Source organism: Lactuca sativa, chromosome 6 (genome assembly GCF_002870075.4).
Source record: "Lactuca sativa cultivar Salinas chromosome 6, Lsat_Salinas_v11, whole genome shotgun sequence".
NCBI classification, from domain to species: Eukaryota; Viridiplantae; Streptophyta; class Magnoliopsida; order Asterales; family Asteraceae; genus Lactuca; species Lactuca sativa.
In genome coordinates this window covers 196,537,971-196,610,059 of record NC_056628.2, presented here as the reverse complement: position 1 = coordinate 196,610,059, position 72,089 = coordinate 196,537,971, and the positions used below count along the sequence as shown (strand labels likewise).

The 72,089-nt window shown below is 38.8% G+C and overlaps 4 protein-coding genes across 5 annotated transcripts; 2 read left to right on the top strand and 2 right to left on the bottom strand.

Moving 5' to 3' along the window:
• Nucleotides 1-16,946: 16,946 nt before the first annotated feature.
• LOC111908840 (sterol carrier protein 2) lies at nucleotides 16,947-17,933 on the top strand. The gene is made up of 4 exons (XM_023904640.3): nucleotides 16,947-17,258; nucleotides 17,359-17,419; nucleotides 17,552-17,654; nucleotides 17,741-17,933. The coding sequence occupies exons 1-4, from the start codon at nucleotides 17,133-17,135 to the stop codon at nucleotides 17,820-17,822; spliced, it is 372 nt and encodes a 123-aa protein (XP_023760408.1). The 5' UTR covers nucleotides 16,947-17,132; the 3' UTR covers nucleotides 17,823-17,933.
• Nucleotides 17,934-24,373: 6,440 nt separating this feature from the next.
• Nucleotides 24,374-31,943, top strand: LOC111908838 (alpha-amylase). The gene is given in 4 exon segments (XM_023904638.3): nucleotides 24,374-24,574; nucleotides 24,649-24,781; nucleotides 24,875-25,677; nucleotides 25,773-31,943. Coding segments are annotated over 4 exon segments (1,302 nt in total). The 5' UTR covers nucleotides 24,374-24,475; the 3' UTR covers nucleotides 26,040-31,943.
• Nucleotides 26,134-29,243, bottom strand: LOC111908837 (protein WEAK CHLOROPLAST MOVEMENT UNDER BLUE LIGHT 1). Its single transcript, XM_023904637.3, has 3 exons — nucleotides 29,030-29,243; nucleotides 28,085-28,952; nucleotides 26,134-28,007 (listed from the first exon to the last, which is right to left on the bottom strand). The coding sequence occupies exons 2-3, from the start codon at nucleotides 28,721-28,723 to the stop codon at nucleotides 26,214-26,216; spliced, it is 2,433 nt and encodes an 810-aa protein (XP_023760405.1). The 5' UTR covers nucleotides 28,724-28,952; nucleotides 29,030-29,243; the 3' UTR covers nucleotides 26,134-26,213.
• Nucleotides 31,944-51,082: 19,139 nt separating the features above from the next.
• Nucleotides 51,083-53,450, bottom strand: LOC111908836 (UDP-glucuronate:xylan alpha-glucuronosyltransferase 2). 2 transcript variants are annotated; one of them, XM_023904635.3, is made up of 3 exons: nucleotides 53,013-53,450; nucleotides 52,254-52,908; nucleotides 51,083-52,175 (listed from the first exon to the last, which is right to left on the bottom strand). In XM_023904635.3, exons 1-3 carry the CDS (start codon nucleotides 53,181-53,183, stop codon nucleotides 51,232-51,234), a joined length of 1,770 nt encoding a protein of 589 aa, XP_023760403.1. In that variant the 5' UTR covers nucleotides 53,184-53,450; the 3' UTR covers nucleotides 51,083-51,231. The 2 variants fall into 2 exon arrangements, with proteins under 2 accessions (XP_023760403.1, XP_023760404.1); XM_023904636.3 differs by having other exon boundaries at nucleotides 53,008-53,144.
• Between the last annotated feature and the right edge of the window lie 18,639 nt (nucleotides 53,451-72,089).

Sequence of the window (72,089 nt, the reverse complement as noted above, 5' to 3'; positions counted from 1 at the left end):
AAACACTTTTCTTGACACTATTGTATGATTTATTTGACGAAAACACGATTTTACCCCAAAGTTTATTTAGTTGACAGTTTCAACCCCTCTAGAATAGTGGTTCTCGGTTAAGGACCCATTTTTCACAACTTTTACAATTTTGGCACAAAATCTAAAAAGTTTGCATTTTTAGTCCTTTTTGATAATGAAAAGCATTTTTGAACCTTATAAACATTTTATTATGCTAATTACTCCCAGTTTTACAGAAAATTTCATTTCCAGCCCCTTAACTTGTAAAATTTCGCATTTTGGTGCTTATTGGGCCGAAAAGCCCAAAATTAGCCCATTAGGTTAAAAATTTACATTTTAAGTCCTTAGAAATTTCTAAAAATCAGGAAAATATTTATGGAAACTATTTTGGACCCTCTTACCCTTCAAGAACCATGACTTGTTGATTTTTACCCCAAGTTTGTATTTTTGACAATTTAAGCCTAAAAATGGGTTTTATGTTCAAGTATGTTTATCCTAACCTTATAAACTATTTTTCTTGACTTGATTAGTGTATAATAGCTTAAGTTGTGTTTATTTCCTTTCTCATGTCTTAGATCTCGGTTTTTACACACTTTTTGATAACATAATCATCACAAAACACATGATATCACACACATACATGCATCAAATCACACATAACATACATTTACACATAGATCTACACATTTTCTTGTATTCTCCCCCATAAAACTCATAAATATCAAAAAGAAGGGGGTATGAAACTCACCTTGAGATGTGGATCGGTGTTGAAGAAGATTTGGAGAAGTTTGGTGCTATTTTCGGCCCTATCAAGTTCCTTGGATGGATCTCGAACTTAGATGCTTCTAAGGTGCAAAATCATGAGTTTGAATGAAGTAAGAGATGATTCTTGAATGAAAGGAAATAGCTAGATTATGGATCTAACATCAACTTACCTTAGATGATGTGTTTGCGGGTTGAATCTCCTTGAAAGCTTCCTTAATCTCGAAAATATGGAGAGGAATGGAGAGAGTTTTCTTGAGAGAATTATGAGTGAAATGTGTGTGTGTGTGTGCTTGGATTCGGCCGAGAGCAAGAGAGAAAGGAGAGAAGAGAGGTTTTTGAGTTGATTTGCATGAAAACATGAGATGGTGCATGGGAAACCTATGGATAAATGTGAGGTGGCATAGGAAAAGTCAACTCTCATTCTTTGGTTGGGCTTGGGACGAGAATGGAGAGGGGAAAAGAAAAGGATTGGTCCTTGTATGCTTAAGCCCATTTCATGGTTATGTTGAGTGATGTTTGGTCCAAATAAATATAAATATGATTTTTTTTATGACCTATTAGAGCTAAATTAGGTTAATTATGGCCCAATACGGTCCATTTAAATATTTTGTTTCATTCTAGGCCCAATATGGCCCAAAATATTAAAATAAATGAAAGTGGGTCTAATTAGAGCTCATTCAAGAGTTCTAAGCCCAAGATTGTCCAATTGGAAGCTTATTGGCCCATTGGGCCCAATAAGGAAATCCTACTCCAAAATGGACTTAAACAAGGATTTCTAGGGTTCCCAATTATTTGTTGACTATTTGCAGTGCATGTATGATGTGTTTGATTGAGATTTGGTTGTTAATGAATAAGCATCTTACATGCTTCCCCATTGTTGGTTTACATTTGTTATCATTGTTCAATGTTTACAAGGCTTCAAATTCCTAGTTGTGACAAAATGGCCCAACAAGTACCCAAACCTAATTAGGGTTTTTCACATAAAATGACGATTAGGGTTGAGCATTCTTACTTAACCCATGAAGGACTTAATCCATTAAGTCCATTACTCCACTAGACCAAACATACAAAGTAATCAGGCATCAGTCAAAATTCCAAATCCAACGGTCCAATGCGGGTCCCGAAAAATCCAAAACTCTCACTTCCAAAATTAGGGTTTCCAACCCAATAACGTGCCAATTAGTCCATTTGTTAAGTTTTTAGGTCAATTTGTGTTAAACAAGTCAGGCACCACCCACTACCACCTCGGGTAGTGGTGGTCAACAACAGCTCACGGCAACAACCACCACCTCGTGGTGGTGGTGGTTATGATTCTATGTAAAAAAAACACCAAAATCACTCCAAACATCAATCCAAGCGCACCCAAAAGCCCACAGCCACTGGAGATGGTGGCTAGCAGTGGCGGAACGACAACAGAAGGTGGCATACCACCTCACTGTGGTGGTGATGAGTTTTTTTTGGTTTCCTGGCCAAGAAATCCGTACAACATTAAACTCAAGAAATATGTTCATACACACACCAAATCACGCACACAGCCACCTCCTCACGGTGGCTAGTGGCGGCAGAAGAAGACGATATGGCGGCAGCCACCATGGCTGGCGGCCATGGTGGTTTCTCACGAATTACGGCCAACAGAAAACATACACCCACATCCCGACTAACAGCAACATCACACAACCTTCGCGAATCCACTGAAACACACACGGAACACAGCCGCCTCGAGGCAGCAGGCGGCGGTCGGAGAACCTTGACAAAACAAACCAACCATAAGGCGGCAACGGCGACAACAAGCCACGACAACAACAACGGCGGACATCGTGATATCGGCAACGTGAATGATGGCAAATAGAAGAAGAAGGGTAAGGCACGTCCGAGCATGGCGACACATAGCCACGATGTCAGTCTTCGGCGTTCTCGGATTCATCGGCGGCAACCGCGGTGGCATAGTGGCGGCACCGGCCAGAGGGAAAAATGTGGTTGGCGGCTGGAGAATCACCATCTCAAAAGGAGTTTGATGGCATGATAACTGTTGTTATACGAAAATTCCACCAATGGAAGATACGTATCCCAACTCCCACCGAAATCCAATACATACACTCGAAGCATATCATCCAAGGTCTAAATAGTCCGCTCGCTTTGTCCATCATTCTGCGGGTGGAAGGTCAAGCTGAAATGCAGGTGAGTACCCAACTCGTCGTGGAACCTCTTCCAAAAATGGAAGTAAAACCCAACGTCCTTGTCAGAAACCACAGAAAACGACACCATATGACGTGTCACGACCTCCCTGATGTATATCTTGGCCATCTTCTCCGTAGAGATACTCTCCTGAATAGGAATAAAATATGCGATCATGGTCAGTCTATCCATAATGACCCAAATTAAATCCACTCTGTGTGTAGTCCGAGGCACCTTCATAATGAAATCCATGGTAATCTCCTCCCATTTCCAAACGGGGATGTCTAACAACTGCATCTTGCCATGAGGCCGCTGATGTTTGGCCTTGACTTTCCTGCAAGTCATGCACCTCTCCACATACCAAGCTGCATCGTGCTTCATACAGGGCCACCATTAATCAAGAAGAAGATCTCTATACATCTTTGTCGCCCTGGGATCAACGGAGAATCTTGATTTGTGTGCCTCCTCCATCAGAACCTGACACACACCACCCCAATATGGAACCCACACTCTCTGATGGAGAGTCAATAACCCTCAACTATCATAATCTAAAGAAGCCACCTGACCCACTATGTACTCACTCTTCCAGTGCTCTTCCTTCACATCCTCGACCTAAGCCTCTTTCATCCCCTCCAAAAGTGGACTAATCACGGTCATCCTCAAACAAATATCATTTATCGGAGCCGCGACCGCCTTGTGGATAAGAGCATCAGCGACCACATTGGTCTTCCTCGAATGATAGAGGATCTCACAATCATAATCATTCACCACATCCAACCACCAGCGCTGCCTCATATTCAGATTCGACTGATCCATCAAATATCTCATGCTCTTGTGATCTATATAAATAGTACAGCGGACACCATAGAGGTAATGTCGCCAGATCTTGAGGGCAAAAACCATAGCCCCCAGCTCTAAATCATGTGTCGGATAATTCACCTCATGAGGCTTGAGTTGCCTCGAAGCGTAAGCGATCACGCAAACCCTTTGCATCAGAACTGCACCCAAACCTGTGATCGACGCATCACAATAAACCACGAAATCCACGACACCCTCGGGCAGGGTCAAAATTGGCACCTCACATAATCTCTGTCTCAGGGTCTCAAAAGTATCCTGCTGCTCAGGCCCCCAACGAAAAGTGATTGTCTTCTTCTTCAACCAAGTCAGAGGAACCGTTATGTTGGAGAAATCTTGAATGATCCTCCGATAGTAGCCTGCCAACCCAAGGAAACTCCGAATCTTAGATGGAGACCTCTGAATCTCCCACCTCATCACAACCTCGACCTTAGTTGGATATACCATTCTAGTTTACATGGTGCCCCAGAAATCGCACCTCGTGCAACCAAAAATCACACTTGGAGAGCTTCGCAAGAAGTCTCTCCCTCCTCAAAGTCTCCAACACCTCCCTCAAATGCTACTCATGCAATTCATGGGTCTTAGAATATACCAGGATATCATCAATAAACACAATTACAGACCGATCCAACATTGACATGAATACGCGGTTCATAAGGTCCATGAATGCGGCTAGAGCATTGGTGAGCCCTAAGGGCATCACCACAAACTCATAATGACCATAACGAGTCTGAAAGTTCGACTTCTGCACATCCTCCTCTCTGACCCTCATCTGATGATAACCCGAATGCAGATCAATCTTTAAAAATCAAGATGCACCTTGAAGTTGGTCAAACAAATCATCAATCCTCAGGAGTGGATAACGGTTCTTCATCGTTAGCTTATTCAAATCCCGGTATCCAATACACATCCAATGAGACCCATCCTTATTCTTCACAAATAGGATCGGTGCTCCCCATGGGGAACTATTCATTCAAAGGAACCCCTTGTCTAACAGCTCATGTAGCTGGGTAGACAACTCCTGCATCTCTAGAGGAGCTAACCAATACGGTGCCTTGGTAATCGGAGCCACACCTAGAACCAAGTCAATCATAAACTCCACCTGCCTCTCCGGAGGCACACTAGGTAAATCCTCCTGGAACACATCCGGGTAGTTAGGTACAACCGACACATCCTCCACAGTCGCCTTACCCTTGCCTTGCTGGTGATCAGTAATATGTGGAGTTGTTGGCGCTGGTGCTAACACTAGTCCTGCTGCGGCGAAAATCGGACAATGGGCCTTCTTGTGGCCCCTCTAATTGCAATGGAAGCAAATCAGATCAAGTATTGGGGTGGTGGTGGTGGTAGTAGTAGTGTAATCCCTGCTAATATGACTCATCCGGCCGCACTTGAAGCAGCCAGAACCACCCACCATGCATGCCCCATCGTGCGTCTTGCCGCACTTGCTACAGTTGTGCCGAACCTTTTGGCCTCTCGATATCGAATCAAATACCTTGGGCCTCTTGACTGAACCCCCTAAAACCTGAGCCTGATCCAGCTTCCTCTTCCTCTCCATCTCAAGATCAATCTACCTCTCTCTGGCTCTTACAATCATATCCTCCAGTATCTTGCAACTGGATCAGCTCACGAACTACCTAATATCACTACTCAACATCTCATGGTATATTGCATTCTTCATCTCCTCATCCGCCACATACTGTGGAACCAACAGCGCCCTCTTACGTAACATAGCAGTGATCTCAACTACCGTCTCAGTAGTCTGGCGAAGGTCCTGGAACTCCCTCGCCAACTGTTGCACTTCAATCATCGGTGCAAAATCAGCTTAAAACCTAGTCACAAAGTCATCCCATGTCATCAAATCAACCGCCTCATCACCCACGAAGCGCCCAACCTCCTCCCACCAATCTCGAGCTATGTCTTTCAGAACACAGGAAGAAAGTCTGACCTTTGTCCCATTGGGACAACTACTAATGCAGAAGGCATTAGCGACATCCACTAACCATCGTATGCTCGCGATCAGGTCCTTCTCCCCAAAGTACTCTAGAGCTACACATGCTCGGAACTCTCGGAAGGTCAACATGCGAGCTCCCACCAATGCCACCATCTCAAAACGAAAAGTGCTCAAACGCTCATCCAAAATCTCAAAAATTTCCTCCTTGATCGTACCAAAGATCACAGGAATCTGCTCAAGTGTGTTGCAGGTAATCTCAAATGAAATGAGCTCCCGTTTCTGATCATCCAACTGCCCGACTCCAGAACCTAAGCCTGACAGCACCAGAACCACTAATCGGTCTGCCTCAAAGAGTAACCATACTGAAATTACACCATATAAACCATTAGAACACACATAAATATATATCGAGGAGTCTCATACTCTACAAGCTTCTTGGTTTCATCGCAGATCTCCCTGAATTGAGTACAGATCTTCTGCTTCCAGTAGTACGGGCCCATACTACCTTCCACATCTATCCGTACTTTCCTCAAATATCGCTTTAAATCCTCCAAGTCACTCCTTATCCACACATACAATCCCCAATAGGACAAGCCTCCTAACACTAAATCTCTTCCTAGGTTTTCCTAGGGCAACCACCACACTACTCCCCGCCGTCAGTTGCAGAATGAACTCCCTTTAACATCCTCTAACTAGCTCACGAATACAATTACATATCGTCTACATCATATTATTCTTCGAATGAAAGGTCTCAAACTACAACGGTTGGACTCAAACAACAGCTATGCAATAGAGTTAAAACCTAACTTTCAAAAATTTTATTTAGTCTCAACAATATGTATGTAACGACCCAAATTTTAGGTCCAAAAATTTCTTTTTAAATTAACTGATTCATAAAAACGTTCATGAGGAAATACTATGAAATTACATCGCCTCATAAAACAATGTATCATGTCTGAAAACCCAAGTCACAAAATAATAACATGTCAGAGTACAATCCCAGAATATCCATAGTGCGGAAAACAAAGAGTATGCGTATGATGTGCCGCTACCGCGCCAGCTCCTTCCCCTTCGCTAAAGAGGTATCTGAAACCAAAACTGTAAACTGTAAGCACGAAGCTTAGTGAGTTCCCCCATCGTACCACATACCATACAATCACATAGCATACATACTGCCAGGAAATTCTGGGGTGCCTGACCTACCCAGTACAACCATTCTGGGTGCCGACCTACCCGTACGACCATTCTGGGGTGCCGACCTACCCATGCAGTCATTCTAGGTTGCCGTCCTACCCAAGGTTGTAGAACTCGTTACGCGGTACCTGCTCGGCCGATTGGGGAGTAGCGAGTACTCGGGAGTACTCGGGGAGTACTCGGATTCAGTAATTCATGTAGAAATATTTTTTGGAAAATTATATATGTCAAAATCATAAGTTAAAATCATAATTTGATTGAAATATATAACCAAAATTAGATACATGTGAATACATAAAAACTGAAATACACATAATTGTCTCACTACGTGGATAATTACTGAATATTTAAGATATATATGTAGTAATAATCACATGTTTGTGTTAAATAATAAATCATTAAGTGCATTATACATACTAATCTTGAAATTCTTGATTTTTTTCTCTTATATGACAATTTTGACCCTTTGACCGAGTTTGACCGATTTTGACCGAGTTGGCCGAGTTTGACCGAGTAGGCCCGAGTAAGACCGAGTAGGCCCGAGTTTGACCGATTTTTGGCCGATTTTGACTAAATCCGAGTTTTTTGGCTGAGTTGACATTACTCGCATCGGTGGAGGGCCGATTCCGAGTAATCGGCCGAGTCAAGCGATTCTGGGGTGCTGACCTACTCGTCGGTCCTAACAACCGACCCTCAGGGACTATTCCACCCCTTACTGCTACTATCACATATATCATAACACAAACATACTATCAGACAGATCTGGGGTGCCCGAACTACCCTTCGGTCCTAACAACCGAACTTGGGGACTATTCCCCTCCTACTACCACTATCACATATAACATATCATGCCAGCATATAAACATATCATCACGTACTGTCAGACATATCTGGGGTGTCTGACCTACCCTTCGGTCCTAACAACCGAACTCTATTACTATCACATATAACATATCATGCCAGCATATAACATATTAGGTAGTAGCAAACCTAGATGAATATCACAAAGACAATCATCTAACATACGACTCCTACTGGTGGGCTGGCATTGTGGCTGTAGACCCACCGCTACTGGAAGGTAACTCACCTCGTAGTAGCTGCTGATCTATGCGGGAATCCTCTGACTGTTGCCGCTGCTGCTCCGAAAATCCTCCGGCTATAATTCCCACAAAACACATAGTCATACACTACTAACTGTTCTTAGGGTAAAATGACCATTTTACCCCTGAGCAAGTCAAAGTCAAAGTCAAAGTCAACTTCCAGTTGACCTGACTCACCGAGTTGGTTCGCCAACTCACCAAGTCCCTATCCTTCCATTTGTCCTTTTACCCGTCTCTACTCGTCGAGTTAGGCGATGACTCGACGAGTTTTCCTTCTAATTGAACATCGACTGAATCTTCATCTGACTCGCCGAGTTGTATGAACAACTCGTCGAGTTCATCTTCAACTGATACACAGGTCCTGTCCTTGACTCGCCGAGTTGTATGAACAACTCGTCGAGTTCATCTTCATCCTTAAGAAGATTGCCTTGGACTCGCCGAGTCCCATGAATTTCCAGAATAATGGCTTGGTCCAGAACGTTGGGGTCACTCCCCGGGACTCCCTAAAACTTTTCCACACTCAACTGGGTCCTTTTGACCCTCAACTGATATGTGACAGAATCTTGGACTCACCAAGTCCAAGGATGGGCTCCTCGAGTCGGCCACATCTTCTCACTAAATCTTTGATTTTTGATGTACAACCCTTGATCAAAAGATAGATCTATGCTTCTACAATCGATCTAGCACGTAAAGTTACAACCTTTACGTGCTTGCATGGGACTTTGAGCTCAAAAGGTCCTAAAACAAGCTCCTACAATGCATGGGGCCTTCTTTGAGTGCAAAAGCCACTCCTTTCTGTCTTGTAACCCCTCTAAGGACCTAGATCTGAAACATCAACCCCTAACCATGCTTGCAATCATGGTTGCTGACCAAAATGGCTTAGAAAATCCCTAAAACTCCACAAAATGGGATCTATCAAAAGAACAAACAAGGTATAGACTTTATACCTTCTGTAGACTGCAAATGATGCTCAAAATCGGATCCCTCTAGCCTCCTCTTGATCCTTCAAGCTTTTCCTTCTTTCCTTGGATCACAAAATCACCAAAATCACTCCAAATGCCTTAGATTGCTTCAATAACAGATAGGGTTTGCTATGGGGGTCTTATGGGAGTAAATGGGACGAATGAGGCCGAGTTAAGGTGTTTAAATAGGGTGAAAACCCTCGGATTAGGGTTTTTGTCCAGACAGGGCCTACTCGCCGAGTCCGGGACCCAACTCGTCGAGTCCACTGCTTAAACCCCACGTCTCACCCCGCTTCTACTCGGCGAGTTGGTCCTTCAACTCGCCGAGTCCAAGGCCAAAATGCAAAATATCTTAAAGAATTAATAAAAGAATATGTACCAAGAACCAGGTGCTACAATGTAACTTAGTATAGTCGCTTACTAGTTAGTTGAAGTTAATGGGAACTCCTAAAAGCACAAATCAAACAGCATTCAAGCATTGACTAACCGAAAGAAGAACAACCTAAACATGCCATCCTATCACTGACTGATCAGTACTAGCATGCAAGTCTACAAGATCATACAGTAGGCATATAAAGGCATCTCTCCTAGCATTCTATCATGCAAATCCTAAGCATATCCTTAGCCCTAACTAGCATGCGATTCACAAATTAAAGCATATCATAAAACGTGTATATGTATTTTGGGAAAACTTACTTGAGCTCGGTCGATCGCATGCACCACATCCTTTTTCTTTTATTAGAAAACCATTTTTATAAAAAATTTCTTTTTGAAAAAATCTACCAAACCCTCAGTTTGACTTCAAACACACCCGAGAGTATGTCCGAAGACCGAATCCATCAAACTAAGGCTCTGATACCAACTTGTAACATCCCAAAAATTAAGACTAAAAAATTTCGATTTTTAAATTAATAAAACTAGTATCCAAAACAACATCATAGAAACATTGATGAATCAAAGTGTATCAATAACATCCAAATACATCAGAGTAATATGAAAGGCGGAACGATGTGGGGTGTGCACTGCAATCATCCCAGGCTCTTCCCCTTCGAACCAGAAGTACCTAATATACAAACTAAAAACCGTAACCACAAAGCTTAGTTAGTTACCTAAAATACCACATAACATACATATAAAAATAATGGGCCCCGCCCGGCATCGAGCCCCCCTCGGTAAATAGATATGTCATTCATCAGACCCCGCTTGGCATCGGGCCACGCCCGATATACAAATAACATATAAACACATGCATAAAAATCACAAACATAAATAACATACAATACAATCATCAACCCTCGCCTGAAAATCATATAAACACATAACACATGCAAGAGTCACACAGACAACTAGCATCCTAAACATAATAAACCATGGGCTAACTTTGGTGCCTTTAACCCGCTAAAAATAGTGAGGAAACTCACCTCAAGTTGCAGTATCTCTCGGATAAATCTTAGTCTGCTGGTACGGAAATTCCCCGCGCTAACATCATCAAATAATATCCAATTAATAATTGGACCTCGACCTATAACCAAGAATCTAAGCTACTTGACCAATATCCAGGGTAAAAGACCATTTTACCCCTTTTTCTTACTTGACCCAAAACCAATTCCCAACCCATTTGCTCAAAAGGAGAAATTTCCTAAATGGCATTACAAGGCCTAATAAGGCCCAACTTCCAAATTAGGCCCATAAGTCATCATGGACCTAATCCCAAGAAAGTCAATAGTCTATCTATGGCCCAAAGTCAGAAATCTAATGGCCCAACAAGGCACAAATCCTAAAAGCCCAAAATATGGCCTAAATCGATAAAGTCAAACCAAAGGTCACTCTGCTGAGTACACGGGGCGTACTCAGCTCGTACGCCTAGCGTACTCCTTCCGGGGCCAGAACGTGTAGCGTATTAGTTGGGTACGCCCAACGCACTCCCCACATTACCAACCCAACCCATTAAGCACTTAAGTGGTTATGGTAACATGAGAAATCTCAGATCTAATTCTAAATGGCGATTTAATACGTAAAGTTTACAACTTTACACCTATGCATGACTTAATGGGGCCCAACACCCAAAAAGGAGCTTAATAAGACTCTGAACACTTGCATGGACCAATATCTTACATAAAGTTTGCATTTTTATGGACAAGGTTCCTTAATGGAGCTAAGAGCTAACATCCATGTCTTGTGGAGTAGACCATAAACTCATCTTTAGCTCAAAAGACTCAAAATTTCATAAATAACACCCTAAGTTGGATCTAGCACATAGAATCATCAAGATGAGAGTTTTTTTTTACCTCAAATGGCTTGCTAAGGTGAAGATAACTCTGAATCTACAAGCACAAGATACTCCCAAGCAACCTCTAAGTGTTCATCTTCTTCTTCTTCACCACAAAACACCAAGAAACACACTTTTAAGCTCAAACTCACCAAAAGCACTTAGGGTTTTGTTTTAGGATAAATAATGATGGAGGCTGATTAATAGAATGTAAAAATGTTGTATAAGTTGCTTAAATAGGGTGAAAACCCTATAAATTAGGGTTTGTCCTTGCATCACGTACGCCATGTGTACTCCAAGTATATGGGGCGTATGTAGGTGAATCTCGCATACAGAAAAGAGCTAGTACGCTAAGCGTACTCATAGAGTACACCCACATACTAGCTAGGGAGCAAAAAGATATAGATTTGCATTAAGGGGCTAAAAGGAAACATAACAAATTATGAATGTCACATAAGTAGCATGGTTATGTATGCATTGCATAAAACAAATAAAAGAGTAGTAAACACTACTCAAATACACCTTATTTTTAGACCTCAAACATGCTTACCTTTTACAAATAATTACAAAACTCTCCTTACTCATATTATGAATTGATTCAAGCTTATAAAATTTCTCACAACTGATTCAAGTTTCCTCTGATGGTCTCCTTACTCATATATAGAATTGAATTCTAAACTCATAAGTGTTAGGATTTAATCATTTCAACAAGCGATAAGTGATTTCACATATAGAGTAGTAATGCATACGAAAAAAAGAGCATGGTATTGTACTGTTTTACATGATTCACATGATCAAAGTGATCAGCTACATCCATTGGAGAACACAAGAGAGAAATTTCATTGATTACTACCAAATTACAATTTTATTATCTGCCACACTTATGTCACACAAACTTAAGGAATATATTTAGGAGAATAATTACCTAAAATCTACCATAAGGCCAATCACATAAACTTTGACGAATTTTGGTCCACGACATATGTTTGTTCAACCTACCGTCTATAAGGTCAACTGGTGAATCAAGCTCCACAGCTTAACAATCTCCTACTTGGAGACTGATCAAACAAAACTACTACCATCAAATCTAGAACTCTGTATCCCGATATCTCTATCTAGTCCATGTATTCTCCTTAAGTGTTTGGAAGGCTAGTTGAAGCCATATACAACTTTACATTCTTTATTGTCACAACCTTAGTAACATATATGTTGGATTCTTTATGTCGAATATTTTCTTCAGGTTTAGGGTACCATCACTTATCAATTACCTGATAAAAGTGGTACCTCATCTAGATGTGTTACGTCTTATTGTGAAACACTAGATTCTTTGCCAAATGTATTTCACTATGATTCCCAACTTCTAATAAAAAGTTCTCCAACCATATAAGCTCTTTGTTTTCTTCTACAAAATCCATGTACTATGATTCTAAGGTTGAAAGATAAACACTTTTTAGTAACCTGGACATCCAATTTATTGGTTTACCTCCAATTGTGGACATATAACCTTTTATGATCTTGCCTAAATCCATGCAGCCCCCCCCCCACACCCAATCAGCATTTACAAAACTTTCCAAGACTATTTCTTTTCTTCTAAAACATTAGGAAACCTTGGTAGTACCTTTCAAGTAGCATAAGAGCTACTTGGTTGCTGGTTGAGGCTCTTTTCTTGAATTTGACATAAAATGGCTCATAACTTCCACTACATACACAATATTTGGTTTGGTGCACACCATATCATACACCAGACTACTAAATGTAAAGGCATAAGGAACTTTATCTATCTATTCATTGTCTTCTTCCTTCTTTAGGGACTATTTATTTGAAATTCTAAGGTGACTATACGAAGATGTACTTCCAGCATCAGCATCTACCCTACTGGATTTCTCTAGAACATCATTTCTGTACTTTTCGTGAAAAGGCTTCCGAGTACAAGCAATTATGTCTCTAGCTATGATCATGCCTAAAATCTATTTAGCGGCCTCTAGGTCCTTGATCTCAAACTCTTTGAACAACCACTTCTTCAACATATTGATCTCCCTCATAGTATTAATTGCCCAAATAAGTGGCCCTAATCTTCTCTTTCATCGCTCGTAGCACTTTCGGATCTCAGGACGCCAAGCCCTCCTCATTAGCCCGAAGAATTGACAACTGATTTGTCATTTGTTCTCGCTTGCGTTGCTCCTTCTCCTCTCACACTTGCCTTTCTAGGAACTTTAAGTGCCAACATTTCAACTCATTTTTTCTTTTTGTATTAAATTGTGCTCATCGAACTTCACTTTCATTTTCATCATTTCTCTTGCTTTCATCTCAATGTCCTCCGCATGTGTTTGCAGTGTGCGTTGCTTTGTCACGTCCTTCCGGACGCCGTGGCGAGGTGATATCATTGATATCATTTAGAATCTCATCAGTGTCGAAGTTGAGTTCAATGTGAGTTTGTGCGTCTGAAACATCGACCGAACTGGAATTTGAAGACCTCTTCGATTGAACCTCCGATGATGTAGGAGTTTTAATCCATTTTGGATCTACTCGCACCAACTCCCATGCTTTATTGAACTTGAACACATGTCCCGTCTCGACCCGAATTTTTTTTTTTTTTTTTTTTTGCGGATTTGAACAAATCAAAGTTGTTGGTTTCGCTCTGCTCTTGCGACTGGATCATGTTGTAAATACCATTGAATTTTGTGCACTACTTACTTATTGTGATACGGTTTTTTATTCAAGATATTGTGGAATTTGACGAGGACCACTTCCCAATAAGCACATTTCTTCATAAAATTTCCGCAGCTTTCTTTTTTGAAGTCTCACACCACACTACTGCTAAAGCATATTCCTCATTCCACGTCCACCATTGTAGAATTTCCTCACTTTCCGCTTCAATAGATATAGTTTTCCCTTTCCCTTTATGTTTTCCTCTCCCTCTCCTACTACCTCCCGCTCTCTTTTCGACCAATGGTTGTGTTCGTGGTGATTTTTGGGTGGTTGTTTATGGGATCGAATAGAAAGTTAGGAAAAAGTTTTGTTGTACATTTGGGTTTTGCCCAAAAAGATTTTGTTGAATGTAAGATGAGGTAGGATTGGTGGCGAAGAGAAATTGAAAGAAGCTCATTGGTATGCAATTTATGGTGAACTCTGAGAGGATAAAATGTTCAAATAATTTTCGTAACCGGAAAATCCGAGAGGAAAAGTTGTGTTTGGTTGTGTGTTTGGGTTTAGTGAGGAATGTTTGGGCTTTGTAACATTTTTTTGTTTAATAAGTAGTGAATTTATTAAAATATAGAGAGAAAGAAAAGAATAGTGTAAAATTTGGGTTAAATGTATTGTATTTTTTTAAACGGCAAACTAACATATTCCTAAAACACCATATATGTATCCTAGTGAGACTTGAATCTATGACCTCTCATTTAACATGACCATTTCTTACCGTTAGAATGTGACATCCCCAAAATCACGGCCAGAAAAGACCGATTTCATTTATGCTTTTTAAAATAATTTCAGAGTAAATCCTTTCGATTTAAAAGTGTTGCGGTTTAAAATCTGTTTATTATACACCAACTATCTACCCATGTTCTACAACATATTAGTAGATAAGAATATATATTTTCATACATAGTTTGAAACCTGTATAGCATTTTCATTCAATATATATTCCACATAACAGATGAGGCATACCCACATAACACGTATTGCATAGAAACAAATCAGATCTATGAGATAGAATAAAGTGAATATACATTCACTCATATAACAACAAAATATACACATAACAAGTATATCGTATAAAATACTTCATAGTTATGCATTAGAAGAAAGTAACTACACACTCACACATATAAACCACAATTTACTTAATACACTCAAACCATACTTGTATTATTATCGTGTTTATGAAAGGTAGTATACACTCACTTGATCAGAAGATGATCGGACAGCACTACGACTTGCAGAAGTAGTAATCCTCAGCAGATCTGGAAGATCTCTACAAAAATCAAACTTCTCGCGGGCAAAGCTTCGGCTCGGGATCCGCACTTCTCGGGATCTTCGGGATCTCGGGACTTGCTTCGGGGATCGAGAATAATACCGGGGCTTCGGGGTATTTCTGGCACGCAAAACGATGCAAAACGGGAGAGAGAAGAGAGAAAAGAGCAAAAGAACTCGGCTGCCCTCGCATCCTATTTATAGGAGGCTGGAGCCTCGGAGTACGCGGGACGTACTGCGTTATGCGGGGCGTACTGCCTCAAAATCGTCATTGCTTACGTATCCGAAGTCCTCGAGTGCGAGTGTCAACATCTTCGGTGTACGCGGGGCGTACTTCGGATCGGATCGCTGACTCCCCTTCGGATAATGCCGGATTTTCCAATTAAATTTAAATACAAATTATTTAATAAACTTCGGAAATTCATATCTTCTTCATACGAACTCCGTTTTCAACGTTCTTTATATCCACGCGAAGGTGAGACTACGCTCTACAACTTTCGTTTAGACTCCGTCGGCTAGTTTTAACTTTATTTTTATTATTTATTATTAATAGGCCGGGACAGAAACTTTCGTTATAAATTCATAACTTCTTTGTTTGACGTCCGTTCTCGCCTAACTTTTTATCGCTTCGATACCAACAACGAGACCTTCGATCCTCGTTTAGATTGTTTCGGCTAAAAATCGCTCGATCTCAAATGGAGTATTTCAGGCTACATACCGCTAAGTCGAAACTTCGATAAATCATAACTTCCTCATACGAAGTCAGATTTGGGCGTTCTATATATATTCGGAAACCTCGTTTCAACTACTACAACATTATTCAAAGATATCAAGTTTATCTTACACTTGAATTTTGACGCTTATTTTTATTCTGAATTAATCAAACCACATAATTAAGCAATTAAGCACAAAACACATAATACTCAAATAATATACTCTTATTATTTCAAAACGGGTTACAAAGGTTAACCTAGACTATTACATTGCTAAAAATGGCAAGCCCGGAAACACAGGCGTTACATTTCTCATGATCCGTGTTCAATGGTCAAAACTCCAACGTCTCTCATCCCAACAGTCACATTTCTCCTGATCCGTGGTATTGTCGACGAGATGGCCCATAACAAGCATCAGGGACGACGTTCTTTGCCTTATAACACAGTTATGAGCCCACTACGTAGGCAATTACGATGTTGTGGAGGGTACCCATACCTTATGTTTAAGGTTGTAAAAATCATTCGATGGTAGCTCGACGATCGACTAGTGTTAAGGGATTAATCGGTCTTAGCGGGGATTAATTAGAGACCATAGATTATTAATAAAATATTAAAATTAATCAAATATTAATATATCTTAAAAAAACAAGTACTTCAAAATTAGAAATTAAAAAAAATATGGAATTTGAAAATACAAAAATAAATATTTGAAAATTTTGGAGTAAAAAAAGTTGATTTTTTTTAATTTCTAAAACTTTTTTTGACAGTTTGTTGACTTTTGTTGACCGATTAATCATAAATTTCTGATTAATATCCTAATTCTTGGTGGTTAAAACGAGTAATTCACGATTAATAGCCAATTAATCTTTGATTTTCAGAGTTATTCTTAAGTTCTAATAAAAAAAAGGACCAATAAGCTTCAATAGAGTTCTCGGTCAAATCAGCTTGTATGGGCTTTTGTTGTGAAGCCTACATGTCACAATATTGGATAGAAAGAACACTTCCCGATGCCAAGATCAGAAACACCTAGAATATCGTCATGGGTATTCTGAAATTGATGCCCCAAACTGTTGGCTTGTGAGTATCTTCAGTGAATTATATAAACCAGAATCCCTTCATGTTTTCTTTTCATTCCAATTTTTCTCGATCTCACTATCACTGCCAATGGCATCATCTGATCTCAAATCAGCCGCGTTACTGGACCAGATGAAGACCCACTTCTCTACCGACGCCGGCAAAGCCCTCACCAAAAAAATCGGACTTGTATATCAAATTCACATCGCTCCCAAGGTTGAAATTTGTTATTATTATATACTGTACTTTCTCAAAATCCCTAATCACTTGCAATCAAGTCAAGTAATTATCATCTGTTATTTTGTCGATTCGACAGAAAATGGGATTCAACGAGGAGATTTACGTCGTCGATCTGAAGAAAGGAGAGGTTACTAAAGGTATAAAGTTCTTGACATCTTTCTGCTGTTTCCTCATTTCTTTATTCTTTATTCTGTGATATTGGATTAAACGAAGGATTGATGCCATTAGAGGGAGTTTCTTTAGCTGATTAATTTGGAATTCTGATTTAGGCCCATATGAAGGAGGAAAACCAGATGCCACCTTTTCTTTCACAGATCCGGATTTCTTCAAGATTGCTACTGGAAAAATGAATCCTCAAATTGCTTTCATGAGGTAAAAAAAAAATCCATGGTGACACCTTAGTGATTACTATATGAAAGAATAAATCTTTCTTTAAAAATCTTGGTTCATATGTGCAGAGGTAAAATGAAGGTGAAGGGGAGTTTGAGTGCAGCCCAAAAGTTCACTCCCGACATATTTCCTAAACCCTCAAAGATGTAAGCAGGGTGTTTTATAAAGTTAGAAACCAATTTAATCGAATATGAGCACCATATTGTGTCTAATAAATTCAGGACAATGTTGTTAATGTGTAATGATGTTGATTTTGTTTCATGTGATTCATTTATAGCAATGCCAATTGATCCACAATAGCTAAATAATTTGGACATGGTTTTTGAGCCTTGAAACAACAGCATCAGAACATGTAAATTGCCAATTGCAACCTGCTTTTGGAGATGAGAACACTAACCCGCGAATTGCTCTATGATAACAATGAACTTTTATCTAATTTTGAATCATGAAAACAGCAACACCAAAGCAACAAATTGTCATGGACTCTTCGGTATCAAACATCTGCCATGTCAGCACCGTATCCCTCGTGTTCTCTATCTTTCAAATAGTGTCATGTTCATCTTTTATCCTTCACCAATTTTCTATTTATTTTTAATATAAATAATAGTTATTAATTTTAGAATATTTAACTTACTACATATAAACAAAAGTAGATATAAGATTAATGATAATTAAAACAAGTTCATTAATTTAACCTAAAAAAATTAAAATTTCACAATATAGACTTTTTTAAATAGATCACTCTCCTTAAAAAAAAACATAAAACCTTAAATAATCAAAAAGAAAAATACAAATATCTAGTTTTTGTAGTGGTCGATACTTGAGTTGTATAAATATGTTGCATTAAATCTGAGCGAAGATTGTTATGTCTTTCTTAATTACATATTTCCCAAACATAATTTTGGTATTGTTGGACATCAATTTCTTTTTGTTCATAAAATGAGTGTTTTCATAAGATATTCATCTTCTGTGAAGATTGTTAGGGTCACTACAAGCTCAACCATGTTCAATATAAAAGAATAATGAGGTTTCATTTTCTAAAACCAATTGGTGATAGAAGGGATTACTCATTGCCATATATGCTAGCATATAGTTTCTCTTTTTATTGATGTGGGATTGGGTTTGCATCCCAATAATCCTCCCCTCAAACGCAAGTTCCGTCCTTTGCCTCACCTTCGGTGATTGTTCATTAGATCCAATCTTTATCATTGGACTATGAATTACTACAGATTGTGCTACCTGTGCCAACCACATCATTTGGGCTATGACTATAGATCTGATACCATTTGTTAGGATCGCTACAAATCCGACCATTCTCAATATAGAAGAGCAATAAGGTTCCGTTTTCTAAAACCAATTGGTGATAGAATGGATTACCCATTGTCGTATATGCTAGCATATAGTTTTTCTTTTTATCAATGTGGGGATTGGGTGTGCATCCCAACAATAATATTATGTAATATGATGCATATATAAATTATGTTTCTTAATTGGTTGGGAAGCAATGTTCGTGGCGGGTTTTTCGCTATATGTAAATGTTGCTTACGGACATCAAATGCTCGTTTCACATCCTTGTTGATTATTGTGTTGCCTTCAACTTTCTTCATTTTTCATCTTGTGGACATGTGATGATTTGAAAAATGTAGAATATCAAGGATGTATCTTATCAATAAGAGAAAACTTGTGCTTATATTATACTACAATAACTTTAAACGGACACTCTAGTCTTATCCATTTAAGATGTCTTTAAATATTGACGACTAATAAAGAACATTGATGTTATTGTTGGAATCGGAAATGTCAAAGAATACATGTCAAATCCATAGATCATTTGACACCACTCCTTCTAGAATTATTGTCGGGTGTGAATGATCACCTCGTATGATTAATTTTGTCGTGAATTAGAAAATTTTATCAACAACCATCGCTTCTAAGAATTTCAAGAAAGTCATGTTTGGATTCATACACCTTATATAATCATGGAATGTCATTCCACATAGTTTGTGCAAATATTTTTTTTTGTAATGGTTAATGACACCTTCATAAAACACACACAGACACACACACACACACACACACACACATATATATATATATATATATATATATATATATATATACTTTTCCACGAAGTTTTCTCATATATCTAAAACATTAATCTTATGAGTCGGTGACAATGTGGTATGTTATTTGATGTGTGAGGATATGCACTTTTGTAATTGAGTAAAATCCTTCTACATCTTTGTAACGTCCCAAAAATCATGGCTAAAAATTTCTTTTAAAACATTACTTAAACCATATTTATAAAAATTGTATCATAAGTCATAACATAGTTTCCGAGTATCAATTAAAAACATGATCTTATTATCAGAGTAAAACATTCCCAAGCTAACTGACTATGGTGTGTGCACTGCAATCTTCCCGAGCTCCTCCTTTGAAAACTGAATACCTGAAACCAAAACTGAAAACCGTAAGCACGAAGCTTAGTGAGCTCCCCCAATCTACCACATACCATACAATAACATATAAAGCACATATTGGGTCTTACCCACTACATCGGACCGAAGTCCGGACTAACTGGCTGGGACCTTGTCCCCCGCATCGGACTGAAGTCCGGAACTAACTGCATCAGACCGAAGTCCGGAACTAACCAGGGCCTTGCCCTTTACATCGGACCGAAGTCCGGAACTAACTGCATCGGACCGAAGTCCGGAACTGATTGGGACCTTGTCCCCTGCATCGGACCGAAGTCCGGAACTGACTAAACAAAACATAGCATAAACATATCAACTAACATGAATACATATACTGCATACCGCATCGGAACAAAGTCCGGAACATATAACACAAAACATGCTTGAATCACAAAGACATCAAGCACTCTAACTACTGCATCGGACCGAGGTCCAGAACTAACTAAACATAGCATAACATAATCATAGCATATAATATAAACACATATACTGTATACTGCATCGGACCATAGTCCGGAACACATAACTCATACCATGTATGTATCACAAAGACACCAATCATACTGAACTACTGCATGGGACTAAAGTCCGAACTACTGCTAACTAAACGGGCCGGCATTGTGGCCGTAGACCCGTTCCTACTGGAAGCAAACTTACCTGAACTGCTGAGCTCTGCCGATAATCCTCTGGCTGCTAACCGACAATCCTCTGAGCCTCTGCTCCTCTAGCTCTCCGAGCTACCAATATCAATATGACACTTAGTCTGACAGTCCTCTAAAAGTCAACTAAGTCAACTTTGGTCAAGGTCAAAGTCCTGGTCAACCCTACTTGTCGAGTCTGCCTACTGACTCGCTGAGTTCATACGCTCAGAATCCATTCATTCGCGACTCGACTCGCCGAGCCAGCCCCTGACTCGCCGAGTCTACCGATTTCCGAGTCCTGACCTGGCCAACTCACTGAGTCCCCACTCAACTCACTGATCCGAGTCTTAACTCGAAGGGTTTGGGGCTTAACGACTTGACTCGCCGAGTCCAAGAACAAACTCGCCGAGTCCGAGGCAATCTTCAACAGACTCGCCGAGTTGTTCATCCAACTCGTCGAGTTCATCTCCATCTTCATACTACTCGCCGAGTCCACTCGAAGGACTCGCCGAGTCTATTCAGTCCTTCATATATTCAGAGGCTTTTGAGTCATGCATGGACTCCAAACTGTAGATCCACTCTTCTAAAGCCTATTCCTTACGTAAAGTGGCAAACTTTACGTGTAGCTAAGGAGATCTAGGCTAAACACACCGTGAACTAGGGTTTAAGACAAAAGGGCTTAACAATCAACCCATAAATTGAAGCTTTATGATTCTCTAGGCCAAGATACACTTAGATCTAAAGTAGCAACTTCAGATCTAGGCTTCTAACTCGAAATGGTTCATAAACTTGCCCAAAAAGCCCCAAATCTCACAACTAGAATAGATCTAAATGAAGGAAACGACTTAGTACCTTCAATAACTCAGAAAGATTCCACAAACTCCAGATCTAAGACCAATCCTTGAAGCTTCCTTTATTTCCCTTTTTCTTCTTCCTTTAAATCACCCAAAAATGGCTTGGAAGCTTGAATGAGCAACAATTGAGGCTTAGGGTTTCGGGTTCTGGACTATAGGGGCCGCAAATGAGCCTTAGAGAAGAGAATAAGATGCTTAAATAGGGTACCAAGTGCCGAAATTAGGGTTTCCCAACCCAGACCAGACTCGCCGAGTCCACTTGCCGACTCGCCAAGTCGGTCACTTACTTTACACCCGGATCCCGCTCCGACTCGCCGAGTTCCTCCCTAGACTCGCCGAGTCAACCCTCTTTAACTTAGGGTTTTTCCTTTCCTTTCTTGACCTTTCTGATTTCGGATGTTACAATCTTGTATCCCATGCTAATCTAAAAATTGGTAACATGCTCTCAAATTCATGAACTATTTTTAGGAATAGTTGTTCGTTGATCACTAGCATTGTCATCTTAACATGTTAGCATCATATATGACATTCTAGGAAAAGTAGCCTTGTATGATATGATCATGTACAACTTCATGATCTCTATTTAAAGCAACTATCCTCCTTAGACACAGACTTTCAACATCATCAGAAAAAAAAAATGATGGTTGATGCTTTTGCGATTGTTGTGAGAAAAATGTGTTGTGACCAATGGTCCCATGAAGATGATGATGGAGATGATGACAAAGTGCTTCCATATTTCAATTCTCAAACTTATATAAACAAAGAATTTAGAAATATAGAGTAACATGAGTGTGTAAAACTATTGAGGATTAAATGGGTATTTGTAGGTTAAAACCTTAAATTTCAATTATTTTAATTGCCAATGGTAAAAAATAATAGATAAAGAATAAATGGAAAGTGAGACCGCTCTTACCGTGAGGTCTTCAAACTATGAGGCCGCTAGGGCAGTATGGTGTTCCCAACGGGACCATTATGCCACATCACCTTCTCGTATGTTGCAGGGTGGCCTATGGTCTAACATTATAAGAACAAACTTTGGAGATGAAAAAATTGACACACTAAAGGTAATCTCATATTTAACACTGGTCTCATCTCAAACCTGGCTTGGTTTCGTCTCCTTCTGTGAGTGAATCTGAAGCAAGATTCTAAATGGCCTGAAGCATGGCTTGGCGGAAAGGTCAAGTCTCAATCTTTTATGAGTCATGGTGTTTTTAAGGTGTGATTTGTAACGACAATTTTGTATACATACAAAACAAATAAAAATCATATAATTAGAGATTTATATAAAATATATCATTTTTAAGAGTTATATCAGGTTTTAATAACAAAAAGTTAACAAAGACTCAATGGTTTCATTCCCAATCTGAAAAGGTCAAAAAGAAAAAGAAAAAAAAATGTGTCTTGAAAAACACTCGCACGATAACACGCCTTGACCCGCATTGCCTAACATCACCGTCATGAAGGTTTTCGAGACGACGTAGTCATGCCTTGCACCTTCGCACGCCACATGAAACTCATTTTAGAACCATGATTTGAAGTGGATATTAGAGGTATCTTGAAATCAAAGGGTGAGATTATGATGATTTAATCCAGTTACCTCGTTGAAGATGATTGAAATGAAGATATGAAAATGGTGGGATTTTTATCTTGATGGAAATAGAGATCTCAAAATTAGTAGACAAGATTGAGATGGTTCTTTTTCTCGATTTGTATGTATGGTATGCAAAAGAAAATATGATGAAGAATGGCCTTTCTTCTTTGTGTATTTGTCTCTGAATTGCAAGTGGGTAGAAAAAATGAAGAGTATGTGTGGAGATGATGATGGTGATGTTTTTGGCTCTCAAGAAGGAGGTGTAGAGATGATGAACATGAGCTAAGAGCTCTTAATGTGCATGTGATGATGATAAGGGTATCCACAATACATTGAATTTCATAGAATTTAATGGATTGCTACATCATCTTTCTACAATCCATACAAATCTATAAATTTTTTTTCCTATAATGCATTGAACTTTACAAAGTTCAATAGAATGTTACAAATATAATTTATAGTAAATATTTAAGAATTAAAAACTTTTTTTTTCTTATTGAAGAGTTCAATGGTCATTGAACTCCAAATCTATCGAATGTTAAGGTAGGACAAGGAGGTCAATTTGTTAACCGGGTCCATGTGGTAGTACAACAAAAATCAAACATTTTGTTGACCATGTCCAAATGTCCATTATGTATTTGCAGGCCCAGTATCAACATGGACCAAAATTTATATTGTATTTAAGTATTTAACTGCCTTTGATATTGTTTATATTCCTAAAAAAATTCAGACTTACTATGGATTGGTAACTTTAACGACACAAATACATTACTATGAAAAACAAGGGATTAAAACTCGTTATTGTATGTTATAATTTATAATATAATTTCAATCTCATAATTAAAATAAAAATTAAGCCTCACATTAATGTTGGGTCTATTAACAGTGAGGTTTACATGTTTGTATTCAAGGAGAGAAGCTGAAGTTGATGGTTGTCAGGATCTGTAGGTTGGAATAATGGAATTGCTCTTAACCTCTTGTTCTTTTTTTTTTATAAGATTTTTATAATGAAAAATTTATTACAATAATAACATATATTTAAATAAGTTACGTTATTATGTGTATATATTTAAATAAACAGTTTTATATATTCCCTTTCAGGAGTCATCTTTGCAATCTAAACTCATGGCGTGAAGTTCTCTACAATTCCATCATTCCAAACGTTTAATCCACGACAGAAAGTCTTTTTATAATCCCTTTCCTTTCGGATTAATCATGAAATCCAATCATTACACATTCAAACATGAGTCTCGTTAAAGTCGCCACTTTCACTCAACGTTTGTTCTTAGTCACATGCTTTCTGGCACCCTCGCTTGCAGCAGCTCCTACTTTGCTGTTTCAGGTTCAAAATCAACTCCTCATAACACCAAAAATCTCACTTCTCGTAAGTTTTAATCCTCTTAAATAACTTTACAGGGGTTCAATTGGGATTCATGCAACAAAGATGGTGGATTATACAATTCCCTCCTTGGCTCCATTGATGACCTCGCCGCTGCTGGAATTACCCATGTTTGGCTCCCACCTCCCTCCCAATCCGCTGCACCACAAGGTCTTTCTATCTTCCTTCTATGTACTTCTGAGTTTTGTCTGATCGTTTAAGTATAGAGTAATCATGGTTTTGAATAATTTATTACTGTTGCAGGATATTTGCCAGGACGTTTATACGATCTGAATGCATCAAAATACGGGAATGAAGAACAACTGAAATCTTTGATCAAAGCTTTAAACAACAAGGGAATCAAATCCGTTGCAGACATAGTTATAAATCACAGAACAGGGGAGAAGCAAGATGGAAGCGGGAAATACTGTATCTTCGAGGGTGGAACTCCAGATGAACGACTTGATTGGGGATCTTCCATGATTTGCAAAGACGACGACTATTGCATTGGCAATGGAAATCTCGACACCGGAGGCCCCTTTACAGGTGCCCCAGACATCGATCACGTAAACCCTACAGTCCAAAAGGAGTTATCTGATTGGATGAACTGGCTCAACACTGAAATAGGGTTTGATGGGTGGCGATTTGATTACGTAAAAGGGTATTCCTCGAGTTTCACCAAGATCTACATGACCAACACCTCTCCAGATTTTGCAGTTGGAGAGCTATGGAGCTCGTTAGCTTATGGGGAAGATGGAAAACCAGATTACAATCATGATAACCATAGAAATGAACTTATGAAGTAGGTGGAAGAAGGTGGAGGTGGCGCGTTAACAGCTTTTGATTTTACTACAAAGGGTATACTTCAAGCAGCTGTGCAAGGTGAGTTATGGAGATTGATCGATCCAAATGGTAAACCTCCTGGGTTCATCGGAATTATGCCTGCGAATGCTGTGACATTCATCGATAACCATGATACATACTCCCAAAATGTTTGGCCATTTCCTTCTGATAAAGTTATGTTAGGATACACCTACATTCTCACTCATCCAGGAATCCCATCGATTGTAAGTTTGCATTTTTTTTCTTTTTGTGCCATTAATTAGTAGTAGTACCAATGGTTTAACAAATTATTGACTTTTGTTTTGCGTTTGATTTGTAGTTCTACGACCATTTTTTCAGTTGGGGGTTGAAGGAAGCGATCATAAATGTATCAGCGATTAGGGAAAGGAACGGGATAGGAGCAACGAGCCAAGTGAAGATATTGAAATACGAAGCTGATTTGTATGTTGCTGAGATTGATGAAAAAATCATGGTGAAAATCGGATCAAAAGATGATCTTGGAAATCTCATTCCAGAGAACTTTGAGGTTGCTACTTCTGGGTTGAACTACGCAGTATGGGAGAAAAACACCATAAAGTTTGAATGAAGCAATTGTTGTATGTTGTAATAATACAAAATACTTAATAAATTGTTGTAATAATATAAAATATTTAATCAAATTGATAACTAAAACGCAGCAATGAGCAAACCCATATAAAATATTTAAATCATATTGTTACAAATACAGAAGTGAAGAGTAAAAATTGCTTTGTATCCCCCATTATGTATTATTATTACTGTTATTATTATTATTCTTGTTTGAATGTCCTTTCTTTTTGCTGAAGAACATTAAAAATCTAGGAAAGAACGACTTCTTCTTTTTCTTCCGAGTCTTCCCTTCACGAGATGATCCCGTCACATTGTTGAAGCTTTCAGAACTTTTTCCTTCTTTACCACGAACTAATCCTTTCTGTCTTCCATTTTCTTTAGCTTTTCTTCTTTGTTCACTTTCAGATCTCCATGTTCTAAGCTCCTGTTCTACAGCCAGTTTCCCTTCCTTAGCCTTCTCAGCTTTCTCCTTTGCAATCGAGAGTTGTTTCCTCTTTAAAACTATATCTGAGTTTACTTTCTCAAGGTTATTCACTGTTTTCACTTCCGATTCTTTTGCTAAATCAATCTTTGACATTGCTTCTGAAACCCTACAATTAGCTTCAGTCTCAGCTTCTTGAGCTTTTCGAGTTAGTTCATAGTAATCCTCTAAGGATATTGTAACTCCAGATTCTCCTTCACTCTTTCGAGCTGATTCGGTTTCATGAAGTGCAGTAATTGCTCCAACAGCTAATCTTTCTGATGCTCGAGCTGCTTCAATCTCCTTTTGAGCAGCTATCAATCTGCTTCTCATTGTTTCTGCTCCAGCTTTCGCTTGATCCGCCTTTTCTTTCGCTTTCTGTAGTTCTTCATGTGCTGACCTGGCTAGCGATTTAGCATGATCTGCCTCTTCGGCTGCTTTCTGAAGTTGTTTCGGGAGTTCGATTGCTTTTTCTCTTGCTAATTTTTCCTTCTTTTGAATTAGGGAAATCTCTGAAATTGTTCTATTTAGGTCACATTCAAGAGATGCAACTGTTACTGATGCCATTCCTTGTCTTCGTTTTATCGCGATGAGTGTTGATTTCTCTTTCTCGAGTTCCGAGTTCAATGAATTTGCAGCTTGTTTCAATGATTTGACCTCATTCGTTGCTAATTCGATGCTTTTGTTCACTTCCTCAAGGTTAATCTTTTCTACATCGATAGCTTCTTGCATTTGTTTACGTGTATTGCTATTGTTATTTAACGATTCGTTATTTTCCATTTCTTTCTCATGATTTTCGCCCATGTAAGCAGCTAATTCGGATTTCAAGTCATGAAGTAATACTGAAGCAGTTTCGAGTTTGGACTTAAGATCTTCAACTGAAACGATTTGTCGATCGACTTTTTCCAATTCCGATTCCGATTCTTTCAATTCCTTCGCCCAATTCAAAGTATCTTCCTCGCGTGCCATTCCGATTCCGGTTCTGTATTCCTCCGCCTCCATACGAGCGGCATGCGCAGATTCCAACGCCTCTTTTGTTGTCATGAGTTTGATAGTCAACCCTTCAACTTGTTTCTCAATTTCTTTCGAATTAGAAACAGCCTCTTTAGCATTCTTTATAGCTACATCTCTTTCAGACACCAATAATTCATAATCGTTTTGGAGATCTTCAAGCTCCTTTTTAACAGTTTTCACCTCAGAAACAGCAGCTTCATGTCTCGCATGTGCAACTTCTCTTTGTATCTTCGCAGCAACACTAGAATCATCAGCAATCCCTTGCTCCATTTCTTCCACTCTTAGTTTCGCAAGTTCTGCATCTTGTTTTGCTTGACGCTCTTCTGTTTGTGCTCTTTCAAGATTAAGTTTTAGTTCTTCTACGAGCCTTTTAGTGTCATCGAGCTCCTTTAACACATGTAGCTTCGATTCTTCGGCTTTCTCTGACTTTTTCTTAAACAATGGGATCTCTTCACGTGCCTTTTTGAGCTCTTGTATTATATACTTCCGCTTCTGCAAATTGGGTTTTAATGTTTTATATATCCATAGATTTTTTAGTAGTGATATAAACAAAATGGATGATATTATACCTCAGCGGTTTGGAGTTTATGGGCTTTCCAATCGATGATTCCACCAAACATGGAAACAGCTGCTTTAACAGATTCGAAAGGTGCAGTGGTATCGATAATGGCATTACTATAAGTTTTCTGAAGCTTTTTCCCAGAATCAGCCTTCTCCAATGGTGCAATGGTATCAACATTACTATAAGATTTCCGAAGCGGTTTCTCAGAACCAGTCTTCTCCAATGGAGAAATGCCATTAAATGCCTTTTGATCATGATTGCAAATCTCACCATTTGTTTCTCCGGAAGGTGATTCGGGATTTCTTGTTGGATTATTTGCTTCTGGTTCTTCTGATGTTTCTAATGGAAGAGATGATGGAATTTCTTCTTGAACGTGATCATCTGGTTGTATTAGGGTTTCTTGGGAAGATGTTAACCGATCATCTAATGGTTTTGGATCAGTTGAGGCTTCTTCTTCAATTTCGGATCCTTTTGATGTATCTTGTTCAGAGCTTGAATTACCGAAATTTTCCTCTGCATTCGATCCATTCTCAGTGTCCTCCTTCCCTACATCTGTTTCAGATTCTAATTCTCCATTTGTGACCAATTTAGCAGACTCTTCACCATTTGAGGTTAAATTTTCTTCCAGAGCTTTCACTTCATCCATTCTAGAATTGTCAAACAAGCACCCGTTTGTTGGATATCTGAGATTCAATTCATAACACAAATCTTCATTCGTGGAGGCGAATCACGAAAAACAAATCAATTTGCAAAAAATTTCATCCAAAGATCAACTGTTCTTGGTCGTCATCCCCCTCGCATCATCGAATATTCATTGCATCCTTTCGCCAATGAATTCAAAGGATCATACGAAATAATCAAATAATTATAACGCCCTAACAAAACCCACAAAACAACATTCAATCAAATTAAACTCAGAGTTAGAAAGAGATAAGAGAGGTTAAACGCATACCCGGAAATCCCCGGAATCAAATCCAGAGGTTTGATGAAAATATCTTCTGATATCGAGAATATTAACTTTGATTAACTCCAACAAACCAGCGATTAAAGCTTCGGAAATCACTATGTAAAACAGATCCAAATGAAAATGATAATCAATTGATGAGGAAAGCAAAGGAATTAGTAAAATGGATGGAAATAATGAGCGCAAACAGAAATAATACCAATTTCACCACAATATGATCTGAAAGGCGCGCTGTTTTTCGAAAAATTTTCATGTTTGCGTCTATTTTTAGGTTTAAATATATTTTGATTGCTATATTTAGTTGAAAATGTATTTTTATTGTGTAATTTAATATATATTGTGAAGCATTAGTTATCTTTACTTTTAACAAATTATCAACTACTTGCATAACTTTAAAAGGATTAAGAGGGAACCAAGAAGAATTAATGTTTTACTTTGTTTGGGAAAAAAAAAGAGCTTGTCTCCTTGTGCATTGTCTTCGTCAAAGAGGTTTCGAGAAAACGTTAACAGAAGGAAAATGCTGATATGTAACCGAATGGGATCTCAAATCACAGATATAAAGCATCAAAGTAAGTGATTTTGTTGTTTGTTGCATATATAATTTTGTTTATTTTTTTAATTTGGATTCGGTATTTTAATATGTAGCTAAAATGACATTAAATATTTTTTATTTTTCTAAAGATAAAAATATTAAAATAACCCCTTGTTTTGACAAAAATAACTTTAAATTTTCTGCTTTCCTCAAAATGCCCACATATTTCATAACAGGGTCATTGCAAAATTATGTACTTCATTACCTACAAATCATTATCATAGATCTTAGTTGTGATTTAGATTGTGTTTGACAAGTCAAAGTTAACTGATAAACTAATTTATTTTGTAAACGTTTTTAAATTGTCTTGTTAATGGCAATTAGCAAACCTAAAAATAGTTTATAAGTTAGTTTAGTAAAAAGCTAGTTAGACTAGTTTTTCATGAGTTTTTTTTTTTTTTTTTTTTTTCCAAATATACCTTTAATTTGTTATAAAAAAAACATATTTTTCTAAATGTTTTTTTTTATTTTTTTTTTTGTCATTTTATATCTTTCAACTAGCTTATAAGTTAGTTTTTACCAAACATCATTTTTATCAGCTAGTTTTCCAACTAATATGTCAAACATAGCCTTAGTACGAATAGGTTTCATTTATGAAATCATTTTTTTGTTTTAATTTGTTTCACGTATTGCAAAATTAATCATGTCACATCGGTGGCGGTTCTAGATCGGAGAGTGAAAACCTTGAGGAACAAGGTGGTGAACTTGGTTAAAGTTTAGTAGCAGCATCAGAGAGGCTCTGAGTGGACTTAGGAACCCGAGGATAAGATGACGAAGCATTATCCAGATTTTTTCGCAGAGGCCAACTTCGAGGGTGAAGTCTGATTCTAGTGGGGTAGATTTGTAACACCCGTTGTCACGTAGTTTTATTTCTAGTCCCTTGTGTTTTAAAAGCTTGCAAAAAGGTCCATACACTGGGCGTACAAGTTGTACGCGGGGAGTAAGTCAGTTGGCCTTGGGGGCAGGTCAACATTTGAGTACATTGGGTGTACGTATGAGTACGTGAGCGTACTTGTGTTGTCTCCAAACCCTAAAATTTAGGACATGACCCCTATTTAACCATCTTATTCCTCCCTTGGACACCATCTTATCAAGCCTCCATTCCATCTAAACCCTAAAATTGAACCCTAATGTGTGAAGGAGAGTTTCGAAGCTTGTAAGGTGATTCTTGTGTGTTTGGTGTTTGAAGGAAGACCTTTCAAGTGAAGGTGGTGCATTCAAGCTTGTAGATCCAGAAACTTCACCTTCTTGTGCACCCTTTTATGGTATAAAGTTTTCATCTTGAAGCTTGTATTAGTAGATCTTGTTTAGTCTTTTATCCCAAAGCTTGGACCTTTAAGAGTATGAAGTGCTACAGATCGATTAAGTTTTCCTTTCAAGCATCCTAAGGTGTCTTGAGTCATAAAAATGCTATCTGGTTCACTTCTTTTCTTCCATGCAAGAGTTGTGGTGGTGGTGGGGGGGGGGGGGGGGGTTATGAAGTAAAAGTTAGGGGTTTTGAGTTATAACTCCTTATAGCCATGTAAAGGCTTGAAGTTAGATATTTGTAGTGATGATTTGTACTTGATACTTGTGATTTTATGATGGTTTGGTTTTATGAAAATATTTTGGGTAAATTAAAAATGAAAATTTTTGTTTAAAATTTGGATGTTACACATACGGACGTCGTTGACTTTTGACCAAGTGTGCCTTTTTGACAATTTGTGAGAGTTTTGCATCTTGGGATAGGAAAAATGCTCTTTTGCCTAATTTATGGATTAGACTTGACTTAGGATTAGTGAAGTATGAAAATTTCCTTAATTATTAATTAGGGTTAATTGGTGTAATTATTAGGCGGAGTCTAGTTACAGCAGTTCGGGTGTGAGTTCTATCACTCATCTGTGTAAGGTGAGTCTCCTCACTTATTCTTACATGTGTGGTAGAACAGATTTATATATGTAACGAAGAACGGGGTCTATGTGTTATTAATATGATACGTGTTGCCTTATGTGTGCTGAGACTTCGGGTAGTCTCTAGGGTTGCTGATAACTGATAGTTGTTTATTTTGTGCTGTATTATGTGTGGTATTTTGGGGAAGTCACTAAGCTTTGTGCTTACAGTTGTTGATTAAATGTGTTTCAGGTACTTCTGAGGATCACAGGAAAGCGAATGCTTGATTGTACACATTTACCTGCAGTTTATGATACCAGATATTTTTGGGACACTCTGATATGTTGATGGTGATTTGTATTTGACATTGTGATTTTCTTGAGATGGTTTCTATGAACAACGTTTTTATATGAATTTAAAAATGAAATTTTTTTTTTGAAATTTTAAATGTTACATCTTGTCTATATAAATCATATGTGATTAGATACATATAATCATATGTTATTATATACAAGAGAACGAGCATTGAATCAAAAATATGAAAATAAATCTTTGTTTACATTAATCATATGTTATTAAATACATATAATCAAATATGATTAAATACATGAGAAAATTATTGAATGGAAAACATGAAAACTAATATTGTTTATATAAATCATATGAGATTAGATACGTATAATCACATGTGATTATATCTATTTAATCATGTGTGATTTATGTGAATAAATACATATAATCATACATGATTTATGCCATTATATGAATTTAATCACATATAGTGTTGGTGATTGTAGGTAATAGGGTGTTGGTCATGTGGTGGAGATGCAAGGTGGTACGTGGTGGGTGGTGGTAGTGCTAGAGTTAGGGCAGGGTGGTGATGGGGGTCATGGGTAATATTTGGTTTGTGGTGGTTGTGGGTGGTTATAGGTAGTGGGTAGTGGTGGTGGTGGTGAAGGGTGATAAATGTTGGTGGTTATGGTGAGTGTTCGTTGGTTGTCGTGTTGATGGTTGCGTGATGACAAGTGGTGGTGATGGGTGGTGGCGACATATCGTGACGATTGGTGGTGGTGGTTGGTGGCTTTAGTGGTTATGGTAGTAGGTGGTGGTTGGTGGTGGTGGCAGGTGGTGGTGGTAAACGGTGGTAATGGGTGGTGGAGACAGGTCGTGGTGATGGGTGGTGGTGGTGGTTTTTATGGGTGATAGGTGGAATGGTGGTGGCGAGTGGTGGTGATGGGTGATGGTTGGTGGTGGGTGGTGATGATAAGTAGTAGAGACTGGTGGTGGGTGGTGGTGGTGATTGGTGATGGGGGTGGTAGTGGTGATAGCGGTAGGTGATGGGTGGTGGAGTGGGTAGTAATGGGTTGTAGGTTGCGGTGATGGGTGGTTGATAGTGGTAGTGGGTATTAGGTATTGGTGGTTGTTAGAGGGTAGTGATGGTTGTTGGTGGTGGGTGGTAGGTAGTGGTTGTGGGTGGTGTTGGTTGGGTAGTGAGTGATGCTGGTTAGTGGGTATTTTATTTGTTTGTAACCATTTTTTGATTTATATGAATATTACTTTATATTTTTAATTAAAAGAATTGTGTGGTCAAAAATTTATTTTCAAATGTTCTTGCAATAAGAAATGTTATCGATTGAACGCTTACATATATATATATATATATATATATATATATATATATATATATATATATATATATATATATATATATATATATATATATATATATATATATATATATGAGAATAGTGAATATACCCTTAAGGTATATAAGATTACATACACTTAACGACAAAACTATGTCGTTTTGATATTTGTTTACTTAAAAAAAACAATGTATTAAATTCATTGATATCATCGTTTGTCGAACCCAAAAATATCTTGTCTCTTCCGGTTAACATTCACACACTGTGCAGTGCAAACCTAGTCGTATACACTCGAATACATTTCTTGTTTGCTTTCTACTATGTCAGTCTTACTACGTTGACGATGCATATTCAGACAGGCCCAACGACACGCGGCTGGCAATCCCCAACCTCTAGTATGTCGTAGTTCTTCGTACCAAAGCTGCTAAGCAATGACATACTTCACTTTTTCTCAGTTTCAGGTTATTTCGTTTCTAGTTCAAGCAAAATATTTTTTTTCAAGCTCTTGGTGTCCGTGTTCATAGGCTAGTATAAGTTGTTGATTATGTTTCAGTATCTTTGTCGAAAGGGCTTGGTGCACCAGTTGGAAGTGCTATTTTTGTGAATTAAACAAAACATTTTCAAAATTTTGTATCCGTATCTGCTTACACTTTACAAACATTGTGTGAATTCTTTTACAGGCAAGGCATGGGACGCGAGCACCCACCAAGAAAAGGATGAAAGAGTTGGAAAATTTGTCAAATCAATTGAAATCTCTTTTGAAAGATGCACAAGAAAGAGGGGCATCTTTGGAAAAACTTCCTTCTTGGGTCTGGGAATGGAAGTCTCCGTGGAAGGGGAAAACCAAAGGTGGATAACTTATAAGTCAAGGAGAAGAAGAAACGTATAATCTTGGAATCATAATCAGGGAACAGATTCAAGAACCTTTTAGTGATGAATATCACCATGATGTATATTATATTAGAGCATCCCAGGTTTGCCTTCCTTAACCTATAGCTTGAATATGGTTTTATTTTTACCATATCTTATAAGTTATAATACTTTTATATCTATTTTGTATATACGATTTAGATTCCCAGAGCTTCAACTAGTGTTGTTTCATTTGGAATAAGCATGTTTAGTGGGAGATGAGAACTTGGAGTAAGAAAGCATCGAGATTTTTCATTTTTAGAGAAAGTTGTGCAAGTGATATAATGTTGAGATTTCATGATTGTTGTAATAACTACAAGGTACATAACTAACCTTTTTATATTATGATATGATCATAATAAAATTAAAGATTGTTCCTAATTTCTTCCCTTTTGTTGAGGCTTATAGGAAACAATAGGAACCTGATGTTCATAAGCTTAAAGAACATATATCCACACTTTGGTATTTGTGCAAGTAGGTAATAAACATGTGATGAGTTTCAACTTTCAACTGTAGAAATCATTTTTTCTATTTAATTAATAAATCTTAAAAACAATATATATGATATTTTGATCAATTCATGATTTTTAAATGGCTCATCCACATCAATAACTTTTATTTTGAAGTGTAAGGGTATTATGGTCAAACTATGGTTACAACATTAAAGTTGGGTAAAATAATGGAGGAACATGGTATACTTTTGATGTCGGATAGCTCAACCAGGTGCTATTGACATTCTTTGTTGGAGAATTTGTGGGAATACTTGAAGAATTGGAAGAATTTTAGCAACTCTAGAAAAATTTTGGGTTGTTGTATAGTGAATGGATCACATATATATATATATATATATATATATATATATATATATATATATATATATATATATATGTTGACAAAAAATGTATAGAACAAAAGTATTATTTTTTTGGAGTAAGCTAAAATAGCAACCCACTTTTCATTTTTATCTGAAATAGCAATGTACTTATCATTTTTAATGAAAATTAGCAATTGAGATTCTTCGCTTTTGGTCATATTGTTTATGTGACTTGAAATTTTGTATCCTTAAGTTCTTGAGGATTACCATCTTTGAGACAAGGGCAAAATCGCCCAACAAGGTTAAATCATCATACTTATGTGTAGATTAATACAGCACTAACCAAAATGACTGCCTACTTTCATTCTTAACCTAGAATTGTAGAAACGTTTCGTTTTGAACCCATATTTCATTGTAACCCAAAATTGCAGAAAAGTTTCATTTTGAACCCAAAAATGACAACCTACTTTCATTTTTTACCCAAAATTGTAAAAAGTTTTGTTTTGAACCCAAAATGACAGCCTACTTTCATTTTTAACCCAAAATTGCAGAAAGTTTTCATTTCTAACCCAAAATAGCATTATACTTTCATTTTTTTTTCACAAAATACCTTCATATTTTTTTTCACAAAATACCATTGTACTTTCAATTTTTTCACAAAATACCCTCATAATTTCAATTTTTTCACAAAATACCCTCATAATTTCGTTATTTCACAAAATACCATCGTACTTCCGTTTTTTTTTCACAAAATGTCCTCATAATTTCGTTTTTTCACAAAATACCATCGCACTTCCGTTTTTTTTCACAAAATACCCTCGTAATTTCATTTTTTCAAAAATTACCATCGTACTTCCGTTTTTTTCACAAAATACCCTCATATTTTAGTTTTTTCACAAAATATCATTTTACTACCATTTTTTTTCACAAAACACTCTCATAATTTTGGTTTTTCACAAAATATCATCGTACTTCTATTTTTTTTTCATAAAATACTCTCATAATTTTGTTTTTTCACAAAATATCATTGGATTTTCGTTTTTTTTCTTCGTAAAATACCCTCATACTTTCGTTTGAAACACATAGTGCGATACCCAGATCTTGGTACGTTTCACTTTTTCCCTTCATTAATTAAAAGTTGCAAATTAGCCCTTGGAGTAGTACGCTAGGCGTACTACTTGGTATGCCTAGCGTACTAGCTTAGAAGCCAGTATGTGGGGCGTACCACCTGGTATGCTTAGCGTACTAATGCGAGATGGATCGGGACTGCGGGTGCATACATAGGGCATACGCTTATGTACGCTGGGCATACGTGCAGTTTCTAGAAACCCTAATTTATGGTGTTGCACCCAATATAAAAACCTTAACACTTAGGGTTGGCCTCTCTATTTGTCCCTAAACCTCCAGAAAACCCTAAAGCGTCCCTTAGCCTCCATTATTGTATTTTTGAGCTTTTTAAGAGAACTTGGTGTTGTTTTGCTCATTCTTGAAGAAACTAGAAGAAGGTGGAAGTTCATAGTTTGGTGGGGAAACTTGAGATCCATGATCATTCATCATTTTGCAAGCTTCTAAAGGTATCAAGTTCAAATATTGACTTGTTAATGCTTAGATCTCTTTATGGGTTGATTTGTCACACTTTTGGTCCTTTTTTGAGTTGATTGATGGATTAGAACTTTTGAAGGGATCAGGGGCGGAGCCAGAAATTTTGAATGGAAGGGGCTTATATATATATATATATATATATATATATATATATATATATATATATATATATATATATATATATATATAAACAAAGCATCAAATGTGTTTTTCCTTTACCTAAAAATAAAAATAAGCAAGAATCATAGGAAACTAACACATGAAGTTATTAACATGAAAAAAAAAATTGATAACTTATAGTAAATTTATGAGATAAATATGTCCAATTAAAAAAAGTTAAGAAGGGGTAATGATAGGTACTGATTGGGTCGGTTGCCTTATCTTTACTCATTACTTTATCAAGTCAAAACTCAATTACTCTATTACTCTATCTCCTAGTTATGCATAGGTATAGAAACCTTGAAGAGAAAAATACGAGATAGAGACATACAATACAACGAATCCACATCATTGAGCGAGATCTAAGAGGGAAAGCCATAGAGGCGACCAACGACCAGTTTTAGTTGACATTGTGTTTGATAAGTGGAGACACAGAGTTATAACAGCCATTAATGCACTTTAACGAATGTCAATAGGTGGAGAAGAAGGTAAGATCGGAGACGGGAGGGGCAGAGAGCTTGAAGAGGCACACAATATCCCTATGAATGTGGTTTAAATTATTTTTTCAAAGATTTTAAACTTCTTTTTATTTGAGGAATAAGGATTGGGTGTTTTTTTTTAAATTTTGAAAGTATATTAAAACTTTCCAAAAATTTGGAAGTTTGTTAGAACTTTCGATTTGCATTCTTATCTCTCTCAAATCATTTTCTTTTTTAAAATATATAGATATTTGTAATTAAAAATAGAGTTAAGGATATAGAGGTTATTGATATGTCTACATATGTGTTTAGTTTGAAAGAATTATAAATTATTTAACAGTCAAAGAATATGCAATGCTTGATTTGAATAATATACATATAAGAATATTTTACAAGTAGACAAGTTGGGGGGGGGGGGGGGCGAGCACCTGCATGCCCCCTACTAGCTCCGCCACCGGAAGGGATTGTTTCTTTAGATCCGAGCTTGTTAGAGGCTTCCTAAGCATAAATGTGCCAACTTTAAGTGTTATTGGTTCTCATGCATGCATTAAGCCACTTATTAAGTCATTTTTAAGCTTAAGAGCTTCATTTAGCCATGCATATATGTAAAGTTAGCAACTTTACGTGTTATTCCAGCTTAAGGGAGTCAGATCTATGTTTTGGAGCTTTATCTTTATGGATTGAGGGCTTAATGCGAAGAGTGGCTGAATAGGAGGAGTATGTTGGACGTATAAGCCAGTATGTGCAGCATACAAGCCTCAATGCGAGTACACTTAACGTACAGCTGAGTACGCCCCGCGTACTCAGTCTGTTAGGCTTATCGGTTTTGGGCTTCAAGTTTGGGCCATCTTTTGGGCCTATATGCTTAGGCCCTTATTGGTCCATTTGAGTACAAGTGTTTTGGGCTAAGTGGAAGGGTGGGCCTTAGGATAAGGCCCAAGTAGGAGTTTGGGCCCAATTTGGAAAATTGGGCCAAATATGGGCCTTGAGTGATTATTTGGATATGGATTGGGCCTTGGCACATACTAGGAAAAGGATAGAGTGACCTTTTACCCTAACTTATGAGCTAATACCTAAAAATTGGAATCCAACTATTAATTTGATGATTATTTTGTGTGTGATAGGGCGGGGATTTAGTGGGCCATAGTCGGAGACTTTCAGTTTGATTGAGCAGTGTGAGGTGAGTTTTTCTCACTATACTTACCGGTTGAAGGCACCAAAGCCGACCCTTTGGATTGTTATCCTGGTTTATCGTATGACTGAGTATTATAGTGATCTATTAGATCTATATCATAGTAGATAGGATGATGTTATGCTTAGTGATTTGTAAGATCTATCTGTTTGTTATTGGCTGATTATTAGTAAGCTTGTCTGTTATATATATGTATGTGTCGACACGGTGTATGTGTGGTTGGGTTGAGGCATTCCTGCTTTGAGCTGAAGGCCAACAGACCTAGGGCGGACCGGATAGGCCGAAGGCCCTGAAAACGGTCTAGATAGGCTGAAGGCACGGTGTGTCGTACCAGTCATGTTGAAGGTTCTGTGAGAGTACCTGGTAGACTGTAGGCCAGTGGGGCGTTCCAGTCAGACTGACGGCTCTGTATGTATGTTGTTTGCTGTTATTATTATATTTATGTGATGTGTTGGTATTTTGGGGGAACTCACTAAGTTTTGGGCTGGCTATTTTGGGTTATGTTTCATGTACCTCAGATGATCACGGGAAGGTAAAGGCGTGATCGTGCACCTCCTCGTGTTTTTTTTATGATTTTGGGAAACTCTGATATTAAACATGTTTTGAAAACTAATTTTGTAAACACATGATGATTTTTTTTGGTTTTAAAAGCTAAAATTTTTCATGAATTTTATGGATGTTACACATAGTGGCAACCAAATTTCGATTATAATCACACAAATCATAAACAGTCAACAAATTTCATTCGAAGACATTAAAATTGTTAAGAAGAATCAATAAATTCTAGATTATTCATACATTGGTTGTGTGTATAACATGAAAAAAAGGTGCAGTTAACAAAAAAATGCCATGAAGCATGTATTTTTTCTTTTGCTCACAGAAACAACACATCTTATCATTAAGTATTTTGCAACGATTCATTCGCCTGATACATGAAAAAAAAAATAAAAAATTGTTAATATAATTATTAGAGTTCTCAATCATGAAAATTAAGTTATTATTATAATTACCTTTATTTTTGAACAAATAGTAGCATAATGACCCAATCCTTGGCTATAAGAGCATGTTTGTTTTTTGGGGGCTTCTAAAGAAGACTTAATTCTACTTGCAAGTTTAGGACGCCCTTTTGTAGTAGTTGGACAAAGCGGATCACGGATAGATAATTGTTACATCATATCTACTTTCAAAACTCTCATACAAGAACTTTGAGACGCATTCTCCAAAGACATATATTTCTTTCGATTTGCTTGATCATCTAAAAGAATTATCAATATCGTATTGAGTTTTTGTATCTCCGTAGGGGAGTCCCTTGCTTGTCCAATTAGCTTAGTAAAATTTGAACATACAAAAAATAATGTGTAGGTACTAACTCCATTTTTATTATTTATTTTCTCAAGTCCGATACTAACACTACCCAGTTTGTACCTAGCATCAAGGGTCCATCGCGGTAAAATATAGTGACTCAGCAGTTCTTGAACATGCTTCTTCTTCATCACATATAAGCTATGCTTGAATAAAATCCCATTTTTCTCATACATAGAACAAAAACATGTGACGCTGACTTGATTTAAAGAACGAAAGGTAACAATACGCCAATATTTTTTTATTAACGTCCAATTGCCCAACTATATATGTGCTTTCTTTTGTAGTTTTTGTTAGAGTCTCATGAGTCAAATTGGTAAGAGCTTTGGTTCATTCTTTTTTGAAAGTCTCAAACATCTTTCTAGTATAACATTGACCTACTTTTGCTTCGATTGGATGCATTGAAGAAAGAACCAGCCTTGAGTCCATAGTCTTGAAGTCTTCATCTTCTTTGCCAGCCCTTCGCGACTCAACTGCTTTGTTATATTGTACAACAAGTTCATTCAACATGTTCCTCGAGTTAACAAATCCATAAAAAATGAATTGATACTCTCACTTCGTCCGGTTGTTGTCATACCAGCAAAAAATATATCCTTAAAGAAGGGTTTAACCCAATGTATACGCTCGTTATACATGTCACTAATCCAACAATTGATTTCCGCTTCATACTTAGTACACATATCTTCCTATGTTGCTTCAAATTGTTCAATAGTGTCACTATTTACTTATAATCTGTGCGTTTCTTGAAAATCACTGTAACAGGAAACATACCATCGAAGGTGCTCAGTTCCATGCTTCCTGATATGCCATGAACAAAAGTGATGTCGAGTCATTGGAAACACTTTTTTTATTGCATTTCCCATAGCTTTGTCTTGATTGGTAATAACTGCATTCGGATTGTAACATCCCGGAAATTCAGAAGTATAGTTGAAGGGCTAAAAGGGTAAATAAGAAGGTCGACTCGGCGAGTCGATGGATAGACTCGGCGAGTCGAGTCGCGTTTCGGGTCACATGTTAAGTGACCAACTCAGCGAGTCGCATGGGTGGACTCGGCGAGTTAGTGCTGTACGGAGAAAACCCTAATCCCGGGGGTTGAGACCTATATAAAGAACATGATACCCTCTCCCTAGCCTCTTTACCTTCCCTTTGAGTTCTAGAAGCCCTAGATTCGTGTGAGCTTTCCTTTGTGAGAGATTAGAGCCTTTGAGGAGGGAATCTTGGAGGGAAATTAAAAAGCTAGAAGATTGGAGCAAGGGGCTTTGAAGAGATTTAGCTTACTTTTTAGTTGGAGCTTTCATTTGAGGTAATAATCTGTTGTTTGAGCTTTTGTGCATCTAGATCTATCAATTATGGGGTTTTTGAGGCATAAATGAGGTCCATCTTGAGTTTGGTGTAAGATGTGAGGTTGCTACCTCAGATCTAGGCTGTTAATGATCAAAGAAGCCTTAAAGTCTATGCCCAAGAGTTGTTGGTGAAGTTCTCTTGTCCCAAACCTTAGCCCAAGAGTGTATTATGCTTAGATCTCTTTGGATTCACATAAAGTTTGCCACTTTACGTGATGGATGGGTTGTAGGGGAGTGGATCTATGGTTTGGAGCCCCTGCATGGCTTAGAAAGCCACTGTATGGATTAAGAACTTGAGGTACTCGGGGAGTCACATGGGTGAACTCGGCGAGTTGGATGAAGATAGGCAGGAACTCGACAAGTTGGAAGAACAACTCGACGACTCTGTTGAAGATTGCCTTGGACTTGGCGAGTCTGTTCTTGGACTCGGAGAGTCTGGTCGTGAAGTCCTAACCTTTTTGGTTAAGCTGTGAATCAGTGAGTCGAGGGACGACTCGGTGAGTTAAGTAGGAAGTGACTTAGAGTTTGTTGAACTCAGCGAGTCTTAGGGCGACTTGGAGAGTTGAGTCGTGGATTGGGAGTTTCTGAGTATAGGGACTCGACGAGTCAGCCGATTGACTCGGCGAGTAGAGTCATTCAGGAGGGTTGACTTTGACTGAGGACTTTGACTTTGACCAAGAGTTGATCAGTTGACTTCCAGGGGTATTTTGGTAATTATTGGTATTTATTGAGTTCAGTCTTTTGGTATTGATCAGTGGTGGAGTTTGTGTCGGAGGTTGGAGCAGCATGATCTTATCTTTTCAGTCAGTAGTTACGAGGTGAGTTATCCTTACTATATCAACAGGGTCTAAGGCACCAAGGCCGACCCTTTATCGGATGGAAATCCGGGTAGTTGTTGTTATGTTATTGCTTTGTTATGTTTGCATCCTGGTAGTTAGGATGGTATATGTTAGAGACCTGGTTAGGGTCGGTATCCTGGTTTATAGGATGATGCTATGCTAGTGACCGGTTAGGTTGGAATCCTGGTAGGGATATACTATGTATGTGATCTGCTAAGATCGGTTTGATTAGTTGTGAATTGATATATGGTTGTATGTTTATGTGCACATGGTTGTTGGACTGGGGTTGGGTTGAGGCGGGTCCTGCTTTTTGCTGTAGGCCAACATACCCAGGGCGGACTGGTTGTCCCGAAGGCCCAACGAGTGGTCCGGATAGGCTGAAGGCCCCGAGAGGGCGGACAAGATGTGCCGAGGCTCGGAGAGTGGACCAAGCCGACTGAAGGCCCGGTGCGGGCGGAGCAGTCATACTGTAGACTCAGAGAGTGGACCAGGTGGATTGAAGGCCCGGTGCGGGCGGACCAATCACACTGTAGACTTGATGTATATGGCTAGACTCGGAGAGTGGACCAGGTGGACTGTAGGCCGGTGCGGCGGACCAGTCACACAGTAGACCCGAAGTGCATGGCTGTTCTATGTTCTGTTATGTTATGATATGCTATGTGTAGGGTATATGTGGTTGGTATTTTAGGGGTATCTCACTAAGCATTCGGGCTTACAGTTGTGGTTTAATGTTTCAGGTTCTTCAGGAGACCGTGGCAAGGCAAAGGCGTGATCGTACTGCTCCTCATGTTTATGTTTTATGATATTGTTCTAGGGAATTCTCTGATAATATAAAGTATTGAAAACCTTTTTAGAATAACTTAATGAATGTGGGTTGTGTTTTGAAAAGTTTAAATTGGTTGAAATTTTTAGAGCGTTACAAGTTGGTATCAGAGCCTTAGTTTGAGTGATTTGGAGGAACATTCGTGTGAATCCAGTCTCAAATCAAGGAGAGTTTTCAAAAGAGAATTTAAAATGGTTTTCAAAAATGAGTAAAGGAGGGCACGGAGGTACGATCAGCCGGAGCCAGTAAGTATCCCCAAAATACCATACAAGTTATTTGATTATGTGATATGTTAGAACAGCATGCCAGTGTTAGACTAGGGATCTTCAGGAAGTGCATGATAGAGTTGCCTGATTGTGATGCATGCTAGCCTAGGGTTTCTTTCTGTATGAGATTTCCAGTGTTCCTCTAAGAGTGAGGGTTGAGTGCTTGTTATGCATGTTCTTCACTAGGGTGTTGTGGTGATACTTGATATAAATATGGGTAGGTGCGGAAGGTAGTATGGGCCCGTACTACTAAAAGTACAGGACCCATACGCGTATCAAGGAAGTCACAACCCCTAGGGTCAGATTGGGAGTTGGTTCCCGGGCTATTGGGGAAGCATCTTATTTTCTGGCTGTGAATTTCAGTATGGTGGTTATGAGGCATGCTGGGAGCGGATCCAGGTCAGGATCGGGAGCAGGAGGGGGCGGTCAGGGTGGATCAGCACCACACGAGGTTATCGGTCAGATGAGCACAAACGAGTTGGATGCTAGGATTCGTGAGATCCTGCATGATGAGGTTGCTGCTATGTTCCGAGCCAAGTTGTCGGAACTGCTTGGGTCGATTAAGACCGCCATGGTCGAGTATTTTGATGAGCGTTATGCAGCTCTTAGAGAGACGGTTGCCGCGGCGGCTACAACGGCTGTAGCGACAGCAGGGGGAGGAGCTTGTAGAGGTTTTCAGTATCGGGATTTCGATAATACGAAGCCCCCTACTTTTGATGGAGTTCAGGATCCGATTGTTGCTATGCGATGGTTGTTAGATGTGGAGGGGTTTTTCTTCACATGTTCATGCCTTGCTGATCAGAGGGTGAGGTGTGCTCTAAACCTGTTAAGGCTCGGGGCGAAGGATTGGTGGAGGTTGACTACGGGGTCATATTCGGATGCGCAGCGAGCTGCGGTTTCTTGGGATCAGTTTCGGGAGATGTTCAGCACCCATTATGTTCCACGAGTTGAGAGAAAGAGAGGTTAGCTCAGGAGTTCCTGGAGCTGAAGTAGGATTCAGAGTCGGTGACGGAGATCACCAGGATGTTCACTGAGAGGGCGATGTTTTGCCCAGAGTTTGCTTCGGAGCAGGCTCAGATGTCCCGATATCTGAGTATGCTCAAGAGGGATATCAGGCAGTTTGTGTCTATGCAGAGGTGCGAGACCTTACTGGAGTTGCAGGAGGCTGCTTGGCGGCGTGAGTTGGAGATTGAGCTTTAGTTGAGAGAGCAGAGGCAGGTCCCGGTGCAGTCGCAGCCGGCGCCGAAACGGTCCAAGACCGTTGATTCTAGTTTGGGAGATTAGAGAAGCCGCACTTGTGGGAAGTGCGGGAAGGGTCACATCGGAGTTTGTAGGTCCGGGGGTACATGTCGCAAGTGCGGGAGAGAGGGGCATTATGTGAGGGATTTCCATCAGTCAGCCCCAGTTCAGGATATGAGGATTTGTTACCAGTGCCATCAGGTTGGTCACCTGAGGGCCAACTGTCCACAACTTGTTGCAGGACCGGTGCAGGCTCCAGCACAGACCACTTTGAGGATCACGGGTGGAGGTCAGAGTGGAGCAGAGCCCCCGAGGGCTCAGGGGCGTGCTTTTCAGCTTATGGCAGAGCAGGTCAGGGCAGAGCCGGATTCAGCTGTGGGTATGTTTCCTTCTTGATATCTTGTTATCTTATGGTTGTTATGGAGTATTATATCTGCTAGTCTCATTTGCATAATTCATGGTATGGTATTCATACGGTCTTTCGGGTTTATGGTATTATTGAGGGGTCGGTAGTTAGGGGATTGGAATCAGTTAGCATCCAAGGAATTGATGGTCAGCATTTGGTGGTATGGTTAAGTTGTCGAGTATATCAATTGTGTTTTGAGAAGTGTTCAGCGGGGAGTCAAACTCCCTTAGAGTTCGAGTTGTGCGATGCTGGAACATGGTTTTGGGGAGGTTGCTCGTTTAGAATCAGTGCAAGTATAAGAGAAGTTGTTGAGTAAGAATGTTTGAGTGATGTCGGTTGGGTCACCGGTGGTTGGTAGTCAGTTCTCTAAGTGGGGAGAATTGGAAAATTCTCCGGAGGATCGACAAGTATTTGAGGTTGATTAGCTGTATGTGTTAGTGGATCGGTTCGAGGAGAGTGAGAAAAGGTGTCACCATAGGATGATGATTGATATGGTCTGTCCCCAAGTATTAATCATGTTAGTGGAAGGCAGTGCATGGACCTGAGAATCCTTGCAAGCAGATTCAGAGTTTATGGAAGTTCAAGAATAGCAGTTGCTCTACATGGATAACGTAGAGTGAAGTTTAGCTCAGTGGCACGTGCAGGTGCAGTAAGGGTTGTTGAGGGATTTCCTGGAAAGGAAAGACATGTAGCTCCGAAAGGAGCGTGAGTACTCCATAAGAGGAGGAAGTGGAGTAAATGGATTATCAGCAGTACTTTAGCTATTGGTAGTAAGTACTAGGATGGTACCAGTGGTATGGGAACACATCTGGGTTGGGTGTTTGTTGAGGTTGCGGAAGGATTTTTGGTAGTGTAGAACCAGAAGAGTTCGGAGGGGATGCAAGGATGGAGCCTTGGATTTTCCAGTATGGTTGTGATCAGGAAGTTATGTATGTAGTGTTAATTCATCCTGGGGGACGTTTAGAGGTATCGTTAGTGTGTCGGGTTTTTCTAGCTGAGGATGTTAGAGCGGGTGTAGCATGTGTATGTGATTGCAGAGGAGAGATCATGGGAGATGCTCAGAAACTGAAGGATGTGTCATCCTGTCAGCATGGAATGAAAGAGTCGGACTTTATAAGGGTTTGATAGTAGTGTTTGGAGGAACATGGGTTGGTTGAGGCCAAGAGTTGTATTGTGGGAGTATTCATCTGGGATGTGTTGCAGTAGGCTTCGAGGACGAAGCCTAATTTAAGTGGGGGGAGAATTGTAACATCCCGGAAATTCAGAAGTATAGTTGAAGGGCTAAAAGGGTAAATAAGAAGGTCGACTCGGCGAGTCGATGGATAGACTCAGCGAGTCGAGTCGCGTTTCGGGTCACGTGTTAAGTGACCAACTCGGCGAGTTGCATGGGTGGACTCGGCGAGTTAGTGTTGTATGGAGAAAACCCTAATCCCGGGGGTTGAGCCCTATATAAAGAACATGATACCCTCTCCCCAGCCTCTATACCTTCCCTTTGAGTTCCAGAAGCCCTAGATTCGTGTGAGCTTTCCTTTGTGAGAGATTAGAGCCTTTGAGGAGGGAATCTTGGAAAAAAATTGAAGAGAAAGAAGATTGGAGCAAGGGGCTTTGTAGAGATTTAGCTTACTCTTCAGTTGGAGCTTTCATTTAAGGTAATAATCTGTTGTTTGAGCTTTTGTGCATCTAGATCTATCAATTGTGGGGTTTTTGAGGCATAAATGAGGTCCATCTCGAGTTTGGTGTAAGATGTGAGGTTGCTACCTCAGATCTAGGCTGTTAATGATCAAAGAAGCCATAAAGTCTATGCCCAAGAGTTGTTGGTGAAGTTCTTTTGTCCCAAACCTTAGCCCAAGAGTGTATTATGCTTAGATCTCTTTGGATTTACGTAAAGTTTGCCACTTTACGTGATGGATGGGTTGTAGGGGAGTGGATCTATGGTTTGGAGCCCCATGCATGGCTTAGAAAGCCATTGTATGGATTAAGAACTTGAGGTACTCGGCGAGTCACATGGGTGAACTCGACGAGTTGGATGAAGATAGGCAGGAACTCGACGAGTTGGAAGAACAACTCGGCGAGTCTGTTGAAGATTGCCTTGGACTCGGCGAGTCTGTTCTTGGACTCGGCGAGTCTGGTCGTGAAGTCCTAACCTTTTTGGTCGAGCTGTGAATCAGTGAGTCGAGGGACGACTCGGTGAGTTAAGCAGGAAGTGACTCAGAGTTTGTTGAACTCGGCGAGTTGAGTCGTGGATTGGGAGTTTCTAAGTATAGGGACTCGACGAGTCAGAAAGTTGACTCGGCGAGTAGAGTCAGCCAGGAGGGTTCACTTTGACTTTGACCAAGAGTTGATCAGTTGACTTCCAGGGGTATTTTGGTAATTATTGGTATTTATTGAGTTCAGTCTTTTGGTATTGATCAGTGGTGGAGTTCGTGTCGGAGGTTGGAGCAGCATGATCTTATCTTTTCAGTCAGTAGTTGCGAGGTGAGTTATCCTTACTATATCAACAGGGTCTAAGGCACCAAGGCCGACCCTTTATCGGATGGAAATCCGGGTAGTTGTTGTTATGTTATTGCTTTGTTATGTTTGCATCCTGGTAGTTAGGATGGTATATGTTAGAGACCTGGTTAGGGTCGGTATCCTGGTTTATAGGATGATGCTATGCTAGTGACCGGTTAGGTTGGAATCCTGGTAGGGATATACTATGTATGTGATCTACTAAGATCGGTTTGATTAGTTGTGAATTGATATATGGTTGTATGTTTATGTGCACATGGTTGTTGGACTGGGGTTGGGTTGAGGCGGGTCCTGCTTTTTGCTGTAGGCCAACATACCCAGGGCGGACTGGTTGTCCCGAAGGCCCAACGAGTGGTCCGGATAGGCTGAAGGCCCCGAGAGGGCGAACAAGATGTGCCGAGGCTCGGAGAGTGGACCAAGCCGACTGAAGGCCCGGTGCGGGCGGAGCAGTCATACTGTAGACTCAGAGAGTGGACCAGGTGGATTGAAGGCCCGGTGCGGGCGGACCAATCACACTGTAGACTTGATGTATATGGCTAGACTCGGAGAGTGGACCAGGTGGACTGTAGGCCGGTGCGGCGGACCAGTCACACAGTAGACCCGAAGTGCATGGCTGTTCTATGTTCTGTTATGTTATGATATGCTATGTGTAGGGTATATGTGGTTGGTATTTTAGGGGTATCTCACTAAGCTTTCGGGCTTACAGTTGTGGTTTAATGTTTCAGGTTCTTCAGGAGACCGTGGCAAGGCAAAGGCGTGATCGTACTGCTCCTCATGTTTATGTTTTATGATATTGTTCTAGGGAATTCTCTGATAATATAAAGTATTGAAAACCTTTTTAGAATAACTTAATGAATGTGGGTTGTGTTTTGAAAAGTTTAAATTGGTTGAAATTTTTAGAGCGTTGCACGGATACTTGCCAAACATACATTTGAGGAAATGTTCAAATAACCATTCAAATGTCTCTTCCTTTTCGTTTCCAAGCAATGCTCCACCAAAAAGTATAAACTGCCCATGATGATAAACCCCAGTAAAGGGAACAAAAGGCATCTTAAATTTGTTAGTCATATAAGTGACATCAAACACAACAACATCTATGAATTTTGTATAGACATCTCTTGATCCACCATCAGCCCAAAAGATATTTCTTGGATACCCATCATCAGATAAATCCACAACAAAATATTGGTCACTATCAACTAATGTTTTATCTTGAAAATGTTTTATAAGTCCACAAAACTCCTTTCCTCTATGTTGTTTTCGATGCTCAGATAAGACATCAACACATTACTTTGAAGTTACATCAGCTACAATTGAGGTTTTCATTGTATTAACAACATTTTCAATCTGAGAAGGTTTCAACATTGCTTGACCAAATTAAACCATTAGAGATTTACCTTCTATTTGACGGTGGAAATTGTTATGAGATCGATGCTTCGTCACTCCCGTATATGCCTTGGTCAAGTCGTGATTGTGTGTGTCATTAAATGAGTCCACCAACCATTTCCCATCCTCCTGTCTTGTTATTTGAAGCTTTGCTTGACATCCGATTCTAACATCTCTATGAGTTTTTTCTCATTTTCACTTGAATCATTTTTGGCCATCGATTTTTTTTTCTTTGTTGCATACATATATCTTCCGAAAAGGCTCATTTGTTTTAGGATTTTTAATTGTGTCATCTCTACGTATACCAAAACCATACAAAAATGAATAATTATTTTAAAATATATAGACATCATCGGGAGTATCAAAAACATTTCCCAATATCCTTTCATCATTAACATCATCTTCGTCAAATTCAATGTTCATACCGATACTGTTTATTTTTTCACATTCATATGTTGTTTCCACGCAATCATTTGTGTCAATATCTTTAATTATATATGGTTCTATAGCTTGATCAATTGCTTCGACTTCACTCATTATGGCCTGAAATAGACAACGATGCATATTGAAACATTATACGTAAAAACATATTAACAACCAACAATGAAAAACTAAAAAAAAAAATTAAATACATTGGATATTTTACCTTTTCAGAAAAATCGTTAACCAACCGTAATGTCTAGCTCTATAAACAATAATGTCAATAATAAAATCCCGGCACAAATACAAATCAACAGCTAATGGAGAACACTATAAACAATAATGTCGGATATTAAAAATCATAAACACTTCAAAAAATGATATCAAATATGTTTCATAAAAAATTACCTGGAAGTACTTACCGTATGCAATTCCAAAAAAACATTGGAGGCTATACTGTTTAATCGAATCCAATTTCTTGAATTGAAATTTATTATTTATTTATTTTTTGTTAATTGCGATCGGAGGCAATTGATCGAATAGAATTTTTCAATTCAAACTTTTTTTTTTTCTATTAATTGCTATTTCTAATCATAGTCTTTTGGTCTTGTTTCTCTTTTGTGAATTACAATTTCATAGTGCAATCAAATTTTCCAGGATGATTATCATGGAACCATTCGAAATTCAAGTACAAATTGAGTTGGATATCGTCACTGAATAAGGAAAACACAGCAAAAAAAAATTTAGGAAATTGTTTTTCCTTTTTTTAGTTAACTCACTAATCAAAACAACCTAATTTGTTTTATTATGTACAAGGTACCTATGCTTATATACCCTTAAGGATATATATATATATATATATATATATATATATATATATATATATATATATATATATATATATATATATATATATATATATATATATATATATATATATATAGGTTCAGGTTCATTTGAGACCATTATAATTTTGTAAGACCGTGAGACCAAATCTAAAAATAATTTTAAAATACAAAATAAATGGAAAAATCCAAAAATTCTTTTTTTAAATGTTATTTTCAGAACTTGAATTAACTAAAAAAAATATAAAAAAAATAAAAAAAAATAAAAAAAATCCGTTTTTTTTTTGAAAAATACGTGAAATATTCTAAATAGAATATTTCACTGACATATTCTAAAAAATAATTTTAAAATGCAAAATAAATAGAAAAATCTTAAAATTCTTTTTTTAAATATTATTTTCGGAACTTGAATTAACTAAAAAAAATTAAAAAAAATAAAAAAAAATTCTATTTTTTTTGAAAAATACGTGAAATATTCTAAATAGAATATTACACTGTACATATTCTAAAAATAATTTTAAAATGCAAAATAAATGGAAAAATCAAAAAATTCTTTTTTTAAATATTATTTTCGGAACATGAATTAACTAAAAAAAAATAAAAAAAAATAAAAAAAAATAAACAAATGCGTCTCACGGTCTCATAAAATATAAGTGGTCTCAAATGAACCTAACCCTATATATATATATATATATATATATATATATATATATATATATATATATATATATATATATATATATATATATATATATATATATATATATATATATATATATATATATATATATATATATATATATATATCAAACATTATCTTAGTGATGGTTGAATCCTTGTTAGGTGCACCTAAAACCGGGCTGGTAAACTAACTGTTTAATCAATATACAACTAATCTTCCCCAAATTCTTCAATCTCACACAATCCCACTATTTCTAGCTTTCTTAATTAAGGAAATAAAGTAACATTTGCTAACCTAATCCGATGCCTCTGTTGACATATACAAATCAATTACTTACCATATTAGAATTTATCGCATTTTACTTTTTCTTTCATCGGTAGACTGTCAACATCTGATTCTTTGTCGATGTTATCAGCCATGACTGTAAACTTGAATATAAGTGAAATAATGGTGTAACCTTTTTATATACAAGGTGGAAATTTAATCCACGCCTAATTAATTGAAACTTATATTATGTATTTCTCGTGCTATTAGTTGCCATAAGAGTGGATGGGAGGACCATAGCTACTAATTAACCCCTCATTGACTTCACTGCTGATGATTCGCGAGAGATACTCAGGAATGTAACTCATGTCGCCTAAGTTTCTATATTCAATCGTATTAACCAAATGACCTTAAAAACATATATTAACTCCGTACAAGTATAAATCCATCCGTATGTACATCAAGAATGATCAACTAGAGCATGATATAGTTCCAAACCAAAACCAATAATAAACAAAAATCGACAATGTAATATTCATGTGATTTTAACCGCGGCGTCTTGGATCTGTAACATTGATCTTCCAGTGCTCATCGGCAAATCCATGTTTCTTAGCCTGCATTCGATCCCACTTCAACTCTATCTTCCTTTGCTTCGTCAACTTACAGTAATTCTGCAAGCTCTCATCAATGGTGTCATGAAGCTTCCACCATGTTCGGTGTGCGACATCACTGGCATACACCTGTTGATCCCCTATATCCCAGTTACAGTCATAATCCCTGTAGCATAGCCATGGCTTGATTCCCAAATAATGTATGGCGTAAAGCTTGGGTGGATCAGCCCCAAACAACTGGTTTTTCATGCTGGTTTCGACAGTTGTATTTGACCAAAAGTTCTTCAAGAAGTTAACCCTTCTCGGTAATCTATGCCAGTAAACGAATATCTCATTCAAAAACCCTTGATCGCCACCATTGTACGAGATGATGTCGTTGGTACGTTGCATGAAATGCATGAAAGTACAGTTTGATGGCTCGATGACCATTATACCGGAATTAAATATGGAATTATCATTGCCGACGGCGGACATTTGTGGGAACGAGAAGATGATATCAAGATTGCGGAGGACGATGATGTCAGAGTCGATGAAAATGATCTTGTTGTAGTCGGTGAGCTGCCATAGCCGGAATTTGCTGTAGTTGTACTCGTTGTAAGAGTCCTTCTCGGCTCGTGGGTTGCGGATGCGTTCGATGATTCTTATAGTCCAACCGGCGGCAGCTAGAACCTGGCGTGTAGCGACGGAGATGGAGGTGTCGATGAGGAGGATGAGGTCGTGTTTGGTTCCTGTTTTGAGGAGGGACTGGGCTAGCATGATGGCACCGCAGACGTATGATTCCGACGAGTGGAGCACGGTGGCGTAGGCTTGACGTTTTGTTGATTTACGTCTTGAGTTTGTTTGTTGGATCTTGGTTACATCGTATACTTCATCGTTTCCTGTGAAAAGATAAATAAAGATTAAATTTTTATAAAAATTTAATTGAAATTCTTTTTATTAAATAAGAAAGATTGTACCTTTTCCCCATAGAGGTAAAGCCAAGTTACAAGTGCCAACAGGTAAATAAACCTTTTGTTCCAACTTCTTCATATTAGGCCGATAATACCACCAATCGCCGTCGTGTGCCAGCAAATCATCACACCGGAATATCTCCACCATTGGCCGGCACTTGCTCAAAACAACCACCTTTGGCTTCCTATTCCAATTCTTCCTCCCTCTCCTCACCACCATATTCGCGGCTATCATGTGCAGTTGCAACCGGAAAACATCTCTTCCCCACCCTTCCGCCGGAAACTTGCATGGTATCTTCACCACTATCATGTCGAAATACCCGTATTTCTTGTAATCCGGCATTGGAATCTCCGGACACAATGTTTCATGCATCTCTTCTTCTTCATCAATCCATTCAGGGAACAAGTCCTTCCATTCGAATAAATCTGAAACCTTTTCAAACGTCACAGGAATCGTCTTTCCAAGCACGTTCCAATCGCTTAAATCTTCCCCTTCCATATTCACCATCCCCATCCTCATCCTTATCCCTGTTCCTGGATAACCACTTGAATTTAAGAAACTTGGCCTCTCTCTCTTCACCATTTTTTGCTTTGAGTGATTACTACTCGACTCTACTGCGTCTTCCAGTAGCACTGCCTTCATCTTGTACCCGGTTTCCACCTAAAAGGAAATTATAATCAGCTAAATATGTTACGACACAAACGTAAAAACAAAGAACCCATGAAGGTTCTTTGTTTTTCAGGCATGGAGGCAGCTCACCTTACCTTGTGGTGGCAATCACGGAGGGAGCAGCGAACATATGACGCAGCATTTTCATGATAGACGGAGGAGGCCGATGGACGGAGGAGGAGGGTGGCATAAATAACAAGAAAACAAGATAGGAACACAAGATTGATCCTAATGACCAAAGATTTTGAAGGGGTGACCTTCCACATTGTTGTGGTTGAAAACGCAAAAATATGGGTCGATCGAAGCTGTTGTATTTGAACCTATTTCCAGATTTTTTTTTTCTAGCTACTCAATATATGATCAAGAAATAAAGGGGATGAGAAGAGTTTAGAATTGAATTTTAATCAAAGAAAGAAGTAGGCAGTTGAAAGGCTCCAAGTGTCGATCTATGATTGCTTGAACAAAATCAACCTTTGCCGATTAGCAATATACACATTTACATCTTTCACAATTATATACTTGAACAAAAAGATACGTTATATGTCTGTATTTTCATAATCATATTTATTTTATGTCAGATATCTTAGCTAAAATTGTAAATAAATATATAAAAATTAATAATATGTAAATCTTATCATCTTTTCTATCAAATTTCGGTTGAAATGGGCAGGGGTAGGATTGTAAACTTAAAATAAAGAATAATGGGCGGTGAGTAAGGCATGGCCAACAACTCATTAGTTGGGTTGTCAAGTTTTCAAGTTTCTAAGATGAAACGTCACTATTAGCCGTTACGTACGAAATAGCAACGCTACCATCTACATACACATATTTACATTTCATGTCCTTCCATGCGCACTTGTATATTTGGTTTAAAACTCACATATCCTTTTTTTCTTATATATTATAGACTAATATGCATAAATGGTCCTCTGATTTGTTCAAAATTGTCATTTTGGTCTAAAAAGGTTTGAACTAGCACTACAGGTCCAGACTTTTCATTTTGTTGTAACTTTGGTCCAATTTTATATAAACTTTTTCATAATGACAAATTTACCCTCATTTTTTTCTTTTTCAGTTTTTCTATTATTTAAAGATTTTTCTGATTAAAAAAATAAAAAAGAAAATTTTCCTTTTTTATTTTGTTTTTATAATTTTTTATAACAAAAAACAGAAAATAAAATGCAATCTCTCTCTCTCTCTCTCTCTCTCTCTCTCTCTCTCTCTCTCTCTCTCCTCCCCAAAAATTAACCCATCCAACTTATCTTCTTCCTCCCACTCTTGTTCTCGATATCATTCCATACTACTAAACGCCCACCATTGCCACCTGCTTGATGCAAAACTCCACCCAATAACCTTCATTGTCATTTTCACCAACTAGTCGCCTCCTCTTTAATTATTGTGAACCACCGTTAACGGAACCACCATTAACGGAACCTTAGCCGTCGTTCATCCGTTCCAGTTGCTATCTCTTACTTCCATCACCAGAACCAGATCTGCACCACTGTCTAAGAAGGATAGAGATGAAGGTCGAGGTTGACTGAGCCACAACAAACCCTAGGGTTACCGTCATCTTCAGATCTGGAAAGACGAAGCTCCATCGTGGCTTTGTTCAGGTTCTAATACAGTTGAGTTGTTGAGACGGTTAATGAGTTTCAAATCGTCGTATAAGAGGGTAATATGTTATCGTCGGTGGTCAGTTTAAGATGGGCGACGACGGTCCCGATATGTTGGGTGGCACCGACTGAGTTCCACAATTTAAGGTTATTATACAAGAAATTGAGGTGTTTACCCACACATAATTTAGCTACATATGTTAATGTGTTACCGAGACATGTTTGTATATGTGTGGATAAATGTCAATAATTTTATTTCATAAACATGAACACTTAATATATTATATGTTGGTAATATCTTTTAGCCACACTTTTTTTTTGGTTGAAAAATTAGTTTAGCGATAGATTACATTTTAAATTACCAAATTACCAACACATGTGTTGAATTTTATTTATATGTGAGTAAACTATCTACACATATGTAGAAACTTAATATATGTGTAGGTAATTTTTGAAAATTTAGATACACTGTACACATAATATTTATATGTTAAAATAAAGTTAATATACTACTATTTTTTAATGACGTGGATAATTGAAACCTTACATATAGTTATGATATGAAAATATGTGTGGCTAACATGTGTATATTACGTACACATGATACTATTATGAAAAATATATAGATAAATATAAAATGATATGGAAACAAAAAAAAATATAAATCATCACTTAAAACAAAATTTAAAAAGAAATTAAAACAACATGGAACGATGTAAATTAGGATGAGATTTCGAGATTGGTATAATATCTTCCGAAAATGGCGAGACTATGGCTATAGATGGTGACAGTTGTTCCATTAAATTCGCCCCCCACAAAACCTATCAAAACGATACCAGAATGCATGGAACAATAGTGAAATTCTAAATTTTCATTTCCTTCCTATTAAATTTATTTTCCCTCTAATAACTTTTTTTTTTCAAATCCCTCATTTTAATTCCCCCTCCCCTCCCCTGTACATATATATAAACATAAACTACTAATCATTGCTTCCTCTCTCCACGCCGACCTTTCATTTGATGCCCTCATCGCCTTTTGTCATCATTCGATTTGAGGTACGACTACCCTTTCTTCTTTTTCGTTTACTTAGGTTACTAAAATCACTGATCTCTTCGATTGCAGTTACAAACGCCCTTCAATTTGACGTCGTCAATCGATTTGGTAAAGGGTATGGTTCCAAATTGATCAAATATGTTTATTTCGTCGATTTCATACTCTATGTAACCCCTGACTTTAATTTTCATCGTCATTTGGAGTTTGGACATTCCAATGTTGTTATAAAATTTTAATATTGTGATGATATGACTTGTATAGATCAAACTCATGCTTGCTGGAGCAAAAGTCTTGAGGGTATTGGAAGGTTACATTTCATCGAAGAAGATCATTGATTAAGAAGAGGCTTCCACATCAAAGATGGATTTACTTTAAGTTTTGTATTATTTTTAAAGTTGTAGCATCCTTAACTTTGTAAATTTTAATCTTGTTTTTTTTGTTCATCTTTGTAATGTTTAGGATTTTTCAGAATTCTAACTTCTTCAATGGGTTCGATTCATTCTTTTTTTTAGCTATAGAATTTATATAAATTTTATGCAGGTTAGATTTTGTATATATGTTGATAAATTATGCGTTAAATGCAAAAAAATAAACAATATACTGAACAACCTGACGCATACATAAGTATACTCTTACCAGTAAAATATTTTTTTTTCCTATACATCAAAATAAATATTTACACATCTATCATTTTTATCTACACATTAAAATATTTTAACTTACATATTTGATCGTCGACAATACTTTTGAAGAACATGCCATGTAACTTGACATGTCATCCATCTAGCCCATGTCATTGACCATGTCATCAACCATGTCATTGGCTACCTAAACAAATCATATCACTTCTACCCACACATACTTACTAGTTTTAGCAACACATGCATGTGTAGGCATAACTTTACTTATATCTACACATAATCGATGTGTAGGTAATAATCTTTATCTACAGTCATGAGCCAACACATAGTGACATTTAATTTATGTGTGGATAAAGCCAACTACCAACACATAATGTGAGTAGGTAAACACCCAAATTTCTTGTAGTGTTAAGAGATGAAATAAAGAGAAAGAGATGGACACGATGGGGAGGTGGTTGAGATCCCACCATTTAGAGCTCCAAGTATTCAGATCTGGTAGTGGTGGTGGTGGCTGCAAATTTCTTTCATGATGTGCAGGTTTCTTCCAAGTTTAAAGTAACAAGATGATTTGAGAGAGAGAGAGAGAGAGAGAGAGAGAGAGAGAGAGAGAGAGAGAGAGAGAGAGAGAGAGAGAGAGAGAGAGAGAGAGAGAGAGAGAGAGAGAGAGAGAGTTTACATTTTTTTCTGTTATAATAAATTATAAAAATAAAATAGAAAAAGAAAATTTTCTTTTTTATTTTTCGTTTAATCAGAAAACTCTTTAAATAATAAAAAAAATGAAAAAGAAAAAAGTAAGGGCAAATTTGTCATTATGAAAAAGTTTATAGCAAATTGGACCAAACTCATAACAAAATGAAAATTTTTGACATCTAGTCCTAGTCCAAACATTTTGAAACAAAAGTGACAATTTTAAACAAACCACATGCACTGTTTGTGTAGTTTAATTTATATCATATTGTGCTCCAAAATATGTTTTCGCTAGACTAAAAGAAAGTGATCGAGATAATAATTTTTTGTCGGATAATAATTTATGTTTTATAGGATTGTACAATTTGTATTATATAATCATCTAAAACATAAATATGTTGTTATTATTTGATTAATATTTTTATTATTATTTGACAAAATTTCATAAATGGTCCTAATAGTTTTTTAAAAGCGACAGCTTGAGGACAATGATAGAAATTGCTACAGTACTTGTCCTTATGGTTTCATTTTATTGTATATTTGATCAAACCAATATTGTCAGAGACACCCTCCAAACCATATAAAATGATCAATTTTCCTTTTTATTATCTTTTTCTAGAGTAAATTACACATTTGGTCCCTATGGTTTTCCCAAATTCACATATTTAGTCATAGTATTGGAATTTTTATGGCTAGTACATGTGATTTGCATTTGTTGCGTTGGTCGCCGAGTCAACTAAATAGACCATATCGTCCACATGTTATATATTTTTATATTCTTTTATACTTTTATATATACTAATAATAATAATAAATTAGGAAAATCTCTCTTTCATCCCTGTCACATCACCTTCTTCCAACTAGGGATGATATTTATAACCAGAAACCGAACCGAAACCGGAATTGGACTAGAACCGGAATATATAGAATCGGTTCCTGTTTTGGGTTTAAAGAATGGCTTTATCTAGGTTCCGGGTAATCCGGGTTTGGGTATATCCGGTTCAGGTAAACCGGGTTTAAGAACCGGAACTGGTGTTAGGAACCGAAACCACTTTTAGGTGTCGGAACCGGTTTCTATGAAAAATTTAAAACATGCATATCTCATTCATTTCAAGTCAGATTGACATGCGGTTTTTTCCAACGTGTAGTTTAGAATTTGTACATGAATTTACACTATAAATTTTCCATTTTTAGTTTAATATTCAATCACTTACAGTCCCCCAAAGTCGAGATATCAAAGCTGGAAGTTGTTAGTTTTTCAGCTTTTTTGTATTCTGTGAAAATTTTAAAACGTTCATATCTAATTCGTTTGAAGTCGGATTAACATGCGGTTTTTCCAACTTGTAGTTTAGAGTTTGTATATGAGTTTAGATTATAATTTTGTCATTTTTTGTTTAATACTCAAGGAATTATAGTCCCCTGAAGTCGGGATATCAAATCTGAAACTTTTCAACTTTTCAGCTATTTGCTTTTGTACTTTGTATTTTGTTCAAATGTTAAAACATGCATATCTCATTCGTTTAAAATCGGATTGACATGAGATTTTTTCCCAAGTATAGTTTAGAGATTGTACACGATTTTAGACTATATGTTTGACAATTTTGGCTTCATATTCAATGACTTACAGTCCCCAAAGTCGGGATATCAATATGAAAATTTTCAAAGTTCAACCCACTAAGTAGTAAACAATTAGCAAAAAATTCTGGTTTTTCCAGGTTTTCCAGTCTATAACCAATTTATCTGGTTCCAACCTACCCACTTTAATGTTTTCGGGTTTTCTGGTTCTAGACCCACTTTGCTCGGTATCGTACCTGTTATCGAACCGGAATCAGTTCTTATATAACGGTATGGTTTCCGGTCCTACAAAATATCATTAACCGGTTCCGAGTTTTCCGGGTTCGGTTCCATCCGGTCCGGGTTTGGACCCACTTTCATCCCTACTTCCAACCCCTCCCAACTGTAACACTCGATTTCCAAGTATTTTACAATTTGACCCTTGGTATGAGAATTGTTTGAAAATTGGTCACGAATGGAACTTAAATGAAAAATGGAGGCTGAGTGCATACGTTGGGCGTACGTGGTAAGGGGTTAAACCCTAATTTATAGGATTTGGAACCTATTTACGTAACCTTATATTCCAAGGCTCTCTCCTTATCATCCTCCATTGCTCCCTTTGAGCACTATTTCGAAACCCTAACCCATTTCTTAAGAGAGTTGATCCTTCTGTGTTTTGGTGTGTGTTTGGTGTATCTTGAAGAAGAAGAAGAAGCTTGGTTGAGGAGCATTGATCAAGTAGGAGCTTGTAAATCTAGAGTCCATCTATGATATTCAGCTTCATAGAGGTATCCTTGTGATGTTCCTGAGGCTCTTAGTTCATAAAGTTTGCATCTCTATGGTTGTAGATCAATCATGCTGTAACATCCCAAAAACCGAGACTAAAATTTTTTGTTTTTAATTATAATACTTATAAAATTGTTTGAGTAAAACATTATTGATATCACTTCAAACCACAAAACCATAGTTACATGTTTCAAAAACCATAATGTCAAATAGTATAATGTCAGAGTACAATCTTAGGGTTTTCAAATGCGAAATCATGTGTGTGCGATGCGTTGCTACCCTGCCGACTCCTTCCCCTTAGATGAAGAGGTACTTGAAACCAAAACTGAAAACCATAAGCACAAAGCTTAGTAAGATCCCCCATCATACCACATACCATACAACCATCCATACTGTCGGAAAGTTATGGGGTGCCTGACCTACCCATGTTAAGCCATTCTGGGGTGTTGACCTACCCATGTCAAGCCATTATAGGGTGCTGACCTACCGGTGTCAGGCCATTCTAGGGTGCCTGCATACCCTCTGGTCTATCTCACCCGGTCACGGGGACTATTTCACCCCTACTACTAGCACATAATAATATATTATAATCATGTTGTTAGACATATCTGGGGTGTTCGACCTACCCTTCGTTCCTAACAACCGAATCGGGGACTATTCCCCCTCCTACTACCACTACCACTAGCACATAGAACATATCATATTGGCATATAGAACACATCAAATGATACCAAACCAGACAATTATCACATAGACAATCATATCCACTGTAATCAACTACTAGTGGATCGACCTTGGTGCCTTAGATCCACTTCTACTGGAAGGTAACTCACCATAATGTTGTGTAGTTTTTGCACTGTCCTCGGTATGGAAATCAACTCTTCTGGACTCCTTGATCCCTACATAATATCCTTTCTAAGTTACCAATTCATACTCATAACCCCTATCAGGGTTAACTCAAGTCCAAGTCAAAGTCAAGGTCAAAACCTTGGTTAAAGTGAACATCTGGTTGACTCGACTCGCCAAGTTGGTCCACCAACTCGCCGAGTCCCCACGTCCACCAAAGGCTACAATCCCGTCCCTACTCGTCGAGTCTAGCAAGAGCTCGATGAGTTCTCCTTTAACAAACTCGCCGAGTTCTCGCTAAACTTGTCGATTCCGTCTTCATGTGGTTGGGACATTTTCTTGAACTCGCAAAGTTAGCTCATCCACTCGCCAAGTTCTATGATTTCTAGGTCCCTAAAGAGCTTAGACAATTGAGTGATCTTTAGTCCTATCACCTGGTCCTTTAACAGAAAGAATTTGGTGGAAAAATACGTCCCGACTCGCCGAGTCCTATGAACGACTCGCCAAGTCCCTCTTTGTCCCAAACTATACAGTCAATTTTAATTGGTCTAAATGCATCCAAACCATAGATCTGATCTCCTAGGGTCCATATTATATGTAAAGCTACGAACTTGGTGTCCATGCATGGGGTCTTTAGCTCAGAAATCCATAAAAAAGGGTTTATATGTTACATGGGCCTCCCATAGCCATAAAGTTGGCACCTTTATGCCATGGGAACTCTCAATGGTTCCAAATCTGAAGTACAACTCCAAATATACACACAAATCTGAGCATAGCTTAACTAAAGCTTATAAAAGGTAGAAAATAGCCCCAAATCAAGATCTAAGTAATGAATAGCCAAGGTTTCAGCTTTATACCTCAAATGAGCAGGGAATGTGCCAAGACTTCTAGATCTACTTGCTCTCTCTTGATCTCCCAAGCTTCCTTCTCCTTTTCCAACATCAAATACACACAAAAGGCACCAAAAAGCTCAAGAACACTCAAATAAGGCTAAGGGTTTCGAGTTAGGGTTTTCTTTGGGTTGGGAGGGACGATGGGGGCTGGTTGAGGCAGAATAAGTCGTTTAAATAGGGTACAAACCCTAAATATTAGGGTTTCATCTAGATAACTTCTACTTGTCGAGTCGATCTCCCGACTTGTCGAGTAGATCATTAAATTTCCCGATCAACAATTGAGTCTACTCGACGAGTTGGGCCTCCAAGTCGCCGAGTCCCAAAGTAAAACATGAACTTACTTGAATTTAAATACGTACCAAGAACCGGGTGTTACAAATCTCCCCTGCTTATTTTAGACTTCGTCCTCGAAGTCTACTGTCGGATCCGGAAAAAGCTTGGGGCAGTGCTCCCTCATATCGTCCTCCGGCTCCCAGGTCTATTCTGATCCCTTGTGGTGCTGCCATTGCACCTTCACCAGCTCCACCCTCTTGTTCCTCAGATCCCGCGACTTCCTGTCGAGGATAGCTACTGACCGTTGAATGTAGTTCAGGCTGTCAACCATCTAAATATCCTCTAAAGGCACCACTGCTGAATCGTCTACTAGGCACTTCCGCAGTTGGGAGACGTGAACGGTGTTGTGAATCTAACTGAGTTCGGCTGGCAGATCCAGCCTATACGCCACTTGCCCACCCGGGCTACAACCCTGAAGGGTCCAATGTACCTAGGGCCCAACTTGCCCCACTTCCTGAACCGAATAACACCTTTCCAAGGCGACACTTTCAAAAGCACCATATCCCCAACCTGGAACTCCAAGTCCGAACAATGCCTGTCAGCATAACTCTTCTGATGACTCCGGGCAGTTTGAAGCCTGCTCCGAACCTGCCGGATCATATCTATAGTCTTGAGTACCACTTCTGTACTCCCCATGACCCTCTATCCAACCTCATCCCAACATATCGGGGTCATGCACTTCCTCCCGTACAACATCTCGAAGGGAGGACGGTCGATTCTCGTGTGATAGCTATTATTATAAGAAAACTCTGCCAAAGGAAGGTAAGTATCCCAACTACCTCCAAAGTCTAAAACACATGCCCACAACATATCCTATAAATTATGGATGGTCCGCTCGCTCTAACCATTCGTCTGCGGGTGAAAAGCGGTGCTAAAGTGCAGACGAGTACCCAACTCGACGTGAAACTTCTTCCAAAATCTGGAAGTGAACCGCACGTCTCTGTCCGAGATAACCGAGACTGGCACTTCGTGCTGAGCTGCTATCTCCTGAATATAGATATCGGCTAACTTCCTTGCCGAAATGCTCTTCTGTATCGGAATGAAATGGGCGCTCTTGGTCAATCGATCCACGATGACCCAAATCGAATCCACTCCTCGCACGGCCCTAGGAAGCTTTGTGATGAAATCCACAGTGATATCTTCCCACTTCTACATCGGGATATCCAACGGCTGGGTCTTGCCGTGGGGACTCTAGTGCTCGGCCTTGACCTTCCTGCAGGCCAGACATCTCTCAACATACCAAGCTACATTATGACAACCCAACGTTAAATCCATTATAAAATTTCGTTTCCGCTAACGGAATATGTCATTTATAAAAGTTCCGTAATTTGGAGCCGTATAATAAATAAATAGTTAATTATTTATTTATATTTCATATGTGATTATTATTTTAGTAAAAATAAATATAACTCGTTAATGTTAGTCCCATTTAACGAAATAAAGTTATATTATTTTTCAACCACTTAACCCGGGTAAAAAGTTTAAACCCCATTAAACTTTAGCATCGGGTAGCCGTGTACCGGGTGTAACACCCGAGACCAATATAAGGAAGGTGTAACACTTCCTTGAACCCTTTTACCACTCAAACACCTCTCTCTCACTACTTCCTCTCTCTAGCTCGTTTTCGGCTCCAAAACCGCAAATCCCACCTCCAAAACGTAAGATCTTCAACCCTAACTTGTTCTAAACTTGTATCATTGTTATTATAGTTACAAAATCACATGATTGGGGCATGATAAAGGAGTTTACGGCCTAAGAACCTCCTTAGGCCGTAAACACCCAAAAAGCTGCCAAAACTCCCGATTTTCCTTCTATTAAGCTTAGATACTAGTTATGGGATTTACCTAGGGGTGTTTAATCATCAAAACACAAAGTTTTAGGGCATAAAAGAGGGTTTACGGCCCAAGCACATGCTTAGGCCGTAAACACCCCTTATCCATGCAAAAATGCCCCAAAAACCCTTCCAAGGCATGTTAGGCTTGAGATATGATTTAAGGAAATTCCAATCCGAGTTTTGGACATTAAAACTTCATGATTTGAGGGGTAATTTAGAGTTTACGGCCCAAGCATAAGCTTAGACCGTAAACTCCCCCAAACCTTATCAAATGAGGGTTTAAGCCCCCTATATAGCCGTAAACCTTCACTAGAAAATTATTGGGATGAATTAAGGACCTTAACATCAAAGATTGGGGAGTAAACAAGAGTTCACGGGCAAGCCATGAGGCTTATGGCCGTAAACTCCCAAGGAGTGGCCTTTGGGCCGTAAACTCCAAGGGAGTAAACTCTTGGACTCCCTAGTACCCCCTTTTGGTCTTGTACAATCCCTGAGAACCACTTCTAATCCATAAGACCTCGAATCAATTATGGGATATGTAAATGTTTTAATAAAAAGTATAAGTGATTAATTTCTTGTAAAACACATATCTCATATGTTAATAGGGTCTTAAAAGGTGTACAAGTCCTTAATTGACACCAAACGCTCAACCGACACTTTCACCCGAAATTCCCGATTTACTCGATTTTCGGTGAGTTCATACCCCTTAATGAACCTTTCTAATGTTTTCATATGTTTTAGGGGGGATACAAGTCCAATATACACTTTTATGGAAATCAATCACATGTGATTTACTATCCGTAGTTCAAATCACATGTGATTTATCACTATGCTTTATAAAAGAACTTTACGCTTTCAAAACTACTTTGGAAAAATAAATTATTTTCTAAATGCTTTCTTTGGTCAAGATTTTTATTAAATTGCTTTTCTTATAAAATGTATCTACACTAATATATTTATATAAGTAAGACTTGAAGGACTTAGGACCGATAGCTCGCCTTAATTCCTGTTCTTGTTTGATGTGGTCTTAGGGTATTTGTTATCCGTCCGACTGTCGTTGATTTCTTATTTATATATCACGTATATTGGTGTTAGATACGAGCATTTTCATCTCATTCGATGCCTATATTACTTAATTGCCAAGAACCATACACACTAAGTTAACTATAATAGGTATAGTTAAGGCCACTACTACTCGTTACCACTACTACTATACATACTATAATTCACACTCTTACAAAACGATACAAGAATAAGAGAACACACTATGAACTACACAAAAGACTACTACAATATATTACAAGAGAAAGTACTAATCCGGAAGATAACACACTAACTCTCTACAAGATACTCTACGCGCTACATACTGTAACCAGAGCTTTCCGGAAGGAAGGCGATGCTACATGTATAGATCTATACGGGGCAGACACTATTATATCCCGACTGTTAACCTCAGTTCGAGCCGAGCAGGCCCAGGGATGGCACTACATCACTACACTGTGTATGAACGGGAAGGTCATGGGATCCTCTATTACTCACACTATTAGTCACATAAAAGGAATACACTATATCCACACTAAAATACTAAGATAAAGTCTCAGTTAATATCCCAAAGTAAATAAGTATCTATTACTAATGGAAGTTCGCACCACTATCACTGTTCACAGGCATAACTTTTCTTCTATCTACACTACGTACTGGAGATTTAGTACCACACTTTCACAACAAAAAGTTTTCAATGATAAAACTTACATGCAACCTAGAGTTTTTCACTTATGATGTATTTTCTGGAAAATATAGGATTTTCTAGAGTTTTCTACTAATTATAAATGTACATTGCAGCTTTTCACACTATATGTTCTAATACATTTTATACATTAACCACACTAAATTCTTATGAACTCACCAGCTTTATGCTGATACTCATTTTCAAAATAACTTGTATCCTCAGGTCAAAGATAGACATGTATAGGTGCAGCATTTTGGAGAAGATGGAGCATACAAGATCCATCTCTTATTTTTGTATTACTTTTGGTGTCTATTGAAACTTTACAGAACACACTTGTAATTAAACTCACTATGTAATGAAATGGTTGTATGTTTCTTTTTTTTACTATTATGCAATTGTGATGATACTGTACATGACGTCCTCCACCCCGAAACGTATTCCGCCGTTATCGGTTTTGGGGTGTGACATACATCCCGCTTCATGCAGGGCCCACAATAATCAAGGCGAAGATCCTTGTACATCTTTGTTGCCCCGGGATGAATGGAAAACTTGGATTTGTGCGCCTCCTCCATCAATACCTGGTGCACACCTCCATGATATGGGACCCACACCCTACATTGTAGTGTCAACAGTCCACGACTGTCATAATCGAAGGAGGAAACCTGACCCACAATACGCTCACTTTTGCGATGTTCCTCCTTCATAGCCTCCTGCTTGGCCTCTCGAATCCGCTCCAATAGCGAGGTCACCACCATCATCCTCAAACAAATATATCTGATCAGCGATGCCTTGCAGATAAGCGCATCGACCACGACAATGGCATTCTCCGGGTGGTAAAGGATCTCACAATCGTAATCCTTCACCACATCTAGCCATCGACGATGCCTCATATTTAGATTTGGCTGATCCATGAGGTGCCTCAAACTCTCATGGTCTGTGTAAATAGTATAGCGGACCCCATAGAGGTAATGACACCAAATTTTGAGGGTGAAAACAACTGCTCCCAACTCCAAGTCATGCGTCAGGTAGTTCTCCTCATGAGGCTTTAGCTGCCTCGAAGCATAGGGGATAACATGCCCCCTCTGCATCAATACCACACCCAAACCCAAGATGGACGCATTGCAATACACCATAAAATCATCCATGCCCTCCTACAAGGCTAAGATTGGCGCCTCGCACAATCTCTGCCTCAGCGTCTCAAATACAGCCTGCTGCTCAGGCCCCTAGCGAAAGACCACAACTTTCCTTGTCAACCGGGTAAAAGAAACGACTATCTTGGAGAAGTCCTAAATGAATCTTCAATAGTAACTTGCCAATCCCAGGAAGCTCCAAATCTCAGATGGAGACCTCGAAACCTCCCACCTTATCGCGACCTCCACCTTGGCCAGGTCGACCGAAATCCCGTTCTAGTTGACAAGGTGCCCAAGAAACTACACCTCGCGCAAGCAGAACTCGCACTTTGAGAACCTGGCATGCAAGCTCTCCCTCCTCAGAGTATCCAACACCTATGGCAAGTGTTCCTCATGTTGCTCCTGCGTCTTGGAATAAACCAAGATGTCATCAATGAAAACTATCACAGACCGATCAAACATCGGTCTGCACATGCTGTTCATGAGATCCATAAACACGACAAGAGCATTGGTGAGCCCGAAAGGCATCACCACGAACTCATAGTGACCAAATTGCGTCCGAAAAGTAGTATTCTACATATCCTCCTCTCTGAACCTCATATGATGATAACCTGAATGCAGATCGATCTTGGAGAACCAAGAGGCTCCCTGAAGCTGGTCAAAGAGATCATCAATCCTTGGGAGTGGGTAACGGTTCTTCACCGTTACCTTATTCAGCTCTCGGTAATCTATACACATCCGATGTGACCCGTCCTTATTCTTTACAAATAGAACCGGGGTTCCTTAGGGTGAGCTACTTGGTTTGATGAATCCCTTGTCTAACAGCTCTTGCAGCTGTGTAGACAACTCCTGCATCTCATGAGGAGCCAACCGATATGGTGCCTTAGCTATCGGAGCCGCACCAGGGACTAGGTCGATCCTTAACTCTACCTGCCTCTCCGAAGGTATTCCAGGAAGCTTTTCTGGGAATACATCGGCGTACTCTCGTACCACCGGCACGTCACTCACCGTTGTCTCACCCGCCTCCCGGGTATCCAAAACATAGGCGACATACCCTACACACCCCTGCTGGAGATAGCGCCTAGCTCTCGCCGTCGAACATAATGTTGGACCATGTTGTGGCCTCTCGCCCTAATTCACTAGCTGTCGCCCACTTGGGTGCTGACCCGGACCAACTGCTGCGTGCAGTCAATCACTGCCCCATTAGGGCTCAACCAATCCATGCCTATAATAACGTTCCCCCCTGCGGGCAATGGTATGGGAACCAAGTCTACCAAGTAGCACTCCTCGAACAACCTCAAAACACAATCCCTGAAAACCTCTGATGCTCGCACTGATCGGTTGTCCACAGTCTCGACCTCTAGGGGAAATCTAACATGCCCGAAGACTCAGGGAACCTCATGCTAAGCGCAAAAAAGATAAATGATCGGGTAGCATGTGAATCAAACAACACCTGAACTGGGATTCCGTTTACATGGAATGATCCTAAACAAACCATATAACATAACACATCAACATCGCAAGCGACATATAGTAAAAGTTAGAGAGAAGAAACCATACCCGTCACCACATCGGATGCGGTGCGTGCCTCCTTGGATGTCAAATGGAAAGCTCGGCTCCTCACCACTAGAGCCTCTGACTTGAACTTCCCGATATCCGTAACCCATGTAGTCACTGGAGTTGGCGCCACCACTGGCACTGCTGCTGCTGTCAACCTGGGCAGTTGGCCTTATTATGGCCCCTCTGACTCTAATGAAAACAAATCAGGTCTGACATCTGAACAGTGGGGGCCGGGGTAGTACAATCCCTACCAAAGTGCCCCGTCTTGCCGCACTTGTAGTAGCCTGATGATCCCACTCTACAAGCTCCCTCATGCGGCTTGCCGCATTTCCTACAGCGCCTCTGGCCAGGCTGGCCCTTCGACCTAGTGTCGGATCCCTTGGGTTTCTTCCCCGAAACCCTAGTAACCTGCTCTGCCTCTGCCTTCCTCTTCCTGAGGTGCTCCAAATCAATCTCCCTCTCCCTCTGTAACGCCCGGGTTTCAGGGCTAAACACTTTTAGACAATGTAATAGTCTAGGTCAACTATTGTAACTCTTTTTGAAGTAATAAAGATGAAATATTTGAGTATTATGTGAATTATTTGTATTTGTGTGCTTATTACTTATTTATAAATGTATAATAAATAAAGGATAAAAATAAGCGTCAAAATTAAAGTGTGAGATAAGCCCGGTATCTTTACATAAAGTTGTAGTGGTCGAAACAAGAATTCCGGGGATATAAAGAATGCTGAAATTTGAGTTATAACGAAGACGTTATGACCCGTCGAAGTTTCGCGACGGAACCGACACGATACCGGGAAAGGTAAATAGTGAATTTACGATAAAGCGAGTTGTCGCCTTAGAGATCTAAACAAAAGTCGTAGAAAACGTTAAAACGAGAGCGTCCATAAAAACAACGCCCAAATCTTACTTCGTATGAGGAAGTTATGATTTTTCGAAGTTTTAGCTTAGCAGTGTACAGCCCGAAGTTCGAATATTAGATCGAGCGGTTTTTAGCCGACACAACCTAAACGAGAATCGAAGATCTCGTTAATAGTAGCTCAACGATAAAAAAGACGAAAACAGACGTCGGATGAAGAAGTTATGAATTTTTAACGGACCAATCCTGTCTCGGCCTGTTAAAAATATAACTTTTAAAATAAATTCAAAATTAGCCAAAGGAGTCTAAACAAAAGTTGTAGACTACGTTCCTGCCTATGCGTGGATATAAAGAACGTCGAAAACAGAGCTCGTATGTGAAAGTTATGATTTTTATGATTTTTAGAAGTCGGAAAGTAAATTTGCGAGACTTGTTGCGAGATTGCTGACGTGGCATGATCCCAACCGTTGCTTGTTGCCCAAGGCCTCGCTTCGGATGATGACACCTCGTGTGAGGGTTATAACCAGTGTAATCCGAGAGCTCCCAGTGTGACGGTGCATGCGGAGTACGCCCCGTGTCCGAAGCTCGTACACCCCGCGTTCTGTCTTCCCTCGGTCCATAAGCAGCCACGTTGCACCGTCTGAAGAACACCACCTGGCACTTTAATCTGAGCCTTACGCCTAGCGTAGCCAAGGACTACGCCCAACGTAATCCAAGGCCTCGCAGTCTATAAAAGGGGGGCAATGGTTCCGACTTTTTCACACATTTCTCACTTCTCTCTCTAACTCCACTAAACCCTCCTAAACCCTAGATAAAACCCCTAGCACCCAGAGGAAGCCCCAAGGATCCCAGAGTCCCGAGAAAAAGGGTCTTTCGGTTTTCGAAATGCTGTTCCGAGCCAAGCCCGGTTTTCTTTAAAATCCGCTGTGAGTGAGCTACGCTTACACAATTTTTAATATAGCTTTCAAATAATTATAGTAATGTTATTTGAGCTATTATTATGAGTTATATAAGTATCGTTTAACGCTTATATAATAGTAATAATAGTCAGACTATTAATTTGTCGCGATTATCGTTAGACTAAACCCTAGTGGTATTGATACTAGGTTTTATCGAAGGAAAATTGTTTTGAGAGTATCGAAGCGCTGTCCGAGTGCTGAGTCACCACCTTTCAGGTGAGTGCATAGTTACTTTTAGCTTACACATATATATGAAGTATTTATATAAATTACGTGTTGTGTGTGCATATTATATGTATACTTGCTATCTATGCTTGATGAACAATTTTATACATGTTTTAAATGATTTAAACTGTATACGTATTTTATATCTACAAAATGTGTTGGGTAAAACATGTGTAGATGTAACAGTTTCTGTTTGACAAAATAAAATGACGAGAGGCCTCGTTATAGATGTCGTAAATGATCCAGTCATCTAGCGGAGTATAGATGACGACCACAGACTATTCTAGACAGTCCAGTAGAACAGTAGCAGGCTCACAAGCTGTAGGTGTTTATTTGAACTATGTTTTTATTTGAACTGTGTGCTCACCAGGTGTACTCCATCCCCCACATGGTTGCCTTAAGGACATTTATTGCTGAGGAATCCCCTTAGCAGTAGTGTCCATCCCGATGAAAGTCCTTAGACTAGGTCCCTTGTGTTAGATGTTTTAGGGACGTAAAGTGAGGATAACGGGAACGGATAATCGGGTTTGTTTGGTTTGATAAAGTTAATAAACTTATTTATTATGGGTTGAAAACCCTATGTGCTCACCAGGCTCCCAAGCCTGAACCACTCAGTTTCTTGTTTTACAGGTAGTGGCGCATGAGCATAGATATGATGTCTTGGGATGAGAGATTAAGGGATTTTAGGCCTGTAAATACAAAATAATGTAGTAAGCCTATGCTGTATTTTTTATGCTTATGATCTGTATTGAACATGACATCCCGAGTCTTTTTAATGAAATACATTTCTATGGAAATGCTTTTGAAAAATCTTTATCATATTTTGTTTTGGGACAAATTCCGCAACACTTTTATTTAAAATGTTACTCTGATTTTTAAACAAAGCATAAACAAAATCGGTCTTTTCTAGCCATGAAAATGGGGATGTCACAGTTGGTATCAGAGCACTAGTTTAAGCGAACTAGGAATTTGTAGGATTTCTAGACTTAAACTTAGAATGCTAAGCGATGATTGTGAGATGTGAGCACTAGCTTATTTTAGGAATTATGCCTAAAATGCTTTTATGTGCTAAATGCTTTGTTCCTGATATGTTGTTATTTGTTCGGATCTATGGTCTATTGTCGACCGGATCTGGAAACCTTATGTGTTTAGGATTCTAAATGTACGACTACGATATTAGAACTAGCATATAAACGTTTCGGAGAGATGGGGATGATTTGAACATCAGTCCTAAATAAAGATATAAATTCACCTTATTCGGTGTATAGATCAAGATGACAAGGACCCGTAGCGGAAACGTGAATGCAAATGAGAACCGAGATCAACCCCCAGTAATACAACAAATACCAGTCGTAGTGGAAGTTGCACCTGAGCCAATCACCATGGCTGGAGTACAAGCCATGATGCGGGCTATGTTAGCTGAACAAAGGGAAGAGATGAGGCAGATGATGCAAGAGAATAGGGATGAAGCCACCGTGCCCATTATACAACAGGAGCCGATTCCCGAACAATCAGAGGAAGGAAACTACTGTAGGTCAATGGGCCAAGCTGATCCGCAAGTTAATGGGAGAAACGGCCAAGATGATGTAATCGAGAGAAATGGATGCAAGTACAAGGATTTTATGACTTGCAAGCCATTGAATTTCACTGGAAAGGAAGATCCAATCAGAGTCATGGATTGGATCTCAGAAATGGAGTTAGCCTTTATGACGTGCAGTTACAGAGGCAAACTGCAAACGACCTTTGCAGTGCGTCAGTTCCGAGGAGGCATTGTATGTTGGTGGAATACCCTGGGGAAGACTTTAAGCCCCAACGAGCCCCTGAAAATGACATGGGTAGAGTTTCTGGTGCAATTCAAACGAAAGTACTGCTCAGCTCAAAAGTTGCTCGAGCTAGAGAACTAGTTCGTGACCCTGAAGAAGGGAAGCATGTCAATCGATGAATATATGAACAACTTCTCAGAAAAGATGGAGTTTGCCTTTCGTCTTGTTCCGGATGAGCTGACAAAAACCGATAAGTACGCAAAGGGACTCCCATGGGAGTACACGGTGCTAGTGCGTCAGGCGCATACTCTGGAGGCAACTATCTGGTGCGAGAAAACGGGGCACTATTCCAATGAGTGCACCATCAACAAGAGGGTGTGCTACGAGTGCCATGAAGAAGGGCATATTGCTAAGGATTGTCCGAAGAAGAAGGAGGCAGGAAGACCCAACATACCACCGAAGCCGAAGGCAAGAGCCTTCCAGATGACGCTCGAGGCTGCAAAGGAGGCAGCAGACGTCGCTTTAGGTACTTTTCTTGTAAATGGTTTGCTTGCCAATATACTATTTGATTCCGGAGCCAACTACTCCTTTGTGTCGCATAAATTTGGTGGGAAATTAGCATTGCCTGTAGAAAAACTTGATAATGCCCTGATTGTAGAAGTTGTCAGTGGCAAATTCGTACCTGTTAGTGATCGTATTAGGAACAT

Excerpts from the sequence above, each read along its gene's own strand:
- LOC111908840 (XM_023904640.3), top strand. The coding sequence starts at position 17,133 with ATGGCATCATCTGATCTCAAATCAGCCGCGTTACTGGACCAGATGAAG. Across the intron at positions 17,420-17,551 it reads GAAAGGAGAGGTTACTAAAG|GCCCATATGAAGGAGGAAAA; the intron begins GTATAAAGTTCT and ends ATTCTGATTTAG. Across the intron at positions 17,655-17,740 it reads CCTCAAATTGCTTTCATGAG|AGGTAAAATGAAGGTGAAGG; the intron begins GTAAAAAAAAAA and ends TCATATGTGCAG.
- LOC111908837 (XM_023904637.3), bottom strand. The coding sequence starts at position 28,723 with ATGGATGAAGTGAAAGCTCTGGAAGAAAATTTAACCTCAAATGGTGAA. Across the intron at positions 28,008-28,084 it reads ATAAACTCCAAACCGCTGAG|AAGCGGAAGTATATAATACA; the intron begins GTATAATATCAT and ends CCCAATTTGCAG.
- LOC111908836 (XM_023904635.3), bottom strand. The coding sequence starts at position 53,183 with ATGTGGAAGGTCACCCCTTCAAAATCTTTGGTCATTAGGATCAATCTT. Across the intron at positions 52,909-53,012 it reads TCCGTGATTGCCACCACAAG|GTGGAAACCGGGTACAAGAT; the intron begins GTAAGGTGAGCT and ends ATTTCCTTTTAG. Across the intron at positions 52,176-52,253 it reads TTTACCTCTATGGGGAAAAG|GAAACGATGAAGTATACGAT; the intron begins GTACAATCTTTC and ends ATCTTTTCACAG.